Source organism: Cottoperca gobio, unplaced genomic scaffold (assembly GCF_900634415.1).
Source record: "Cottoperca gobio unplaced genomic scaffold, fCotGob3.1 fCotGob3_296arrow_ctg1, whole genome shotgun sequence".
NCBI lineage: Eukaryota > Metazoa > Chordata > Actinopteri > Perciformes > Bovichtidae > Cottoperca > Cottoperca gobio.
The window spans coordinates 104,211-172,795 of NW_021166905.1; the positions used below are offsets into that span (position 1 = coordinate 104,211).

The window sequence follows — 68,585 nt, forward strand, 5'->3', positions numbered from 1 at the left end:
AGAGGGGATCAGACCAGCGCAGGACGCGGAGCAGGGCAGCTTCCTCGCCTGCCACCAGCGTCCGTCAGACTGGTCGACCACCTCCAGCAGGTCCCCTCTGCAGAACGCCATGCCGGCATCAGGACACGGGATGGAGGCGTCCTGCAGGGGGCAGTAGTCCACCATCGCCCTCACGTACACCTGACAGACACACAGAACTCACTTCATTCTTCTACTGCATCTCATTCCAGAGGGAAACATTGTGCTTAGAACTTCACTGCATTTATTTAAGACCTACAATCAGTTTCCAGATGAAGATTTTATAACTAAAACTATAATCTAAGATATGATGCTGCGTTATAGATAAACTAAAGTATATGAAGCATTTAAACGAGCTTCACTCAAACGCTGTGTAACATTAAAATACTGTTTAATGCATCAATAATAATGCTCTATGACAAACAAATACTTTTACTTATTAAGTAAAAGTACTGATTGTGCAGTAAAAATTATTATATATTGTTTTTACCAGAGATGTAGAGGGAGGAGAAAGATAAAGTAGCAGAAAATGGAAATACTCAAGTACCTAGTACCTAGTATTTGTACATAAGTTCAATACTTACCGACTTGTGGCTGCCGCTGCTCTGAGCTGCATCAGGAATGACTTTAAACAGGATCGTTCCATGGGAATTGATCTGCAAAAACAACAAATAGTAAAAGAATGATAAATTGTACTAACAATCACATAGTGGTCACACTGATGAGCATACCACACAGGAGATATTTATTCTCCTTTTGTTGCTTAATATTGTGCACATATAGTTTTCTTGTCATTGCTAGAAATTGAAATAAAAAAGATCTTTACGTAAGCCATCTCTGGTCTTTATTTATTAATATTGATGACCCACCAGTATCTGGATGATCTGTTCTGGCTCCAGACCTCCCACAGGGTTCCCGTTCACCTCCACTAACAGGTCACCAGGGTTTAGGAGTCCTGACACACACACAACCATGATGTTGCAACTTTTGAGCACGTTTAATACTTTTACTTGAACACATTTTTGAATAATTGAATAAGTTTCATCTCACCGCTGCGGTCGGCCAGTCCTCCATGAATCACCCTGGCGATGTAGATGGCTCCCGTCTCCTCGTCCCTCCGTATCGTCGCCCCCTAAAGGACAGACAGACAAACACCTTCAGTGTCTACATGTGCAGTAACTACCAGCTCTGTATGAACAGAGAGGAATATAAAAGAACGATACAAATGGAGGATGAAAGCAACTGATGACTGAAGCTCTTAAAGTGCGAGCTGATGAATGGAAAGTTATGTACAGTCTTTGGTTCATTAAAACTAAAAGCAAACATAATTAATAAAATAGTGTATGCCTTGTGCTCCTCATACCATATATAATAACATGCAAGCAATAAGTAAACAAAGCTAAGAGTCTACAGCCATGCTCTATGAGGATTTACTTAGGAGCTAAATGCTAATAGTAGCATGCTAACATGTTGATGTTAAGCAGGTACAATAACCTTTACATGCCATTAAAAGAGTGCTCGTCTGATTTAGCATTGCCCTCCTATAACTCTGTTGTCAAAGTCTGGTGCCTACATTACCCACAATGCAACGTCTATTTTTTGTGTGAGGGCGATTCAGGTGTGTGTTATGCTAGTTAGCAGGCTATGTATCATGGAGCCTCTGCAGCAGAGATGACCAGCTCACTTTTTGCACACTCCATTCTTCCATATACATATTTTTTCAAATTTGTAGTCCTCAGCTGATGCTGACTCAAGTGACATCACTTGAGGACATTTATCAGACTTCACATAAACACAGTAAATGCTTTATATTATTTTTAAAAACATGTAGAATAAAACTCTGCAGCAGATGGAAAACACACTGGAAAATTAAACTTGGCAACATAATTATGCAGATGACACCCCACATTACCTTTCTCCGTCACAAAGCAACTTCTGTCCCCTTGATTAAACCACTCAATGATTTGATTTGACTAATCTAGACAAATTAATATAAGAAAGTCTTAGACCAACAGATGGGCATACTGTCAAGAGAAACTGCGAAGAAGGAAAAAGAGACGATGATGAAATGAAGATGTTGGTTGATAAAATATAATTTCTCTGTACCTTTAAATATGAAGCTTTTTCCCCTTGAGTGATAAATCCAGAGTCTGGGTCTCAAAAGTGTTTGTTGTCCAATAACTGAAAAGATAATCCTCCTTCTGATATAGAGTTAAACTGTGTTCCTGGTTGGGATGTAGATCTACATTCAAAGGTATTTTAATCTGTTTTTAACGCCACAGCAGACAAGGAGAGGAAGCAGTTTGTTTTGGTCCTACTTATTCTTTTTCTTCTTCTTGGTTGTCAAGCAGCCTGTGCTGTTATAGTCCTGTTGGTCCTCCAGAGGAGCGCTAGAAACTGCTTCGTTGTTGAGCCCCAAATGTCCATTAGGACCCCCACAACCTGCCCTGGGGGTGGCCCCAAACGTCACCACCGTCCTCCTTTCTCCGTTCTTTAGTTTTGAACTTCTCAATGTTGCGAAGCTGTCTGCACAGGAACTGACAGACGTGGAGGACGAAGAGGAGGAGCAGGAAGAGGAAGACGAGAGGTGGCGGGGGTAAGGTGTGGGAGGTTTGCGGACCACTTTTGGAGACATTGAGGAGACCCTCGGAGGAGGTTGGGGAGGAGGCTGTTTGGGCCTACATGGAGGGGACACCTCAGGGTGTTTGCTGGCTACAATGAGCCCCTGTAGCTTGTCCACCACCTCAGCCAGCAGGTTGAGCGCCTGGGCATTCTCCTCTCCGCTGTCTGTGATCATCTCCGTCGCCACCACCATCTTATGGCCAAGATGGCGGACGTCCTGAGTGCCGTGCTCGATGCTGCTGGCCACCGTCTGAACTGTGGACCTGAGCTTCTCCATGCTGCATTGATTAGTGAGCTCAGGATGTGGAAGGAGTTTTGGTTGCCGCTGCTCATTTTGTATCTGCTGTGGTTGCTCTCTGGCGTCCATTGTGACAAGGAGCAGTAGCATAGTGGGTCATGAAGGGACGACTTTGAGGCTCTTCTTGCAATATGTTATGAGATCCAGTTTGACGGCCATGTTGGCTGACAAGCGGTGGGGGAGCGTGCTAACGCCCTGCTGCCACGTGGAGCGACAAGGTGCAGGACTAGAAGGTGCTGTGTGGGCTCTAAGAGGGTTCATCCCAGAACAAGAGGGGCTCCGGCCGGGCGTAGGGATGTTCCTCGAGTGTCCGCCTGTAGTGGCCTTTTTGTATAACACAGGTGGAGCTGGGAAGGCTGTAAACTGGGTACTGGATGAGGAGGATGGCATAGTCATCACTGCTCCCTCCCGTAGAGGAACCTTCTCTTCTGTTGTGATTGGGGTTTCTCTGAAATGAACCTCCAGTTTGGAAGGCGGATGAGACAAGAAAGTGCCAACAGAAAAGTGAAAATCCCATCACTGAAAGAGAATAGCAGAGCAGGAAAAAGCAAAATGATGGTAAAATGAACAAGATGGATGACAACTGATGGACGATGAGGATAATACGTTTGTTTGTGAGATGAAAGATTCACAATGGATGAATTAAAAGATGGACTTCTCGACAAAGGAATGAGCAAATGCAGAGATGGATGGATGAATGGATTATTTAAAGTTATCAAGCATCATCAGAGGGAATCAGTGCTCTCTCTGGGAGCTGCAGGAGATGTTGTTCATGTCGAGATAAAGCGCACTATACTATGAACTTATTAAAGGATACCGTTTCAGCAAAAATGTATAATGTTTTGATGATCCATGCGTGGAATGCAAAAGAGAGCATGCAACCACACAGTGATCAAACCTTGACTAATAAAACCTAAAAGAAGAAAGTGAATTTGTCTTCCTGTGCAGGACTCAGCTGTGTCACAGGGACACCGAGACGCTTGGCTCCTGAATGTTTAGTCCTCTCAGTGTTAACGCTCTGCGATCCCTGATAAATACTTCACTGTGGCTGCTTTGGTGTCTGGACGTCAGATCATACTAGATGAATGAAGAAATGGACGGATGAATGGTGATTGTAAAGTCCAACAGTCCTCCTGCTCTTACCACTGCAGGCGGCCGGACTAAAGACGGAGGGAGCTGATTGGTTGAGCCCTTTCTTCCACAGCGCCGCACTTTGCGGACACAAGCGGCAGCTTCCTGTGGACTCATAGCGAGGAAGAAAGGGGCGTGACTGTCCCCCCCCCTGGGGAGGGGCAGAGGCCTGGCTTCATCTTTCAGTCGCTCTGAGCTGCCTCCCCCCGACCACGCCCTCCTCGCAGGGACCAGGCGGTCCAGCGTGAGGCGGCGGAGGCTGCTCCAACGACTGCGGATCACTCCGTCTACACTTCCCCTGCGCTGTTCTCCGTCTCTGGAGAACAAGGGATAAGGAAAGATCTCTGCTCATAGCTTAAAATGAACTCATATCTCAAAAGGTTCTTATAGACGTTTTAAACCCTGAGACAGAATACTGCAATAACTGAATGGATTTAGAAATCTTGAATCTTGGTGTTTCCCATAATGATGTTTGGACACAAAACTATAAACCTTTTAGCGACATGTTACTGCAGTCTGGATGTTTCCTCTAGTGTTTGACACTTATGTAAAAGCAGCGGTGGACAGTAACTAAGTACATTCACCTCGAGTACTGTACTCAAGAACATATTTCAGGTACTTGCACTTAGTATTTTTAAATTGATGCGACAGATATGATCCTCTTTTACTCCCACTGCAATTATTTTGACAACTTTAATTAGCAGGTTCACATTATTAAAATATAAACTAATAACTAATGATTTATTATTATGGATTAAGCTACCCAGCAGTATATAAAGTATTAAAACATCCTTTTACCACACACAACACACGTGATGAACACATTATTATAATTATAATCCAACAGTCTAATATATTTTATTCTGCATAATGCTTTACTTTTGGTACTTTAAGTATATTGTGATGCATATGCTTTTGTACTTTACTTAATAAGAGTTTGAATGCATAACTTTGACTTGTGACAGTATTTTTACACTGTAGTATACTACCTTTACTGCAGTAAAAGATACGGATACAACGAAAGCTTTAAAATAAATCTGGTGGAGTTAAAAGCAAAATATTTCTAGAAATAGAAATGAGCATAATATGGAAATACTTGTACTAGTTACTTTTTAGCACTTAGGAGACTTGAGTTATTAACTCAATAACTTGAGTTATTAATTACAGATTACTAAACTGTTATTTCAGAGAGAATATTGCTCCTCTAGTTTCAGTGTTTATCTGTTTACCACTTTATAACTTCTCTTGTAGATTTATTGGAAATTTCAAATGTGAGGCACGTCTGGTCTGGGAGAGGGATCCCTCCTCAGTCTCTCCCTGAGGTTTCTTCCATTTTTACCCCTTTAATTGTTAGTTTCTTTTAGGAAGTTTTTTCCTTGTGTGCTCCGCCGAGGGTCTAAGGACAGGAGGGTATAAGGACAGAGCGGTCTAAGGACACGAGGGTCTAAGACAGAGGTTTTAAGGACAGAGGGTCTAAGGGACAAGAGCGGTCTGCGGACAGAGGGTGTAAGACAGAGGTCTAAGGACAAGAGAGTGTGTAGGACACGCGGGTCTAAGGCAGAGGTTCTGAGGACAGAGGGCGTAAGTACAGAGGAGTTCTAAGGACAGAGGGTTCTGAGGACAGATGGTCTAAGGACCAGAGGGTCTAAGGACAGAGGGTCTAAGGACAGAGCGTGTAAGAACAGAGGGTGTAAGGACAGAGGGTCTAAGGACAGAGGGTCTAAGGACAGAGGGTTTGAGGACAGAGGGAGGGGCTGAGAACAGAGGGTCTAAGGACAGAGGGTCTAAGCAGAGAGGGTTTAAGGACAAGGGGTATAAGTACAGAGGGTCTAAGGACAGACGGTCTAAGGACAGAGGGTGTAAGGACAGAGGGTGTAAGAACAGAGGGTGTAAGAACAGAGGGTGTAAGGATATAGATGCCGTCTAAAGACAGAGGGTCTAAGGACAGAGGGTATAAGTACAGAGGGTCTAAGGACAGATGGTCTAAAGACGAGGGTATAAGTACAGAGGGTCTAAGGACAGATGGTCTAAAGGACAGAGGGTCTGAGAACAGATGGTCTAAAGACAGAGGGTCTAAGGACCGAGGGTTCTAAGGACAGAGAGTGTAAGGACAGAGGGTCTAAGGACAGAGGGTCTAAAGACAGAGGGGTAAGGACAGAGGGTCTAAGGACAGAGGGTTATAAGTACAGCGGGTCTGAGAACAGATGGTCTAAAGACAGAGGGTCTAAGGACAGAGGGTCTAAGGACAGAGTGTCTGAGAACAGAGGGTCTAAAGACAGAGGGTCTAAGGACCAGAGGGTCTAAGGACAGAGAGTGTAAGGACAGAGGGTCTAAGGACAGAGGGTCTAAAGACAGAGGGTCTAAAGACAGAGGGTCTAAGGACAGAGGGTCTAAGGACAGAGGGTATAAGTACAGAGGGTATAAGGACAGAGGGTCTAAGGACAGAGGGTCTAAGGACAGAGAGTGTAAGGACAGATGGTCTAAAGACAGAGGGTCTAAGGACAGAGGGTATAAGTACAGAGGGTCTAAGGACAGATGGTCTAAAGACCGAGGGTATAAGTACCAGAGGGTCTAAGGACAGATGGTCTAAAGACAGAGGGTCTAAGGACAGAGGGTCTAAGGACAGAGGGTGTAAGGACAGAGGGTCTAAGGACAGAGGGTATGAGAACAGATGGTCTAAGTACAGAGGGTCTAAGGACAGATGGTCTAAAGACAGAGGGTTATAAGGACAGAGGGTCTAAGGACAGAGGGTCTCTAAGGACAGAGAGTAGTAAGGACAGATGGTCTAAAGACCGGGGTTCTAAGGACAGAGAGTGTAAGGACAGATGGTCTAAGACAGAGTGGTCTAAGTACAGAGGGTCTAAGGACAGATGGTCTGAGAACAGATGGTCTAAAGACAGAGGGTCTAAGGACAGATGGTCTAAAGACAGAGGGTCTAAAGCCCAGAGGGGTCTGAGAACAGATGGTCCTAAAGACAGAGGGTCTAGGACCAGAGGGTTGTAAGGACAGAGGGTTGTAAGGACAGAGGGTCTAAGGACAGAGGGTGTAAGGACAGAGGGTCTAAGGACAGAGGGTTGTCGTAACCTGTACAGTCTGTAAAGCACACTGAGACAAATGTATAATTTGTGATATTGGGTTTATTGCGTTATATAAATAAATTTGATTTGATGTGATTTGAAATACAGACGCTCGTGTGGATCTTAAAATGGCCGACTCGACTGTGCAGCAGCACTGCTCACTCTCATACAAACAGAAGTTTTCACCTTAGAAACAAATAACACATACAATTCTATAATCTCACAAACTTCAAGCAGATTATTTTAATTAAAGAGTAAAAAAACAGGAATATAAAAATCTCCCGTCTCACCAGTGGCTGGTTGTTCTTCACCAAGACAAACGATCCTCATGGCCTCCTCGTCCTCCGGCATCTCCTCAGGCAGCGGGGGCAACAACAGGTCCGTAGTCTGACTTCGCTACACTGTCGTGGGAGGACAGGACGGCCTGAGAGACGGAGAAAAGGTGACAGAGTGTTATAACAGAGAGCCAAATACTGCAAGAGCTCCTACATGATACACCCAAGGATGTGAGGTAACATGACCACACACCTGGTTGTGAAGTTACATGATACACACCTGGATGTTAGGGTACATGATACACGCCTGGATGTCGAGGTACATGACACACACCCTGTTGTGAAGTACATGATTACACACCTGGATGTTGATGGTACATGATACACCTGGATTGTGAGGTACATGACACACACCCTGATGTGAGCTTGGGTGTACATGATTACACACCTGGATGTGAGGTTGCATTGATACACAGCCCTGGATGTGAGGTACATGACACACACCTGGTTGTGAAGTACCATGATCCACACCTGGATTGTGAGGGTACATGGTACACACCTGGATGTGAGGTACATGATACACGCCTGGATTGTGAGGACATGATACACGCCCTGGATGTGAGGTACATGACACACACCTGGTTGTGAAGTACATGATACACCACCTGGATGTGGAGGGTGTACATGGTACACAACCTGGATGTGAGGTACATGATACCCGCCTGCGATGTGAGGTACATGACCACACACCTGGTTGTGAAGTACATGATACACACCTGGATGTGAGGTACCATGATACACACCTGGATGTAGGTACATGACACACACCTGGATGTGAGGTACATGATACACACCTGGATGTGAGGTACATGATACACGCCTGGATGTGAGGTCCATGACACACATCTGGATGTGTAGGTACATGATACACGCCTGGATGTGAGGTACATGATACACGCCTGGATGTGAGGTACATGACACACACCTGGATGTGAGGGTACATGTACACGCCTGGATGTGACTGGTACATGATACCGCTGGAATGTGAGGGTACATGATACACGTCTAGATGTAAGGTACATGATACACACCTGGATGTGAGGTACATGACACCACACCTGTTGTGAAGTACATGATACACACCTGGATGTGAGGTACATGATACACACCTGGATGTGAGGTACATGACACACACCTGGTTGTGAAGTACATGATACATACCTGGATGTGAGGGTACATGAAACACACCTGGATGTGAGGTACATGATACACGCCTGGATGTGAGGTACATGATACACACCTGGATGTGAGGTACATGACACACACCTGGTTGTGAAGTACATGATACACACCTGGATGTGAGGTACATGATACACGTCTAGATGTAAGGTACATGATACACACCTGGATGTGAGGTACATGACACACACCTGGTTGTGAAGTACATGATCACACACCTGGATGTGACGGTACATGATACACAACTTGATGTGAGGTACATGATACACGCCTGGATGTGAGGTACATGATACACCACTGTACATGATACACACCTGGATGTGAGGTACATGATACACACTGTACATGATACACGCCTGGATGTGAGGTACATGATACACCACTGTACATGATACACACCTGGATGTGAAGTACATTATACACACCTGGATGTGAGGTACATGATACACACCTGAATGTGAGGTACATGATACACACCTGCATGGTGAAGGTACATGATACACACCTGCCATGTGAGGTACATGATACACACCTGCATGTGAGGTACATGATACACGCCTGGATGTGAGGTACATGATACCCACCTGGATGTGAGGTACATGATACACGCCTGGATGTGAGGTACATGATACACGCCTGGATGTGAGGTACATGATACACACTGTACATGATACACACCTGGATGTGAGGTACATGATACACACCTGGATGTGAGGGTACATGATACACGCCTGGATGTGACCTACATGATACACACTGGATGTGAGGTACATGATACACACCTGGATGTGAGGTACATGATACACACCCTGGATGTGAGGTACATGTAAGGTACATGATCACACCTGGATTGTGAGGTACATGATACACACATGGATGTGAGGTACATGATACACACCTGGATGTGAGGTGAGCTGAGGAGGCTGTGGAGCTCTACAGCTTCAGAGGAAGGACAGTGAATCATCTGCACTGCAGTCATGATCTGATGGACAGACAAACAGTTTTGTAGTCAATTTGTGTCTCTACTGTAATGTCTTGAATCCACCTTTCAAAAGTCTATTTAAAAATAAATAATTGTAATAATAATTTACTAAATGCTTCTTGCACAGTAGTAACATTAAATTGCATTTAAATTGGTCTGAAAGTGGTATTAAAAGTCTGAAATCTTACGTTAAGCTGTAGGAACCCTGTCAGCTGGCCTTATCTAATGTGTGTGTGTGTGTGTGTGTGTGTGTGTGTGTGTGTGTGTGTTGTGTGTGGTGTGTGTTTGTGTGTGTGTGTGTGTGTGTGTGTGTGTGTGTGTGTGTGTGTGTGTGTAAACCTCATGTGAGAGTTCTGAGGCATAAGGCAGAAGGGGTGTGGGTGGCGACCTCTCGAACTCCAACAGGCACTCATAAATCTGGACAGACAAAACAGGAAATGATGTCGTCGACGTCTTCATGGTGCGACTGTTAAATAAGTAATGAATCATCTCGTACCTGCAGCAGAGCGCGCAGCCACGGAGCATTCAGCAGCTCATGCAGAAGATGTGCACCACCAACGTTTCTGCTGACAGCGTGATTGACGTCCTCCAACACACTGGAGAGCACCTCAGTAACACCTGCACACACACACACACACACACACACACACACAGAAACAACACAATAAAAAATGCAGAAAATTAATGAGCTAAATAAATTAATAAAGTATTTTTACTTTGAGTCGGCCTACTTTTACTGTATTTTGCAGATTATTATTACATACTTTGGCTAAAGTAAGGTATTAAATGCAGGACTTTTACTCGTAGTGAAGTATTTTCAGTGTGTGGTATGAGATTTGAACACTTCTCTCACTATTGTCTGATAAAAGCTGCCACTAAACAGTGAAATAAACCTCAACATGCAGACTAAATATAGTTTTAACAGTCGGTAATGTCAACAGATGTTTCTGGAAGTTTCTCCTGATCAGAGGGTGAAAACAGACATGTTTGGGCCCGACGGGATTAACTCCCCTGAGGAGCCCTGACCCCCTAATACCATCTGAATGGGTTTTAGATGGATTTGGATTTAGACTTGAGTTTGTGTGTGTGTGTGTGTGTGTGTGTATGTGTGTGTGTGTGTGTGTTTCTCACCATCATCCATAGTTTGTCTCGTGGTGATTGGGGAGGACTCACCACAGAGGGAAAAAAAGCTTATTCCACTGAAATAAAACAAAACAACCATTTTCTTTTAGTGTGAATCTTTTCTGATCTGAGGCAACAGGGGTCATAACTAAACATGTATTCATTACATTTAATCTTTTCATTTTTAATTGATACCAGTGTTCAAAACATGTTTTTTTCCTGAATTTGGGCTGTTTCTGTCAGACGAGTGTAAAGAAAACATCAGAACATCAGAGTTGTTGGTTTCTACTTTATGTTTGTAGATTTCTCCTAAATTACATCACATTACATTACCGTTCATTTACGCTGACGCTTTTGTCCAAAGGACGTACAAGAAGTGCCAAACCAATCCTGGAGATACAACTCCGAACAGGCAAGAATCTTGTAAGTACAATAGCTTCAAATACAATCGTATAAGTGAACCACTGTCCTTCAAATATCCAGTTTGAAGTGTACATACAGAAACAATAGAATACAAATTCAACTATTAGCTATAAATAAGCCAAAACAATACAAGTGAACAAAGAAAGAACAGTTATTTAGTTTTCTTCATTCACCAAGGTGCAGTGGAAACAGGTGAGGTTTCAGTCTGCAGAAGGTCGTGGAAGACTGTCTGCTGTCCTCACATCAATGGGGAGGTCGTTCCACCCATGTTGGAGCAGGATAGTAAACAGTCGGGTTTGTTTGAAGGAAATCCGGATCCCACTCGTAGACTAAACTAGTCTAAACTCTCCAACAGTTACATTACATAATGCCTCATTTACATATTTAAACATGAACACTTGTAAACATAAACAGTACTTGTGTTAATGTGAGTAATAATAATAATACATTAGACTTGTATAGCGCTTTTCTATGTACTCCAAACTTTAATAATACCTATAATAGTATAATGTATTACATTGAGTTTGAAGGCCTGCATGTTTATCCTTGTGTTGTAAGTGTGAGCATGAGTAATAAAGTAGAATTCTATTTTACTGTATTTTAAATTAATTAATAGGAACAATTTAAAGCAGGGAACAGGAGGCTTGTGAAGCTGCATTTCCAGATGTGCTGCAACTCTTTGATTTGACGAGAACGTCTATTCAAACTCAAAAGGGACAAAAGAACCAAATCAAATCCAAATCAAATAATCAAGTCCTTCATAGAAACATGTATCTATCCGTCTGTCTCCCTCATGACGACCAATAATAAGAATTAAAGTTGAGCTTTCATCACAATGAGTTAGCTAGTGGTCTAGTGGTACGCCTTCCAAACCAAAACAGTAGAATCGGTTCTGAGTTTCAATACCCGGCTGCCACCAGTGTCCCCTAAGCAAGTACTTAACCCTGAGTTGATCCAGGGAGACTGTCCCTGTACTTAGTTCACTGTAAGTCGCTCTGGATAGAGCGTCTGCCTAAATGACCTGTAATGTAACTTTAAGGTCTGATAACTTTATACCTTTAGGTCGTAATATGGTAACAATCTTAGCAGAGATGGGCATCTTACCTAAAAGTAATGTAAGGGATTGAGTGTGTGTGTGTGTGTGTGAGTGTGTCTGTGTCTGTGTGTGTGTGTGTGTGTGTGGTGTGTGTGTGTGTGTGTGTCTGTGTGTCTGTGTGTGTGTCTTTGTAGATAAGACCAAAGTGGTGTCCACAGATGCTGATGTAAGGATGCTTTAATGAGTCATTAGTGAGTCACCTGCAGCGTGCCGGGCTCAGGGGAGCGGCCTGACTACAGCCAGTCTGCAAACAGCTAATTATGACCCAGTGGTCACAGTGTGCCGGGCCTCAGGGGACCTCTGATCCACACACTGATATTATTACAAACACGCCAAAACACCTTTACTTTAACTGCTAAAAATAGCAAAGTCATGTCAGAGGTGGTCAACAGCAAATAAACACATTAACACAACTCCAGCCTGATAACAAACACTTTTAACAACAACAATCAAATAAAATGTAATGTAATATAATAACCTTTATAATAAACACTTTATAATAATCGAAGGTGAAACACTACAGTCAGGAAAATGTTTTTACATTCTCATACCTGATGTGAAAACCGAGTTAAACACAACTTGTTTGATGGAAATATTGGACTTCCAATATCAATGACTGGTGACGTCACTAAAACTTACCCAAGCTTGCCCAAGACCAAAGATTAAGATAAATATTTTATTTAAAGTGTGCCATTAATCAATTCCATTTACCTTCATTTCCTGAATCTACTAACCGTTAACACTATATTTCCGGCATGACGACACTTAATTCACCAGAATCCACTTGTTTGAACCAATCCCACAGCGTCCAATCAAGTTGCAGCAGAGAATTATGAAGAACTAATGTAACATTGTTGAGTGCCAGTTGGAAATAATGGTGGTGAGTTGGATCAAGGGGTGGTTGAAGACTCTGGACAGACCTGGTTAGCCCAAACGGGTAGTGCGGGTGAACTGGGAACGTCTGAAGGAAGACCCTGTCCGGGAGATCTTCAACTCACACCTCCGTCAGAGCTTATCAGACATCCCTGTGGAGGTTGGGGACATTGAACCTGAGTGGGCGATGTTCAAAACCTCTATTGCTGAAGCTGCGGTGATGAGCTGTGATCTCAAGGTCTTGGGTACCTCAAGGGGCGGTAACTCTCGAACACCTTGGTGGACCCCGATGGTCAGGGATGCCGTTCGACTGAAGAAGGAGTCCTTCTGGGTTATGTTATCCGGGAGGACTCTGGAAATAGTTGCAGGGTACCGGCGGACTCGAAGGGCGGCAGCCTCTTCCGTGGCAGAGACAAGCAGCGGGTGTGGGAGAAGTTCGGAGAAGCTATGGAGAAGGACTTTCGGTTGGCACCAAGGTGCTTCTGGAAAACCGTCCGGAACCTCAGGAGGGAGAAGCGAGGAACCATCCAAGCTGTGTACAGCAAGGGTGGGACCCTGCTGACTTCGACTGAGAAGGTTATCAGCCGCTGGAAGGAGCACTTTGAGAAAACTCCTGAATCCGACTAACACACCCTCTATGGTAGAGGCAGAGCTGGAAGCTGATGGGGGACCATCGTCAATTTCCCTGTTAGAAGTCACTGAGGTATTCAAACAACTCCACAGTGGCAAAGCCGCAGGGGTTGATGAGATCCGTCCAGAAATGCTGAAGGCTTTGGGTGTTGAGGAGCTGTCTTGGTTGACACGCCTCGTCAACATTGCGTGGAAGTCTGGGATAGTGCCTAGGGGTTGGCAGACCGGGGGTGTGGTTCCCCTATTCAAAAAGGGGGACCAGAGAGTGTGTGCCAACTACAGGGGTATCACATTTCCCAGCTTCTCCGGTAAAGTCTACTCCAAGGTGCTGGAAAGGAGGGTTCGGCCGATAGTCGAACCTCTGATTGAAGAGGAACAATGCGGATTCCGTCCTGGTTGTGGAACAACGGACCAACTCTTCACCCTGGAGGTGGCCTGGGAGTACGCCCAACCGGTCTATATGTGTTTTGTGGCGTATGACCGGGTCCCCCGGGTGATACTGCGGGAGGTGCTGCGGGAGTATGGGGTGAGGGGATCACCTCTGAGGGCCATCCAATCCCTGTACGCCCAAAGCGAGAGTTGTGTCCGGATACTCGGCAGTAAGTCAGACTCGTTCCCAGTGAATGTTGGCCTCCGCCAGGGCTGCGCTTTATCACCAATCCTGTTCGTGATTTTCATGGACAGGATATCTAGGCGTAGTCGTGGAGGGGAGGGGTTGCAGTTCGGTGGCCTGAGGATCTCATCGCTGCTTTTTGCAGATGATGTGGTACTGATGGCTTCATCAGTCTGTGACCTTCAGCAGTCACTGGATCGGTTCACAGCCGAGTGTGAAGCGGTTGGGATGAGGATCAGCACCTCAAAATCTGAGGCCACGGCTCTCGGCAGGAAACCGGTGGATTGCCTACTCCGGGTATGGAATGAGCCTTTACCCCAAGTGAAGGAGTTCAAGTACCTCGGGGTCTTGTTCGCGAGTGAGGGCACGATGGAGCGAGAGATTGGCCGGAGAATCGGAGCAGCGGGGGCGGTATTACATTCACTTTACCGCACCGTTGTGACGAAAAGAGAGCTGAGCCAGAAGGCAAAGCTCTCGATCTCCGGGCGATCTTCGTTCCTACCCTCACCTATGGTCATGAAGGCTGGGTCATGACCAAAAGAACGAGATCACGGGTACAAGCGGCCGAAATGGGTTTACTCAGACAGGTGGCTGGCGTCTCCCTTAGAGATAGGGTGAGAAGCTCAGCCATCCGTGAGAGACTCGGAGTAGAGCCACTGCTCCCTTACGTTGAAAGGAGCCAGTTGAGGCGGTTCGGGCATCTAGTAAGGATGCCACATGTCCGTCTTGACACGGATTTGTCCGTCTTGACTCGGGACTTGTCCTTCTTGACTCTGGACTTGTTTGTCTTGACTCGGACTTGTCTGTCTCTACTCGGGACTTGACCGTCTTGACTCGGGACTTGTCCGTCGTGACTCGGGACTTGTCCGTCTTGACTCGGGACTTGTCCGTCTTGACTCCGTCTTGACTCGGGACTTGTTCGTCTTGACTCGGAACTTGTCCGTCTTGATTCGGGACTTGCCTGTTTTGAATTGCTACCTGACTTGAGTGCAAAGACTTGAGACTTACTTGTGACTTGAAAAACAATGACTTGGTTCCACTTATACTCCATACATTTTGGCATAGTTGTCATCCTGTATTATAGTTCTTTAAAAATTAAAACTGCCATCTAACATATTCACATTAGTTTAACACATCAGTCCATCAAAAATAGTTTTTTTGTGTTTCTTATGTATCATAAAGGGATTACAACTGCCTTTAATTGCACAACCCTGTGTTGTACAATGACAATAAATTAACCTTTAAGTGTCAGAAGCTCAATAGAGGCTTTTCTTGGCGTAGATGTTATGGCCCGTAACATATGATTTTCTCTTTTTGGTTGGTATGTATGAATTATTAGCCCAAAGTGATAAAAAGCTGATCTGTGATATTTCTTTGTATGTGTTAATGATTTGTAATTGGGAAAACTCTGTCACATCCACCCAAAGCAAAGAGACAAAAGCTAAATGAACTGAGTTTATTAAACACAGCTAGTGTTATTTTGGTACTTCCTCTGACAGCAGGTTAAATGTGGGCTAATGTGAGGTTACGTTAGCTTCTAATCTTGGCTCAACTTCCGTTACCACTTACACTTTACAGGAAGAGCTTCCATTAACTAGAAAGACAACTGAGCGCATCACGCATCTTCACAGAGCCTCTTCAGGAAGTCAAAGACACAGTAAAGGTTTATGGTTTATGTTTTGGTTAAATGATACAAATAAAGTTGTCTGAAACATCGGTGTCAGACTTTTTTCCTAAGTGAGAAGCCAAATTTTAATGGTTTAATTGGGTAGATTTAGCCAATGATTTTTGTAAAAGCCGTGGCTCCTTCAGGGAGCACTGAACACCATCACTTCACAGAGGATGTCATGAAACACGTTGTGCAAAAACTGTGCAGCTCTCTTTTTGTTTTAGTGTGCTTTAATGTGTGTAGTTCTATAAGGTTATTTAATGAATGTAGTTTAATAATGTTTGGTGCACCTGCCGTTGTGTCCACAGACAATTTATTTAATTGTCTGAGTTTTGTCTTCTATCCTGGTTACTTGTAGTGAGGCTACACTGATATGTATGCAAAGTACTTGACCACAGAAAGTGGATTTATAGATTTATAGATAGTGTGGACATGAACAACATCACTGAAACACAAAAGCTATATACATATAAAAAAATATGGATAATAAATTAATAATTGGATTGCAATTATTTATGTATACTGTATTTGTCCGTGTCAAATAAACATTAAATAATACAAGTTATACCTTTTAAATATTTTCATGTTAGCATGCTGATGTTAGCATTTAGCCTCACAGAGCTGCTAGCACGTCCGACTCGAGCATCAAGAAGATCTCTTGTCAGAGCTCAATACTCTCACACACACATCCTGAATGTACTCACCACCTCTTCGTCCTCCTCTTCCTCTGCTCCGTTTGTTTCAACGTGTGAACTGAAGTGAACCAGCAGTGTGAGCGTGTCCGCAGCAGCCAGTGGTGACTGACATGAATGTCATTTTACTACCAACCAAAACAGACTCTAATCCTCTCTAACCCGACTTAATCCACCAACCTCCCCCTCTTCTCTCTTTGTCTTTGCTTTCTTCTGTTATTATTAAAATCTTCTTCTTTCCTGCAGCCCACCTGTCACTCCCTCAGCGTCTCTGGCGCGCTCTACATCCACGTCTCTTTACCTTCCCACTCTTTCACATACAACTCCTTCTTCCTATCTATCATTTACTCGCTCTCCCGCTCACTTTAAGTACTTCTACAACAGATCACAAAGCTTCTTAAATCTTTGCTGCTTTTAGCCACACACACACACGCACACACACACACACACACGCACACACGCACACACACACACACACACACACACACATGGGTCAGACATGCTTAGCAGCAGCAGGCAACACAGTGTTACGAGGGCCACACACAATGACAGTAGTTAGTCGAGATGCATTAAATCCGCTGCAACATCTGGGTCTTCAAGAGGCCAGCCGTTATCAGCTGTGTGCGTGTGTGTGTGTGTGTGTGTCTGTGTGCGCGTGTGTGTGTGTGTGTGTGTGTGTGTGTGTGTGTGTGTGTGTGTGTGTGTGTGTGTGAGTGTGTGTGTGTGAGTGTGTGTGTGTGTGTGTGTGTGTGTGTGTGTGTGTGTGTGTGTGTGTGTGTGTGAGTGTGTGTGTGTGTGTGTGTGTGTGTTGGTGGTTATCACAGGATAATAGTCACTGGGTCACCTCCTCAGAGATTACACACTTTTTCATTTGCTATAAATACTAGGGGTGGAAAAAATAGATTCATGTGAGAATCAAGTTTATATCTCCAAAGATTCTGAATCGATTCACAACTTCCAAAAAATTTATTTTGAAAACTTGTTTAGTCACACATTATTTTGCATGCAAATTAAAGATCATTTTATTTATGTAACAGGAAGCATTTTTTTGTAGAACTTAGACCCTCTGTCCTTACACCCTCTGTCCTCAGACCCTCTGTCCTGAGACCCTCTGTCTTTAGACACTGTCTTTAGACCCTCTGTCCTTAGACCTTCTGTCTTTAGATCCTCTGTCCTTAGACCCTCTGTCCTTAGACCCTCTGTCTTTAGACACTGTCTTTAGACCCTCTGTCCTCAGACCCTCTGTCCTTAGACACTGTCTTTAGACCCTCTGTCCTTAGACCTTCTGTCTTTAGATCCTCTGTCCTTAGACCCTCTGTCCTTAGACCTTCTGTCCTCAGACCCTCTGTCCTTAGACCTTCTGTCCTCAGACCCTCTGTCCTCAGACCCTCTGTCCTTAGATCCTCTGTCTTTAGACCCTCTGTCCTCAGACCCTCTGTCCTGAGACCCTCTGTCTTTAGACTCTCTGTCCTTAGACCCTCTGTCCTTAGACCTTCTGTCCTCAGACCCTCTGTCCTCATACCCTCTGTCCTTAGATCCTCTGTCTTTAGACCCTCTGTCCTCAGACCCTCTGTCCTCAGACCCTCTGTCCTTAGACACTGTCTTTAGACCCTCTGTCCTTAGACCCTCTGTCTTTAGATCCTCTGTCCTTAGACCCTCTGTCTTTAGACCCTCTGTCCTTAGACCCTCTGTCCTCAGACCCTCTGTCCTCAGACCCTCTGTCCTTAGACACTGTCTTTAGACCCTCTGTCCTTAGACCCTCTGTCTTTAGATCCTCTGTCCTTAGACCCTCTGTCCTCAGACCCTCTGTCCTTAGACCCTCTGTTCTCAGACCCTCTGTCTTTAGACCCTCTGTCCTTAGACCCTCTGTCCTTAGACCCTCTGTCCTCAGACCCTCTGTTCTTAGACCCTCTGTCTTTAGACCCTCTGTCCTTAGACCCCCTGTCCTTAGACCCTTTGTCCTTAGACCCTCTGTCTTTAGACTCTCTGTCCTTAGACCCTCTGTCCTTAGACCTTCTGTCCTCAGACCCTCTGTCCTCAGACCCTCTGTCTTTAAACCCTCTGTCCTCAGACCCTCTGTCCTGAGACCCTCTGTCTTTAGACTCTCTGTCCTTAGACCCTCTGTGCTTAGACCTTCTGTCCTCAGACCCTCTGTCCTCAGACCCTCTGTCTTTAGAATCTCTGTCCTTAGACCCTCTGTCCTTAGACCTTCTGTCCTCAGACCCTCTGTCCTCAGACCCTCTGTCTTTAAACCCTCTGTCCTCAGACCCTCTGTCCTCAGACCCTCTGTCTTTAGACCCTCTGTCCTCAGACCCTCTGTCCTTAGATCCTCTGTCTTTAGACCCTCTGTCCTCAGACCCTCTGTCCTCAGACCCTCTGTCCTTAGACACTGTCTTTAGACCCTCTGTCCTTAGACCCTCTGTCTTTAGATCCTCTGTCCTCAGACCCTCTGTCCTCAGACCCTCTGTCCTTAGACACTGTCTTTAGACCCTCTGTCCTTAGACCCTCTGTCTTTAGATCCTCTGTCCTTAGACCCTCTGTCCTCAGACCCTCTGTCCTTAGACCCTCTGTTCTCAGACCCTCTGTCTTTAGACCCTCTGTCCTTAGACCCTCTGTCCTTAGACCCTCTGTCCTTAGACCCTCTGTTCTTAGACCCTCTGTCTTTAGACCCTCTGTCCTTAGACCTTCTGTCTTTAGATCCTCTGTCCTTAGACCCTCTGTCCTTAGACCCTCTGTCTTTAGACTCTCTGTCCTTAGACCCTCTGTCCTTAGACCTTCTGTCCTCAGACCCTCTGTCCTCAGACCCTCTGTCTTTAAACCCTCTGTCCTCAGACCCTCTGTCCTGAGACCCTCTGTCTTTAGACTCTCTGTCCTTAGACCCTCTGTGCTTAGACCTTCTGTCCTCAGACCCCCTGTCCTTAGACCCTTTGTCCTTAGACCCTCTGTCCTTAGACCCCCTGTCCTTAGACCCTTTGTCCTTAGACCCTCTGTCCTTAGACACTGTCTTTAGACCCTCTGTCCTCAGACCCTCTGTCCTTAGACCCTCTGTCCTCAGACCCTCTGTCCTCAGACCCTCTGTCCTTAGACACTGTCTTTAGACCCTCTGTCCTTATACCCTCTGTCCTCAGACCCTCTGTCCTTAGACCCTCTGTCCTTAGACACTGTCTTTAGACCCTCTGTCCTTAGACCCTCTGTCTTTAGACCCTCTGTCCATAGACCCTCTGTCCTCAGACCCTCTGTCCTTAGACCCTCTGTCCTTAGACCCTCTGTCCTTAGAAATTATGTTGTGTTGAAAAAGAGAAAGTTTGGATGAATCCAGGAAAATGTCAAAAAGGCTTCCCGGTGTCCAGCAGGACCAGGGCAGCAGGCGCAGCCACGATTCCTGATCCTGAATAATTGTTACCTTTTGTCTTAGCTTTGCCTTTGTGTGTTTAGATTATTGCAATCAGTTTTTTTTTATATAAAACTATATATTTATCTTACACACACTTTACTTTCATGCATCATTTGCCACACTGCCTGTACTGGTGCACTGGAGGAGACCCTGAAACCAGCTCCTCAATGTCCAGAATCCACAATCATTTCTTAATCGGGAATTGTTTTGAGTTGAAATTGTATCATGTTGTGAGATTCCGAAAGATTCACAACCATATTGAACACATTTGTCCTTTAATAAGTTACATCTTAAAAACAGCTCACACTCGGGCCTGAGCTGGAAGTCTGGCAGAATGATAGTTTGTTTGTGAAATGCTCTAACACTCACAAAACATTAAAAACATGCAATCAATGCAAATATTTTCTTTAAAAAACATGACTTTCAAATTAATACATTACTTCATATCATTAGAAAAAACTATATAAACCGGTTCAACCTACATTTGTTCTTTATGCCATTTGTGATACTTTACATAGTAAATTATATATATATTATATTATGTGCCAAAAAAGGTCAGCAAGAATTTCTGCATTTATTTCATCCAAAGATGATTTAACTCAAGATAACAACCTGCACCTTTTAAACTTTAGTTATATGTTGTATATTGTATAAAACTGTTGAAATTGTCATCTTTCTTCACCAAAGAACAAATAAAGAATTTCACCGAAACTAAACAATATTCAATGCGTACAACTCAATCAATGGATAAGAACTGATTGTTGACTGAAGAGTTGTGCAAAGGAGTTTCACACGCGTGCATTAGAGATTCATAATTATGCAAGTCATTTCTATCAGCAGTGAAAAGATGTTTTCATTTTGTTTACAGTTTTTCTCCGTTGATTGATTTCAATCGTCTTTTATTGGTCACACACATGTACACAGTACAGCACACACAGAGAAATGTAGATTACATTTCCAGTATTAGGAGCAGTGGGCAGCTATTATCAGTGAGGGGGTCCGGTGCCTTGCTCAAGAGCACCTCGGCAGTGTGCAGGAGGTGGACTGGTATCAGACCACACTCCAAACTTGGTACGTTCAGGGTTATTTATTAACAATTCCATTGTTTTCCCTCAAAAATGAATTCTAAATCACATTTTTGTACAAGTCTGAACACAAATCTGATAATTTATCAGACTTTTAAGATGCAAAATGTGGAGTACCTCAGGGCTCTGTTCTTGGCCCTCTGCTTTTCTCTCTTTATATTTCACCTCTTGGCCAAATTATACACAGTCATGGAATTCATTTCCACTACTACGCTGAAAATACTCAGCTGTATGTGCCTGTAAATACGAATGATCATTACACGATTATGAAATTATAGGCCTGCTTGTCTCCTGGGAAAAATTGGATGACACGTAATTCCGTGGTCCTAAATTCTGATAAAACTGAGATGCTGGTCATTGGCCCTGCTCAACATAGACAAGTTTGATCAACGTTAGGCCGATGGTGGCGTAAAAAGTTACAGGGTAGGACATTGAGACGATCTTCGCCCACATCATCTTCCGACCATCAGGCCAGACCAGCCGGACCACATGCCAACGAAGGCGGAGTGACGACCCCGGGAGGAAGGGAGGAGAGCTAAGATGGAAGCTAAGCTAACCTAGCTAGGACCAAAGGCTATTCCACTACCCAGGAAAATAAGATGGAAGGAATCGGCATCAGGCTAACCAAGCAACGGGATATCGGAGAACCTTGTGCCCACCTCGTTACAGAGACCTGGCTCCATCGTGGCATCCCGGATCAAGCGGTTGCACTTGACATATAGACCGCAGCACTGAACGCAGGACGCCGTTGGGACGAGAAGAGGTGGACTCAGTTATCAGGACATCAGTTATGCTTGGTGCTCAAACGTCAAACTTGATTGACAATGTTCTACCCAAAGTTTTCACCAGTGTGTTTGAGGCTGTTGTTTACGTTCTTTCTGATGCAAATGTAAAAGATGCAGTACAGGAATGCACCACTGTGTTTGTTCTGTTTTGCTTTATCATGTTTTTCTTGTGGAGCATAAATACACTGAGCTACAAGTACATTTAGTTGTACGACCCTGTGTTACAAAATGATAATAAAGGGTCCTTACATCCAGTAACAGTGACTCTTGGTGTTATCCTACCTTCTCTTATTATTGCCGCATTAAATAATTCATTAAGATCACCTTTTTGCTCCTACGCAACATATATTTAAAATGAGTTTTTTCTTTTCTTGGGTAATGCAGAGATCCTAATTCGCACTTTTATTTAATCCAGACTTGATTATTGTTTAGTTTAAGTTTTCATTCCAATGCTCTTTGTGAGGGAAAACACTTGAATTTACACCCGAGAAACAATTTAGGGTAACAGTTTTATGTACACTTCAAGACATTCAAACCAACTTCAATTTTCTGGCTCTTCATTTTACTTGTAGCTTTAGTTGCAATGAGCTATGAACACTTCCAGTGTTCCCCATCGCAGACTGGTGTCCCTTTACACCACAGTATTTCAGTTTCTTCTTGCAACCACAATTATCAGTTTAATCATTATACATTTATACTCAGGAGTTATTACTCACCCCATACACTATTAATCATAAAGACCAGACCCTGAACTTTCTGTCAATTTGATACGTGGGGCTCACTGTATTCTCCTGCAGAAACTAAAACTAAAACTAAACGGGTATAATTCATGGCTACAACATCAGATTGCCAGTTGAAGCTGGTAATACTTGACCTTTCTGGTACTGATGAGATATGCTACTTTATTTATATTATTATATATTCTCTATTCATGGGATTGTTCTTATTCCTGGACCTGTAACTCTTTATTACTTGCTGATTTGTTGGTTTGCCCCAATTGGAGCCAATGCACATATGTATATCTCTAACAGTTATATTAAACTTACCTAACAAAGCTGCAGAGAACATTAACAAAATCATATTTTTGGAATAATTGAAGCATATTGAGTCGTCATTACATTGTTCAAACTGAAGATACTCTTTACTGTTTACATGTTTCCATCTGTATTATTATTTTGAAAGAAATGACATCACTCACATCACTGTTAATGGAACATCACTTTTAATGCATTAGCTCACTTTGGCTTGACAGAACAATCTTTTCAGGTGTTTAGAGATTTCTTTCATCTTTAGTCCATATATAACTGGATTAAAAAGCGGATAATACAAAAACGCTTGTAATGTCATTATGAAATGTAAATCAGATCCCAGTTGTATTATAATGACATCATATGCACACAAAGAGGAGAAGCAAAATAAAACTATCAGGTGGGGTAAACAAGTCTGTGCAGCTTTTCTTCTGACATTTCTCCCACTTCGATAAGATATTATAAGTATTCTGGTGTATGTAAAAAGTATGAAGAGCAAAGGGAAAAGTGCCATACTGAACAGAGCATACACATCATATAAAGATAGCGCTTTTGAACTCACACAGAAGAGATTGTAAATTGAATTGTTACAAAAAATTGAATTCAAAGTTGAATTACAGAATTTTGTATTAAGAATTAGTATTGCTGAAACTGCAACCTGACAAGCAGGCAGCAGCCAAGAGAGAGCCAGAATAACACTCACTGTGGTTCTTCTCATGATAGTTGGATATTGCAGAGGTTTACATATAGACACATATCTGTCATAGGACATGGCTGACAACAGGAAGAAATCTGAAGCACTTAAGGAATAATATAAAAAAAATTGAAAGAGACAAGCTGAATATGATATGATCTGTTTGTCGGATAAAAAGTCATTTAACATCTTTGGGTACATAGCAGTGGTGTAAACAATAGAGTTCAGAAGCAATGCTGCAATGAAAATGTACATCGGCTCATGGAGGTTCTTGTGTTTCCAAATAAGGTACATAATGGTGAAATTAAAGCAGATTGTCATAATATATACAATAAACATAATAGAAAAATACAAATACCTGTATTTGCCTATTTCCACATACCCACCAAGAGTTATATATGTTACATTTAATTCATCATCCATTTAGAACATAACACATTAACATTAATTAATTAGACAGGTGGGTTGTATAACAATCATAAATGATAAAACAGAGAGAAGAAGTCTTACTATGAAGATATGCATGAACATATTCAACAACACGTCTTATTCATTTACAGATACCGGACCTTAAACTGCACTCGATGCTAGTTTATCTTCACACATCAGAAAGTGAACTGTTTCTGTCAGATGAAACATTTTATGAAATCTTTCACCCTCCATGGATCTCATTAACTCTTCCACCAAGTTGAACAACTTCAGAAAACTCTGGAGGCCTGAACCCATAGGTGTCAAACTTTATTTACATGAGTGTGTGTTCACTTAACTTAACTAGTTTGAGGAGGCTTTGCAGGGTTGGTGCGAGGCCCTAATCATTGACCTGCATGTGCACTAACCACAGTACAACCTCAGGTTACTGCACAATTTCATACATATGGAGTTTGAACTCCTACAGACAATTATAAGCAACACACAGTTACGATGTCCATCACAAAAGCAATGACCAAAATGCACATTTACGCTTTAAAACATTATGCAGGCCATGTATGAAACCCAGATGGAGGCAGGAATCTCTGATTGTCTGACTAACATCTCTCAGTGGATGTCCACACACCACTTGAAGCTCAACCTCGAAAAAACCAAACGGATTTTCCTTGCAGCGAAGGACTCTCCCATCCAAGACCTCACTATAAACATCTGCACCTCAGTTGTGACTACAAGGTATCTGTGTGTGACACTGGAAGACCAACTGTCCTTCAGCGCCAACATCACTGCAACAACCCGCTCCTGTAGACACTCTGTACAACATCAGGAGGACACGTCCCCTCCTGTAGACACACTCTGTCCAACATCAGGAGGACACGTCTCCTACTGCAGAGACACTCTGTACAACATCAGGAGGACACGTCACCTCCTGTAGACACACTCTGTACAACATCAAGAGGACACGTCCCCTCCTGAAGACACACTCTGTACAACATCAGGAGGACACATCCCCTCCTGTAGACACTCTGTACAAAATCAGGAGGACACGTCCCCTCCTGTAGACACACTCTGTACAACATCAGGGGGACACGTCCCCTCCTGAAGACACACTCTGTACTACATCAAGAGGACACGTCCCCTCCTGAAGACACACTCTGTACTACATCAGGAGGACACGTCCCCTCCTGTAGACACACTCTGTACAACATCAGGAGGACACGTCCCCTCCTGTAGACACACTCTGTACAACATCAGGGGGACACGTCCCCTCCTGTAGACACACTCTGTACAACACCAGGAGGACACGTCCCCTCCTGTAGACACACTCTGTACAACACCAGGAGGACACGTCCACTCCTGTAGACACACTCTGTACAACATCAGGAGGACAAGTCCCCTCCTGTAGACACACTCTGTACAACATCAGGAGGAAACATCCCCTCCTGAAGACACTCGGTACAACATCAGGAGGACACGTCCCCTCCTGTAGACACACTCTGTACAACATCAAGAGGACACGTCCCCTCCTGTAGACACACTCTGTCCAACATCAGGAGGACACGTCTCCTACTGCAGAGACACTCTGTACAACATCAGGAGGACACGTCACCTCCTGTAGACACACTCTGTACAACATCAAGAGGACACGTCCCCTCCTGAAGACACACTCTGTACAACATCAGGAGGACACATCCCCTCCTGTAGACACTCTGTACAAAATCAGGAGGACACGTCCCCTCCTGTAGACACACTCTGTACAACATCAGGGGGACACGTCCCCTCCTGTAGACACACTCTGTACAACATCAGGGGGACACGTCCCCTCCTGAAGACACACTCTGTACTACATCAAGAGGACACGTCCCCTCCTGAAGACACACTCTGTACTACATCAGGAGGACACGTCCCCTCCTGTAGACACACTCTGTACAACATCAGGAGGACACGTCCCCTCCTGTAGACACACTCTGTACAACATCAGGGGGACACGTCCCCTCCTGTAGACACACTCTGTACAACACCAGGAGGACACGTCCCCTCCTGTAGACACACTCTGTACAACACCAGGAGGACACGTCCACTCCTGTAGACACACTCTGTACAACATCAGGAGGACAAGTCCCCTCCTGTAGACAGACTCTGTACAACATCAGGAGGAAACATCCCCTCCTGAAGACACTCGGTACAACATCAGGAGGACACGTCCCCTCCTACAGAGACACTCTGTACAACATCAGGAGGACACGTCCCGTCCTGTAGACACACTATACAACATCAGGAGGACACGTCCCCTCTTGTAGAAACACTCTGTACAACATCAGGAGGACACACCCCTCCTGAAGACACACTATACAACATCAGGAGGATACGTCCCCTCCTGTAGATACTCTGTACAACATCAGGAGGACACGTCCCCTCCTGAAGACACACTATACAACATCAGGAGGATACGTCCCCTCCTGTAGACACACTATACAACATCAGGAGGACATGTCCCCTCCTGTAGATACTCTGTACAACATCAGGAGGACACGTCTCCTCCTGCAGAGACACTCTGTACAACATCAGGAGGACACGTCCCCTCCTGCAGAGACACTCTTAACAACATCAGGAGGACACGTACCCTCCTGAAGACACTCTGTACAACATCAGGAGGACACGTCCCCTCCTGTAGACACACTCTGTACAACATCAGGAGGACACGTTCCCTCCTGAAGACACACTCTGAACAACATCAGGAGGACACGTTCCCTCCTGAAGACACACTCTGTACAACATCAGGAGGACACGTTCCCTCCTGAAGACACACTCTGTACAACATCAGGAGGACACGTCCCCTCCTGTAGACACTCTGTACAACATCAGGAGGACACGTCCCCTCCTGTAGACACTCTGTACAACATCAGGAGGACATGTCCCCTCCTGTAGACACACTCTGTACAACATCAGGAGGACACGTCTCCTACTGCAGAGACACTCTGTTCAACATCAGGAGGACACGTCCCCTCCTGTAGACACTCTGTACAACATCAGGAGGACACGTCTCCTACTTCAGAGACACTCTGTACAACATCAGGAGGACACGTCCCCTCCTGTAGACACTCTGTACAACACCAGGAGGACACGTCCCCTCCTGTAGACACACTCTGTACAACATCAGGAGGACACGTCCCCTCCTGAAGACAGACTCTGTACAACATCAGGAGGAAACATCCCCTCCTGAAGACACTCGGTACAACATCAGGAATACACATCCCCTCCTACAGAGACACTCTGTACAACATCAGGAGGACACACCCCTCCTGAAGACACACTATACAACATCAGGAGGATACGTCCCCTCCTGTAGACACACTGTACAACATCAGGAGGACACGTCCCCTCCTGTAGATACTCTGTACAACATCAGGAGGACACGTCTCCTCCTGTAGACACACTCTGTACAACATCAGGAGGACACGTTCCCTCCTGAAGACACACTCTGTACAACATCAGGAGGACACGTCCCCTCCTGTAAATACTCTGTACAACATCAGGAGGACACGTCTCCTCCTGTAGACACACTCTGTACAACATCAGGAGGACACGTTCCCTCCTGAAGACACACTCTGTACAACATCAGGAGGACACGTCCCCTCCTGTAGACACTCTGTACAACATCAGGAGGACACGTCCCCTCCTACAGAGACACTCTGTACAACATCAGGAGGACACACCCCTCCTGAAGACACACTATACAACATCAGGAAGATACGTCCCCTCCTGTAGATACTCTGTACAACATCAGGAGGACACGTCTCCTCCTGCAGAGACACTCTGTACAACATCAGGAGGACACGTCCCCTCCTGTAGACACACTCTGTACAACATCAAGAGGACACGTCCCCTCCTGTAGACACTCTGTACAACATCAGGAGGACACGTCCCCTCCTGTAGACACACTCTGTACAACAACAGGAGGACACGTCCCCTCCTGTAGACACACTCTGTACAACATCAAGAGGACACGTCCCCTCCTGTAGACACTCTGTACAACATCAGGAGGACACGTCCCCTCCTGTAGACGCTCTTTACAACATCAGGAGGACACGTCCCCTCCTGTAGAGACACTCTGTATATCATCAGGAGGACACGTCTTCTCCTGTAGACGCTCTTTACAACATCAGGAGGACACGTCCCCTCCTGTAGACACACTCTGTTCAACATCAAGAGGACACGTCCCCTCCTGTAGACGCTCTTTACAACATCAGGAGGACACGTCCCCTCCTGTAGAGACACTCTGTATATCATCAGGAGGACACGTCTTCTCCTGTAGACGCTCTTTACAACATCAGGAGGACACGTCCCCTCCTGTAGAGACACTCTGTATATCATCAGGAGGACACGTCTTCTCCTGTACACACACTCTGTACAACTTCAGGAGGACACGTCCCCTCCTGAAGACACACTCTGTACAACAACAGGAGGACACATCCCCTCCTGTAGACACTCGGTACAACATCAGGAGGAAACGTCTCCTCCTGCAGAGACACTCTGTACAACATCAGGAGGACACGTACCCTCCTGCAGAGACACTCTGTACAACATCAGGAGGACACGTACCCTCCTAGAGAAATTCTGTACAACATCAGGAGGACACGTCCCCTCCTGTAGACACTCGGTACAACATCAGCAATCCACGTACCCTCCTACAGAGACACTCTGTACAACACCAGGAGGACACGTCCCCTCCTGTAGACACACTCTGTACAACATCAGGAGGACACGTTCCCTCTTGTAGACACACTCTGTACAACATCAGGAGGACACGTTCCCTCTTGTAGACACACTCTGTACAACATCAGGAGGACACATCCCCTCCTGAAGACACACTATACAACATCAGGAGGATACGTCCCCTCCTGTAGACACACTATACAACATCAGGAGGACACGTCCCCTCCTGTAGACACACTCTGTACAACATCAGGAGGACACGTTCCCTCTTGTAGACACACTCTGTACAACATCAGGAGGACACATCCCCTCCTGAAGACACACTATACAACATCAGGAGGATACGTCCTCTCCTGTAGACACACTATACAACATCAGGAGGACACGTCCCCTCCTGAAGACACACTCTGTACAACAACAGGAGGACACGTCCCCTCCTGCAGACACACTCTGTACAACTTCAGGAGGACACGTCCCCTCCTGCAGACACACTCATTACAACATCAGGAGGACACGTCCCCTCCTGAAGACAGACTCTGTACAACAACAGGAGGACACATCCCCTCCTGTAGACACTCGGTACAACATCAGGAGGAAATGTCCCCTTCTACAGAGACACTCTGCACAACATCAGAAGGACACATCCCCTCCTGAAGACACACTCGGTACAACATCAGGAGGAAATGTCCCCTTCTACAGAGACACTCTGCACAACATCAGAAGGACACATCCCCTCCTGAAGACACACTCTGTTCAACATCAGGAGGACATGTCCCCTCCTGTAGACACACTCTGTACAACATCAGGAGGACACGTCTCCTCCTACAGAGACACTCGGTACAACATCAGCAATACACGTACCCTCCTACAGAGACACTCTGTACAACACCAGGAGGACACGTACCCTCCTGTAGACACACTCTGTACAACATCAGGAGGACACGTCTCCTCCTGCAGAGACACTCTACAACATCAGGAGGACACGTACCCTCCTGCAGAGACACTCTGTACAACATCAGGAGGACACGTACCCTCCTGGAGAAATTCTGTACAACATCAGGAGGACATGTCCCCTCCTGTAGACACACTCTGTACAACATCAGGAGGACACGTCTCCTCCTACAGAGACACTCGGTACAACATCAGCAATACACGTACCCTCCTACAGAGACACTCTGTACAACACCAGGAGGACACGTCCCCTCCTGTAGACACACTCTGTACAACATCAGGAGGACACGTCTCCTCCTGCAGAGACACTCTGTACAACATCAGGAGGACACGTACCCTCCTGCAGAGACACTCTGTACAACATCAGGAGGACACGTACCCTCCTGGAGAAATTCTGTACAACATCAGGAGGACACGTCCCCTCCTGCAGACACACTCTGTACAACATCAGGAGGACATGTCCCCTCCTGTAGACACACTCATTACAACATCAGGAGGACACGTCCCCTCCTGCAGACACACTCTGTACAACATCAGGAGGACACGTCCCCTCCTGTAGACACACTCTGTACAACATCAGGAGGACACATCCCCTCCTGAAGACACACTCTGTACTACATCAGGAGGACACGTCCCCTCCTGTAGACACACTCATTACAACATCAGGAGGACACATCCCCTCCTGTAGACACTCGGTACAACATCAGGAGGAAATGTCCCCTTCTACAGAGACACTCTGCACAACATCAGAAGGACACATCCCCTCCTGAAGACACACTCGGTACAACATCAGGAGGAAATGTCCCCTTCTACAGAGACACTCTGCACAACATCAGAAGGACACATCCCCTCCTGAAGACACACTCTGTTCAACATCAGGAGGACATGTCCCCTCCTGTAGACACACTCTGCACAACATCAGAAGGACACATCCCCTCCTGTAGACACACTCTGTACAACATCAGGAGGACACGTCTCCTCCTACAGAGACACTCGGTACAACATCAGCAATACACGTACCCTCCTACAGAGACACTCTGTACAACACCAGGAGGACACGTACCCTCCTGTAGACACACTCTGTACAACATCAGGAGGACACGTCTCCTCCTGCAGAGACACTCTGTACAACATCAGGAGGACACGTACCCTCCTGCAGAGACACTCTGTACAACATCAGGAGGACACGTACCCTCCTGGAGAAATTCTGTACAACATCAGGAGGACATGTCCCCTCCTGTAGACACACTCTGTACAACATCAGGAGGACACGTCTCCTCCTACAGAGACACTCGGTACAACATCAGCAATACACGTACCCTCCTACAGAGACACTCTGTACAACACCAGGAGGACACGTCCCCTCCTGTAGACACACTCTGTACAACATCAGGAGGACACGTCTCCTCCTGCAGAGACACTCTGTACAACATCAGGAGGACACGTACCCTCCTGCAGAGACACTCTGTACAACATCAGGAGGACACGTACCCTCCTGGAGAAATTCTGTACAACATCAGGAGGACACGTCCCCTCCTGCAGACACACTCTGTACAACATCAGGAGGACATGTCCCCTCCTGTAGACACACTCATTACAACATCAGGAGGACACGTCCCCTCCTGCAGACACACTCTGTACAACATCAGGAGGACACGTCCCCTCCTGTAGACACACTCTGTACAACATCAGGAGGACACGTCCCCTCCTGTAGACACACTCATTACAACATCAGGAGGACACGTCCCCTCCTGAAGACAGACTCTGTACAACAACAGGAGGACACATCCCCTCCTGTAGACACTCGGTACAACATCAGGAGGAAATGTCCCCTTCTACAGAGACACTCTGCACAACATCAGAAGGACACATCCCCTCCTGAAGACACACTCTGTTCAACATCAGGAGGACATGTCCCCTCCTGTAGACACACTCTGTACAACATCAGGAGGACACGTCTCCTCCTGCAGAGACACTCTGTACAACATCAGGAGGACACGTCCCCTCCTGTAGACACACTCTGTACAACATCAGGAGGACACGTCTCCTCCTACAGAGACACTCGGTACAACATCAGCAATACACGTACCCTCCTACAGAGACACTCTGTACAACACCAGGAGGACACGTCCCCTCCTGTAGACACACTCTGTACAACATCAGGAGGACACGTCTCCTCCTGCAGAGACACTCTGTACAACATCAGGAGGACACGTCTCCTCCTGATGTTGTACAGAGTGTCTCTGCAGGAGGAGACGTGTCCTCCTGCAGAGACACTCTGTACAACATCAGGAGGACACGTACCCTCCTGGAGAAATTCTGTACAACATCAGGAGGACATGTCCCCTCCTGTAGACACACTCTGTACAACATCAGGAGGACACGTCTCCTCCTACAGAGACACTCGGTACAACATCAGCAATACACGTACCCTCCTACAGAGACACTCTGTACAACACCAGGAGGACACGTCCCCTCCTGTAGACACACTCTGTACAACATCAGGAGGACACGTTCCCTCTTGTAGACACACTCTGTACAACATCAGGAGGACACATCCCCTCCTGAAGACACACTATACAACATCAGGAGGATACGTCCCCTCCTGTAGACACACTATACAACATCAGGAGGACACGTCCCCTCCTGTAGACACACTCTGTACAACATCAGGAGGACACATCCCCTCCTGAAGACACACTCTGTACAACATCAGGAGGACTCGTCCCCTCCTGAAGACACACTCTGTACAACATCAGGAGGACACGTCCCCTCCTGCAGACACTCTGTACAACATCAGGAGGACACGTCCCCTCTTGTAGACACTCTGTACAACATCAGGAGGACACGTCCCCTCCTGTAGACACACTCTGTACAACATCAGGAGGACACGTTCCCTCTTGTAGACACACTCTGTACAACATCAGGAGGACACATCCCCTCCTGAAGACACACTATACAACATCAGGAGGATACGTCCTCTCCTGTAGACACACTATACAACATCAGGAGGACACGTCCCCTCCTGAAGACACACTCTGTACAACAACAGGAGGACACGTCCCCTCCTGCAGACACACTCTGTACAACTTCAGGAGGACACGTCCCCTCCTGTAGACACACTCATTACAACATCAGGAGGACACGTCCCCTCCTGAAGACAGACTCTGTACAACAACAGGAGGACACATCCCCTCCTGTAGACACTCGGTACAACATCAGGAGGAAATGTCCCCTTCTACAGAGACACTCTGCACAACATCAGAAGGACACATCCCCTCCTGAAGACACACTCGGTACAACATCAGGAGGAAATGTCCCCTTCTACAGAGACACTCTGCACAACATCAGAAGGACACATCCCCTCCTGAAGACACACTCTGTTCAACATCAGGAGGACATGTCCCCTCCTGTAGACACACTCTGTACAACATCAGGAGGACACGTCTCCTCCTACAGAGACACTCGGTACAACATCAGCAATACACGTACCCTCCTACAGAGACACTCTGTACAACACCAGGAGGACACGTACCCTCCTGTAGACACACTCTGTACAACATCAGGAGGACACGTCTCCTCCTGCAGAGACACTCTGTACAACATCAGGAGGACACGTACCCTCCTGCAGAGACACTCTGTACAACATCAGGAGGACACGTACCCTCCTGGAGAAATTCTGTACAACATCAGGAGGACATGTCCCCTCCTGTAGACACACTCTGTACAACATCAGGAGGACACGTCTCCTCCTACAGAGACACTCGGTACAACATCAGCAATACACGTACCCTCCTACAGAGACACTCTGTACAACACCAGGAGGACACGTCCCCTCCTGTAGACACACTCTGTACAACATCAGGAGGACACGTCTCCTCCTGCAGAGACACTCTGTACAACATCAGGAGGACACGTACCCTCCTGCAGAGACACTCTGTACAACATCAGGAGGACACGTACCCTCCTGGAGAAATTCTGTACAACATCAGGAGGACACGTCCCCTCCTGCAGACACACTCTGTACAACATCAGGAGGACATGTCCCCTTCCTGTAGACACACTCATTACAACATCAGGAGGACACGTCCCCTCCTGCAGACACACTCTGTACAACATCAGGAGGACACGTCCCCTCCTGTAGACACACTCTGTACAACATCAGGAGGACACATCCCCTCCTGAAGACACACTCTGTACTACATCAGGAGGACACGTCCCCTCCTGTAGACACACTCATTACAACATCAGGAGGACACATCCCCTCCTGTAGACACTCGGTACAACATCAGGAGGAAATGTCCCCTTCTACAGAGACACTCTGCACAACATCAGAAGGACACATCCCCTCCTGAAGACACACTCGGTACAACATCAGGAGGAAATGTCCCCTTCTACAGAGACACTCTGCACAACATCAGAAGGACACATCCCCTCCTGAAGACACACTCTGTTCAACATCAGGAGGACATGTCCCCTCCTGTAGACACACTCTGCACAACATCAGGAGGACATGTCCCCTCCTGTAGACACACTCTGTACAACATCAGGAGGACACGTCTCCTCCTACAGAGACACTCGGTACAACATCAGCAATACACGTACCCTCCTACAGAGACACTCTGTACAACACCAGGAGGACACGTACCCTCCTGTAGACACACTCTGTACAACATCAGGAGGACACGTCTCCTCCTGCAGAGACACTCTGTACAACATCAGGAGGACACGTACCCTCCTGCAGAGACACTCTGTACAACATCAGGAGGACACGTACCCTCCTGGAGAAATTCTGTACAACATCAGGAGGACATGTCCCCTCCTGTAGACACACTCTGTACAACATCAGGAGGACACGTCTCCTCCTACAGAGACACTCGGTACAACATCAGCAATACACGTACCCTCCTACAGAGACACTCTGTACAACACCAGGAGGACACGTCCCCTCCTGTAGACACACTCTGTACAACATCAGGAGGACACGTCTCCTCCTGCAGAGACACTCTGTACAACATCAGGAGGACACGTACCCTCCTGCAGAGACACTCTGTACAACATCAGGAGGACACGTACCCTCCTGGAGAAATTCTGTACAACATCAGGAGGACACGTCCCCTCCTGCAGACACACTCTGTACAACATCAGGAGGACATGTCCCCTCCTGTAGACACACTCATTACAACATCAGGAGGACACGTCCCCTCCTGCAGACACACTCTGTACAACATCAGGAGGACACGTCCCCTCCTGTAGACACACTCTGTACAACATCAGGAGGACACATCCCCTCCTGAAGACACACTCTGTACTACATCAGGAGGACACGTCCCCTCCTGTAGACACACTCATTACAACATCAGGAGGACACGTCCCCTCCTGAAGACAGACTCTGTACAACAACAGGAGGACACATCCCCTCCTGTAGACACTCGGTACAACATCAGGAGGAAATGTCCCCTTCTACAGAGACACTCTGCACAACATCAGAAGGACACATCCCCTCCTGAAGACACACTCTGTTCAACATCAGGAGGACATGTCCCCTCCTGTAGACACACTCTGTACAACATCAGGAGGACACGTCTCCTCCTGCAGAGACACTCTGTACAACATCAGGAGGACACGTCCCCTCCTGTAGACACACTCTGTACAACATCAGGAGGACACGTCTCCTCCTACAGAGACACTCGGTACAACATCAGCAATACACGTACCCTCCTACAGAGACACTCTGTACAACACCAGGAGGACACGTCCCCTCCTGTAGACACACTCTGTACAACATCAGGAGGACACGTCTCCTCCTGCAGAGACACTCTGTACAACATCAGGAGGACACGTCTCCTCCTGATGTTGTACAGAGTGTCTCTGCAGGAGGAGACGTGTCCTCCTGCAGAGACACTCTGTACAACATCAGGAGGACACGTACCCTCCTGGAGAAATTCTGTACAACATCAGGAGGACATGTCCCCTCCTGTAGACACACTCTGTACAACATCAGGAGGACACGTCTCCTCCTGCAGAGACACTCTGTACAACATCAGGAGGACACGTACCCTCCTGCAGAGACACTCTGTACAACATCAGGAGGACACGTACCCTCCTGGAGAAATTCTGTACAACATCAGGAGGACACGTCCCCTCCTGCAGACACACTCTGTACAACATCAGGAGGACATGTCCCCTTCCTGTAGACACACTCATTACAACATCAGGAGGACACGTCCCCTCCTGCAGACACACTCTGTACAACATCAGGAGGACACGTCCCCTCCTGTAGACACACTCTGTACAACATCAGGAGGACACATCCCCTCCTGAAGACACACTCTGTACTACATCAGGAGGACACGTCCCCTCCTGTAGACACACTCATTACAACATCAGGAGGACACATCCCCTCCTGTAGACACTCGGTACAACATCAGGAGGAAATGTCCCCTTCTACAGAGACACTCTGCACAACATCAGAAGGACACATCCCCTCCTGAAGACACACTCGGTACAACATCAGGAGGAAATGTCCCCTTCTACAGAGACACTCTGCACAACATCAGAAGGACACATCCCCTCCTGAAGACACACTCTGTTCAACATCAGGAGGACATGTCCCCTCCTGTAGACACACTCTGCACAACATCAGGAGGACATGTCCCCTCCTGTAGACACACTCTGTACAACATCAGGAGGACACGTCTCCTCCTACAGAGACACTCGGTACAACATCAGCAATACACGTACCCTCCTACAGAGACACTCTGTACAACACCAGGAGGACACGTACCCTCCTGTAGACACACTCTGTACAACATCAGGAGGACACGTCTCCTCCTGCAGAGACACTCTGTACAACATCAGGAGGACACGTACCCTCCTGCAGAGACACTCTGTACAACATCAGGAGGACACGTACCCTCCTGGAGAAATTCTGTACAACATCAGGAGGACATGTCCCCTCCTGTAGACACACTCTGTACAACATCAGGAGGACACGTCTCCTCCTACAGAGACACTCGGTACAACATCAGCAATACACGTACCCTCCTACAGAGACACTCTGTACAACACCAGGAGGACACGTCCCCTCCTGTAGACACACTCTGTACAACATCAGGAGGACACGTCTCCTCCTGCAGAGACACTCTGTACAACATCAGGAGGACACGTACCCTCCTGCAGAGACACTCTGTACAACATCAGGAGGACACGTACCCTCCTGGAGAAATTCTGTACAACATCAGGAGGACACGTCCCCTCCTGCAGACACACTCTGTACAACATCAGGAGGACATGTCCCCTCCTGTAGACACACTCATTACAACATCAGGAGGACACGTCCCCTCCTGCAGACACACTCTGTACAACATCAGGAGGACACGTCCCCTCCTGTAGACACACTCTGTACAACATCAGGAGGACACATCCCCTCCTGAAGACACACTCTGTACTACATCAGGAGGACACGTCCCCTCCTGTAGACACACTCATTACAACATCAGGAGGACACGTCCCCTCCTGAAGACAGACTCTGTACAACAACAGGAGGACACATCCCCTCCTGTAGACACTCGGTACAACATCAGGAGGAAATGTCCCCTTCTACAGAGACACTCTGCACAACATCAGAAGGACACATCCCCTCCTGAAGACACACTCTGTTCAACATCAGGAGGACATGTCCCCTCCTGTAGACACACTCTGTACAACATCAGGAGGACACGCCTCCTCCTGCAGAGACACTCTGTACAACATCAGGAGGACACGTCCCCTCCTGTAGACACACTCTGTACAACATCAGGAGGACACGTCTCCTCCTACAGAGACACTCGGTACAACATCAGCAATACACGTACCCTCCTACAGAGACACTCTGTACAACACCAGGAGGACACGTCCCCTCCTGTAGACACACTCTGTACAACATCAGGAGGACACGTCTCCTCCTGCAGAGACACTCTGTACAACATCAGGAGGACACGTCTCCTCCTGATGTTGTACAGAGTGTCTCTGCAGGAGGAGACGTGTCCTCCTGCAGAGACACTCTGTACAACATCAGGAGGACACGTCCCCTCCTACAGAGACACTCGGTACAACATCAGCAATACACGTCCCCTCCTACAGAGACACTCGGTACAACATCAGCAATACACGTCCCCTCCTACAGAGACACTCGGTACAACATCAGCAATACACGTACCCTCCTACAGAGACACTCTGTACAACACCAGGAGGACACGTCCCCTCCTGTAGACACACTCTGTACAACATCAGGAGGACACGTTCCCTCTTGTAGACACACTCTGTACAACATCAGGAGGACACATCCCCTCCTGAAGACACACTATACAACATCAGGAGGATACGTCCCCTCCTGTAGACACACTATACAACATCAGGAGGACACGTCCCCTCCTGTAGACACACTCTGTACAACATCAGGAGGACACATCCCCTCCTGAAGACACACTCTGTACAACATCAGGAGGACTCGTCCCCTCTTGAAGACACACTCTGTACAACATCAGGAGGACACGTCCCCTCCTGCAGACACTCTGTACAACATCAGGAGGACACGTCCCCTCTTGTAGACACTCTGTACAACATCAGGAGGACACGTCCCCTCCTGTAGACACACTCGGTACAACATCAGGAGGACACGTCCCCTCCTGTAGACACACTCTGTATAACATCAGGAGGACACGTTCCCTCTTGTAGACACACTCTGGACAACATCAGGAGGACACGTCCCCTCCTGAAGACACACTCTGTACAACAACAGGAGGACACGTCCCCTCCTGAAGACACACTCTGTACAACATCAGGAGGACACGTCCCCTCCTGCAGACACACTCATTACAACATCAGGAGGACACGTCCCCTCCTGAAGACAGACTCTGCACAACATCAGAAGGACACATCCCCTCCTGAAGACACACTCTGTTCAACATCAGGAGGACATGTCCCCTCCTGTAGACACACTCTGTACAACATCAGGAGGACACGTCTCCTCCTGCAGAGACACTCTGTACAACATCAGGAGGACACGTTCCCTCTTGTAGACACACTCTGTACAACATCAGGAGGACACATCCCCTCCTGAAGACACACTATACAACATCAGGAGGATACGTCCCCTCCTGTAGACACACTATACAATATCAGGAGGACACGTCCCCTCCTGTAGACACACTCTGTACAACATCAGGAGGACACATCCCCTCCTGAAGACACACTCTGTACAACATCAGGAGGACTCGTCCCCTCCTGAAGACACACTCTGTACAACATCAGGAGGACACGTCCCCTCCTGCAGACACTCTGTACAACATCAGGAGGACACGTCCCCTCTTGTAGACACTCTGTACAACATCAGGAGGACACGTCCCCTCCTGTAGACACACTCTGTATAACATCAGGAGGACACGTCCCCTCTTGTAGACACTCTGTACAACATCAGGAGGACACGTCCCCTCCTGTAGACACACTCTGTATAACATCAGGAGGACACGTTCCCTCTTGTAGACACACTCTGTACAACATCAGGAGGACACGTCCCCTCCTGAAGACACACTCTGTACAACAACAGGAGGACACGTCCCCTCCTGCAGACACACTCTGTACAACTTCAGGAGGACACGTCCCCTCCTGCAGACACACTCATTACAACATCAGGAGGACACGTCCCCTCCTGAAGACAGACTCTGTACAACAACAGGAGGACACATCCCCTCCTGTAGACACTCGGTACAACATCAGGAGGAAATGTCCCCTTCTACAGAGACACTCTGCACAACATCAGAAGGACACATCCCCTCCTGAAGACACACTCTGTTCAACATCAGGAGGACATGTCCCCTCCTGTAGACACACTCTGTACAACATCAGGAGGACACGTCTCCTCCTGCAGAGACACTCTGTACAACATCAGGAGGACACGTCCCCTCCTACAGAGACACTCGGTACAACATCAGCAATACACGTACCCTCCTACAGAGACACTCTGTACAACACCAGGAGGACACGTCCCCTCCTGTAGACACACTCTGTACAACATCAGGAGGACACGTCTCCTCCTGCAAAGACACTCTGTACAACATCAGGAGGACACGTACCCTCCTGCAGAGACACTCTGTACAACATCAGGAGGACACGTCCCCTCCTGTAGACACTCGGTACAACATCAGCAATACACGTCCCCTCCTACAGAGACACTCGGTACAACATCAGCAATCCACGTACCCTCCTACAGAGACACTCTGTACAACACCAGGAGGACACGTCCCCTCCTGTAGACACACTCTGTACAACATCAGGAGGACACGTTCCCTCTTGTAGACACACTCTGTACAACATCAGGAGGACACATCCCCTCCTGAAGACACACTATACAACATCAGGAGGATACGTCCCCTCCTGTAGACACACTATACAACATCAGGAGGACACGTCCCCTCCTGTAGACACACTCTGTACAACATCAGGAGGACACATCCCCTCCTGAAGACACACTCTGTACAACATCAGGAGGACTCGTCCCCTCCTGAAGACACACTCTGTACAACATCAGGAGGACACGTCCCCTCCTGCAGACACTCTGTACAACATCAGGAGGACACGTCCCCTCTTGTAGACACTCTGTACAACATCAGGAGGACACGTCCCCTCCTGTAGACACACTCTGTACAACATCAGGAGGACACGTTCCCTCTTGTAGACACACTCTGTACAACATCAGGAGGACACATCCCCTCCTGAAGACACACTATACAACATCAGGAGGATACGTCCTCTCCTGTAGACACACTATACAACATCAGGAGGACACGTCCCCTCCTGCAGACACACTCATTACAACATCAGGAGGACACGTCCCCTCCTGAAGACAGACTCTGTACAACAACAGGAGGAAATGTCCCCTCCTACAGAGACACTCTGCACAACATCAGGAGGACACGTTCCCTCTTGTAGACACACTCTGTACAACATCAGGAGGACACGTCCCCTCCTGAAGACACACTCTGTACAACATCAGGAGGACACGTACCCTCCTGGAGAAATTCTGTACAACATCAGGAGGACACGTCCCCTCCTGTAGACACTCGGTACAACATCAGCAATACACGTACCCTCCTACAGAGACACTCTGTACAACACCAGGAGGACACGTACCCTCCTACAGAGACACTCTGTACAACATCAGGAGGACACGTCCCCTCCTGTAGACACACTCTGTACAACATCAGGAGGACACGTCCCCTCCTGTAGACACACTCTGTACAACATCAGGAGGACACGTCCCCTCCTGTAGACACACTCTGTACAACAACAGGAGGACACGTCCCCTTCTGTAGACACTCTGTACAACACCAGGAGGACACGTCCCCTCCTGTAGACACACTCTGTACAACATCAGGAGGACACATCCCCTCCTGTAGACACTCTGTACAACATCAGGAGGACACGTCTCCTACTGCAGAGACACTCTGTACAACATCAGGAGGACACGTCCCCTCCTGTAGACACACTCTGTACAACATCAGGAGGACACGTCCCCTCCTGCCGAATCTGCTTCCAGACTCTGGTGCTGGTCCACCGTGCTGTGAATGGATCAGCCCCTTCCTACATCCAGGCCATGGTCGAACCATACACCCCAGCGCGTTCACTTTGTTCTGCATCGGCCAATCGGTTCACTGTGAGCGAGACCCCTCAAACAAAACCCGCCTGTTTGCTATCCTGGCTCCAAAATGGTGGAACGACCTCCCCATTAATGTCAGCAGACAGTCTGCACACCGTCTGTCGCAGAATGAAAACTCACCTGTTTAATAATATAATCATTATAATAATGAATAAAGTAAATGAGATTGAATGTATACAGTTAGGTCCATAAATATTTGGACATTGACACAATGTTCATCATGTTGGCTCTGTACACGTCCACCATGGACTTGAAATTAAACAATCAACATGTGCTTTAAGTGCAGACTTCCAGCTTTAATTTAATAATCATAAATCAAATTGTCACTTTTAATATTTGGTTGAGAATCCTTTGCAGTCAACGACAGCCTGAAGTCTGGAACCCAGAGACATCAGCAGACGCTGGGTTCGGTCCCTGGTGATGCTCTGCCAGGCCTCCACTGCAGCTGTCTTCACTTCCTGCTTGTTCTTGGGCAGTTTCCCTTCAGTTCTGTCCTCAGCAAGTGAAATGCTCACTTGGATTCAGGTCAGGTGATTGACTTGGCCATTGCAGAACATTCCACTTCTTTGCCTTAAACAACTCTTTGGTTGCTTTCGCAGTACGCTTTGGGTCATTGTCCATCTGCACTGTGAAGCGCCGTCCAATGAGTTCTGAAGCATTTGGCTGAATATGAGCAGATAATATCGCCCGAACACTTCAGAGTTCATCAGCAGTCACATCATCAATAAATACAAGAACCAGTTCCATTGGCAGCCATACATGCCCACGCCATAACACGACCACCACCATGCTTCACTGATGAGGTGGTGTGCTTTGGATCATGAGCAGTTCCTTCCCTTCTCCATACTCTTCTCTTCCCATCATTCTGGTACAAGTTGATCTTTGTCTCATCTGTCCACAGGATGATGTTCCAGAACTTTACAGGCTTTTTTAGATGCGTTTTAGCAAACTCTAATCTGGACTTCCTGTTGTTGAGGCTCACCAATGGTTGACATGGTGTGGTGAACCCTCTGTATTTACTCTGGTGAAGTCTTCTCTTCATTGTTCACTTTGACACAGATACACCCACTGGACCTCCTGGAGAGAGTTCTTGATCTGAACTGTTGTGAAGGGCTGTTTCTTCACCAGGAGAAGAATTCTTCTGTCATCCACCACAGTTGTCTTCCGTGGTCTTCAAGATGTTTTGGTGTTGCTGAGCTCACCAGTGCGTTCTTTCTTTTTACGAATGTACCAAACAGCTGATTTGGCCACACCTAATGTTTGTTATTTCTCTGTTGGGTTTGTTTTGATGGTTCAGCCTAATGATGTCCTGCTTCACTGATAGTGACAGCTCTTTAGACTTCATATTGAGAGTTGACCTCAACACATTCCAAAAGCAAATACCACACTTGAAAAGAACTCTAGACCTTTTATCTGCTCCTTGTAAATGAACTACAACACACACCTGGCCATGGAACAGCTGAGCAGACAATTGTCCAATTACTTTTGGTCCCTTAAAAAGGGGACACCACGTATACAATGTGTTGTAGTTCCTCCACCGTTCATCTGATCTGGATGTAAATACCCTCAAATTAAAGCTGGAAGTCTGCACTTAAAGCACATGTTGATTGTTTAATTTCAAGTCCATTGTGGTCGTGTACAGAGCCAAGATTATGAAAATTGTGTCAATGTCCAAATATTTATGGACCTAACTGTACATTACAATGCTTAGGCCATAAAATGACAGTGTATTTTTAGCATTGTGTAGGAAGCTGTTCATATATAAATGTGCAGATAACAATCCCTCCAACTTAAACGACAAAAACAATACACACGTTGGTGCTCCATGCCGTCCAGAACACCACATAAAAGCCTTTACCAACCTGAAGCTATCGGCAGAATTTTGGATTTATTATGTTCCTGAATGGAGCCCTGCAGGTGGCTCCAGTAGGGGACTCCGTAGTCTTGTTGGGAGACTTCAACGCACACGTGGGAAACGATGGAGACACCTGGAGTGGAAGGGCCTCCCTGATCTAAACCCAAACGGTTGTTTGTTGTTGGACTTCTGTGCTAGTCATGGAATGGCCATAACAATCACCATGTTCGAACATAAGGATGCTCCTTATGGCATCATCGGTCTGTGACCTTCAACAGTCACTGGATCGGTTCGCAGCCGAGTGTGAAGCGGTTGGGATGAGGATCAGCACCTCAAAATCTGAGGCCATGGCTCTCAGCAGGAAACCGGTGGACTGCCTACTCCGAGTAGGGAATGAGCCTTTACCCCAAGTGAAGGAGTTCAAGTACCTCGGGGTCTTGTTCGCGAGTGAGGGGACGATGGAGCGAGAGATTGGCCGGAGAATCGGAGCAGCGGGGGGCGGTACTACTACTACAGGCACCGTTGTGACGAAAAGAGAGCTGAGCCAGAAGGCAAAGCTCTCAATATACCGGTCGATCTTTGTTCCTACCCTCACCTATGGTCATGACCGAAAGAACGAGATCACGGGTACAAGCGGCCGAAATGCGTTTTCTCAGACGGGTGGCTGGCGTCTCCCCTAGAGATAGGGTGAGAAGCTCAGCCATCCGTGAGAGACTCGGAGTAGAGCCGCTGCTCCTTTACGCTGAAAGGAGCCAGTTGAGGTGGTTCGGGCATCTAGTAAGGATGCCACCTGGGCGCCTCCCTAGGGAGGTGTTCCAGGCACGTCCAGCTGGGAGGAGAACCCGGGGAAGACCCAGGACTCGGTGGAGAGATTATATCTCCTCACTGGCCTTGGAACGCCTCAGGATCCCCCAGTCGGAGCTGGAGGATGTGGCCCGGCGAGGGGAAGATTGGGGTTCCTTACTTCCGGATAAGCGGTAGACGATGGATGGATGGATGGATATATGTGTATGTATATATATATATATGTATGTATATATATGTGTATGTATATATTTATGTATGTATATGTTAGGTAAGATGCCTGTCTGGAAATTCTGGGGAAAAAATCTAAATGTCATCAAGGTACACAAATACGAATACATTCAGGAATTCCCTCAGAACCTCATTTATAAAGGCCTGGAACACTGCTGGAGCATTGCATAGTCCAAAAGGCATTACTCGATACTCATAGTGGTCACTGGGTGTATTGAATCCTGTTTTCCACTCATCCCCCTCTCTTATCCTAACCAAATGATAGGCGTTTCTTAATATAATAAATATATATATATATATATATATATATATATATATATTACCCAGGGCTTTAGGGATAGATGTGCCAGGTCCTAAAATATAAAGAATAAGGTCATCTGGGACCAATGATACTTTATTTGGGTGGCCACCTCTGTATATATCCATCAAGTCTCCCTCTTTTCTTAAGGTGATTGCTTAGGGCTCTCTGGCAAACAAAGAGTGGAACAACGGACAGCCCCTAGCAAATGAACTCAAACTTCAACATATTTAACAAACTACAAGGTAGTCCAATCAAATTCAAAAGTGACAAAACAACTTAATCAAATAATCAAGTCCTTCAATGAAACATGTATCTATCCATCTGTCTGCCTCATGACGACCAATAATAAGAATTAAAGTTGAGCGTTCATCACAATGGGTTATGAAGAGCCACCATGTGAATTTAAGTGTCTGATAAATTTCATACCTTTAAGTCAAAGAGGTCGAAATATGGTAACAATGTTAGCAGAGATGGCATCTTACCTAAAACTGATGTAAGGGAGTGAGTGTGTGTGTCTTTGTAGATAAGACCAAAGTGGTGTCCACAGAAGCTGATGTAAGGATGCTTTAATGAGTCATTAGTGAGTCACCTGCAGCGTGCCGGGCTCAGGGGAGCGGCCTGACTACAGCCAGTCTGCAAACAGCTAATTATGACCCAGTGATCACAGTGTGCCGGGCCTCAGGGGACCTCTGATCCAACACACTGTATTATTACAAACACGCCAAAACACCTTTACTTTAACTGCTAAAAATAGCAAAGTCATGTCAGAGGTGGTCAACAGCAAATAAACACATTAACACAACTCCAGCCTGATAACAAACACTTTAACAACAACAATCAAATATAACGTAATGTAATATAATACACTTGGAAAGCATGAAACATTTATAATAAACACTTTATAATAATCATCGGTAATAAAGGGCGATGGTGAAACACTACAGTCAGGAAACGGTATTTTTATGCACTGGTCAATTTTGAGAGTCTGCTTTGAGACTAGTGAAAGAAAACATCAGAGTTAATGTTTCTAACTTTGTGTGTGCAGATTTCTCCTAAACTCACCAACAGTTACATTACATAATTGTCAGGACAGACAGACGAGGACCCAGGAGCGCAATTTCGAGATCAAGGTTTTATTGAAACACACACACAACAGGGCCGAATGAGGCACGGCAGTAGTACAGTTCAGGGATATTCAAAACTCGTAGTCGTAAGGCGGAAGGTGAGTCGGGTTTACCGGGGCTGGAGATCAGAGTAGTAGTAACAGGTCAGAGTTGCAGGCAGGCAGGCAGGCAGAGACAGGTGGAGGTAATCAGACAGAGTAGAGAGAGCAGGGAGCAGAGTGGCACATAATTGAAAACAATTAGTGGTGTACCAGGCAGGGAGAGGGCTCATGACAATAATGCCTAATTTACATATTTAAACATCATATATCAGAAAACTTGTAATATAAAAACGTATTGTGTTAATGCCAGTATTAATAATAACAATAATAGAAATACATTGTATTTGGAAGCAGAGATAAAAACAAAGCAAAACATTGGAAGGGAGTGCAGACAAACAAAACCAGAGATAAAGTGTAAACACATAAAGAAATGAAGACACTTCAGAGAGTAGGGCGTTTGAACAAGTGACTTTTATTTATATTTTTTAAGATTATCTTTTGGGCTATTTATACCTTTAATGATAGTACAGATTAAGATTTGGAAAGGCGGAGAGAAACCCAGATTCCCCTCAAACAAAACCACCTGTTTGCTATCCTGCTCCAAAATGGTGGAACGACCTCCCCATTGATGTCAGGTCAGCAGACAGTCCTCACACCTTCCGTCGCAGACTGAAAACTCACCTGTGTCCACTGCACCTCGACGAATGAGAGAAAAAACTAAAAATAGTAATAATAATAATTGTATTCTAGTGTTTCTGTATGTTGCACTTTTGTTTGTCTTATTTGAAGTTATTGTTCTACACTTAAAGGATTGTACCTGTTTGAAGCTGATGTACCTGCAGGATTCTTGCTGTTCGGAGTTGTATCCTCAGGATTGTTTGCACTTATTGTAAGTCGCTTTGTGAACCGTAATATAATGTATGATCCGGGATTGAACAGGGAGCCAATGTAGTTTCAGTAGAATGGGGTTCAGAGGATTTGATGTGGGTTTATAATCCAGGCAACAAAGTTTTGGATGATTTGAAGTCGGTTGAGCAGTTTGGTGGGAAGGCCAGAGAGAGCAGCATTGCAGTAGTCGATCCGGGATGTGACAAATGCGTTTACCAAGACTTCTGTACTGGATTGGGACGGGCGGAGTCTGGAGATGTCGCGCAGGTTGAAAAAAGCAGTGCAGGTGATGTTCTTTATGTGGGGTGTAAAGGAGAGGGTGCTGTCCAGACACCAAGACTCTTGACTTGACTGGAGGACGATGCGGAGAAGCCATCGATGATGAGGTTTGGAGCGATGGAGTTTTTTGCTTTGGATAAGGTGCTTTTGGAGCCGATGAGAAGGGCCTCAGTTTTTCCGCCATTGAGCTTCAAGGAGTTCCTGGTCATCCAGCTCCGAACATCTTGTAGGCAGGTGGTGAGGGATGTGGGCGGCAGGGCGGTGCTGGGTTTTGGGGAAATGTAGACAGTGTCATTGGCGTAACAGTGAAAGTGGACATTGTAGTGGCGGAGGATTGTGCCAAGGGGAAGGAGGTAGATGATGAACAATAGTGGACCCAGTACTGACCCCTGGGGGCACACCCTGTGAAACTGCAGAACACCTTGACCTGTGGTTGCTCAGTTGCACAATTTGTTGTCTGTCAGGGATATATGATGAAAGCCATGAAAGTGCTACACCAGAGATCCCAATGTTTGTAGACCTTGATGAAGAGTTTTAATGAGATCCATGGAGGATGAAGAAATCTGATAAAAAACAATCTACTCAGCAGAACAGTTCACTTTCTGATTCTGAAGGTCAACACGCACTAAATGCAGGTTGCTGCAAGTTTAACAATCCAAACCAGGTTGTATGTTATAAATGTTTAATTCATGTATACTTGTTACATAATCTGCCTTGTTTTTACGATTAAATTGATTTTATTGATAATATTAATGGATGATGAATTAAATGTAACATATATAACTCTTGGTGGACATGTGGAAGTGGACAAATACAGATTTCTTTATTTTGTGATCATGTTTACATCATATATTCTAATAATATGCAGTAATTTCACTATTGTGTGCATCATAGTGATTCACAAAAACCTTCATGAGCCGATGTACATTTTCATAGCAGCTTTGTTACTGAACTCTGTTCTTTTCAGCACTGCTATCTACCCAAAACTATTGATTGACTTTCTATCTGAGAAACAGATCATATCATATCCAGCCTGTCTCTTTCAGTGGTTTATGTATTACACATTAGCCTCTTCAGAGTTCTTCCTGTTGGCAGTCATGTCCTATGACAGATATGTGTCTATATGTAAACCTCTGCAATATCCAACTATCATGAGAAAAACAACTGTGAATATCTTCCTGATTTCTGCTTGGCTTCTGCCTGCTTGTCAGGTTTCAGTGCCAATGTTAGTAAGTTCTAATAAAAAACTCTGTAACTTTATTTTGAAAGGAATAATTTGCAACAGCGCAATTCACAAACTTCACTGTGTGAGTTCAGAAGTGCTGAATATATATGGCTTGGTGTTTCTTGTGGTTTCTGTACTCCTTCCTGTGCTCTTCATACTGTTTACATACACCAGGATACTTATGATATGCTATGGAAGTAGTAGAGAAGTCAGGAGAAAAGCTGCACAGACCTGTCTACCCCATCTGCTGGTTCTAATTAACTTTTCTTGTTTGAGTACATATGATGTACTTCTAGCTCGACTGGAAACTGATCTTCCTAAAACTGCACATTTGATAATGTCTTTACAAATAGTTTTGTATCATCCTCTCTTTAATCCCATCATATATGGACTGAAAATGAAAGACATTTCTAAACACATCAGGATGTTGTTCTGTGAAGGCAAACTGTATTAATATATGAACAGAGAATACTAATGTACAGTTTCTTCTGTAATAATAATGTAGAGATGAGATTTATGTGATTCTTTAAGTGTTTAATCTAAAGTGACTATTAAGACTATTACACGTTTGATAATGTCTTTACAAATAATTTTGTATCATCCTCTCTTTAATCCCATCATATATGGACTGAAAATTAAAGACATTTATAAACACATCAAAATGTTGTTCTGAAAAATGGTCTAATGCATTAAAAATGAAACAGTCACTGTTTAGTGTCGTAATAATGCAGAGATTTATGTGATCCTTGGAAGGTATTTAACGTGAGGATATGTTTCTGTAACATAAATGCATTATCTTAAACAATGTAATAACTAAGAAATTAGCTGCAACACTAAATAAAGAATGCTGTTCTGCTTGTGTTCTTCATCCCAAAAGAAGATTTTTATTATCCAGTCACTCTGAATGTTCCTGTTTGTTTTGTGTCTTTCATTATAGCATCATTGTTTCTGGGTGTATTGTTAAAGTTTCAATGTCAACTGTAATTTGGTGCCTTGAGATGCAAATAAAAGTAAAGGTGACCTTTCTAAATATAAATATATAATGCCATATAATGCAGTAAGGCTCGGTTGGCCCAGGGGACTCCTGAAGCAGATGCAGGTGATCGAAGCCAAAGCAAAAACCTTACAAACCACAAAGTTATAGAAATATAAAAAATTATAACTTGGTAACCAGAAAAAAAAACTATTTAAATACTTTAACCAATAGAAAAAATAGAAAATCACAGAATGAATAAATAATGCACATTTCATGTGTAGACGCTCTAATAACCCTTTGTACCTCTGAGCAAGGTACGTAACCCTGAGCTGCTCCAGGAGTCCCTGAAGATAGTTCTCTGTAAATCGCTCTGGATGAGAGCGTCTGCTGAATGACCTGGGATGACCTGTGATGTAATAATGACATTAACAGACAACACTGTAGTGTTACCATAGCAACCAGCTAGACTCAACTTATACAGCTAACCATACAGGAACCATAAAGATCAAAAGAAACATTTAAACGCAGGAAAACATCTTCATACCTGCGGGGAAATATACACATCATCCACTGTGTGTGTGTGTGTGTGTGTGTGTGTGTGTGTGTGTGTGTGTGTGTGTGTGTGTGTGTGTGTGTGTGTGTGTTTAGCCCATATTGTCCCAGATAAAAATCCTATAAAAAAAACGAACAGAACAGGATTTACACATAATTAATTTGATATGATATAGATCTAGATACAACAATTAGATCTGTAACTTCATAAATTACAACTTATATAAATTTGTCGGATGGAGTTTTACTAACTGCAACCCACCTTTCTGTCAGGCTTAGAGCCGCACGCACAAATAATACACACACACACACACACACACACACACACACACACACACACAGGTAGGAGATTCAAGAATATTAAACCAAAAACATAATGAGAGTGAATGTTTTGGTGAAATGCATACAGTATGTGTGTATTAACTTGTTACATAAGCACTTTCCCCGAGGCCAAGTAGTAAGGTATCTGAAGTGTACACACTTCCACTTCCCCTCCCTGCAGGGAATGGGACAGAGGTCATAACTGGAAAGTGCATAAATACTGTAATGCTGATAGCCCAGTTTGTCCTGAAACGCTGCTTATAACTTGATTTTGCATTACATGGTTGAGGTTTTTGGAAGCATTATTACACAAGCAGATGAGGCAAACCAGAAATAGTCGGCTGTGGCTCAAGAGGTACAAGTGGTCCGATCCCCGGCCCCTGTGGTCAACATGTCAAAAAGTCCTTGGGCAGGATACTGAACCCCAAACTGCTCCCGATGGCGCACCACGCATGGCCTGGTGTGTGAGTGCGTGGGAATGTTTACCACTGATGAGTATGAAGCACCTTGTATGGTGTCTTCTGACTCTATGAATGTGTGTGAATGCTGACGTGTTGTAAAGCGCTTTGGAGTGGTCGCAAAAGATTGGAAAAGCGCCACATAAATGCAGTCCATTTACCATTCAACTACTATGACCCGCGATGTGGTCCAGAGGATCGTCTCTGCAGAGCAACAGGAAAGAGTCCTTAAGATTCACAGTGTTCAGCCGTCGGTACCATGGCCAAGGCCAGAGATTGCACCTGGTGCAAGCACTAGATGATGGGGGCAGCTGCTACGTGGGTCTGCCTCAGTGGAATCTCAGTGGTTTGCAGCTGTGTTTAAAGCAGGTGCGGAAAGGTCATGTTCGTGGTTCCTCCTTTGGGCCCCGGACCCCAAGAAAGTGGTGGTGTGCTTGTCCAAGGTGGTCGCCTAGTTTCCGCTGTCAGGCCCGTTACTAAAATCATATTAGGGGGCCCTCTTCCGCCCCTCTCTCCTTCCCGTAACCGGTACTGTAAGATCTTTCCGGTGTTCATGCGTGCCTTCAGGTCAGGGACGAGGCCAGTGAAGCGAGGTTGATTAAGTATTTATTAAATATGCAGGTCACGTAGGGACCCACGGCGGCAACTGGAAACACTGAATAGAGAACCTAGCCGAACATGACCCCCTTCGGGGTCCAGGCCGCTATCATAGTCCACTTTGCTCTGTGAGTGCCGCAGGTAGCAGATTAATGAACGAGCCGTCGCCGGCGGGAAAGTCTCAGTTTTTACACTTCTGAGAGCAGCCCGTTTTTGTTGCATTTAAAAAAGAGAAAAGCAAAGAGGTCGTTGTTTTTCCACCTGTCGTCCATCTCTTCAACATTTTCCACCTTTGGCCTCTCGGTCTCCAGAGTTTTTCATGGCCTGGTCCCTGGAGTTTGATGAAGTTGTTTACAAGTTAGAAGTTCTTGGAGAAGAGTTGTAATGAAACCCACGTCCAATCTGATAAAGCAAAACCTTCCACAGACAAACAGTTCACTTTGTGATTTCTGGAGATGAACACACTCTCAGTGTGTTTTAAAGTCAGGTAATTATCCTGTACGGGTTACCTGTTTATTCTGTGTTCTTATTACTCGTACCTTAATGGATGATGAATTAAATGTAACGTATATAACTCTTGATGGATATGTGGAAGTGGACAAATACAGATATATTTATTTTGTGATTATATTCGCTGTTTATATTCTAATAATCTTCAGTAACACCCTTATCGTGTACGTTATCTGGGATCACAAAAACCTTCATGAGCCGATGTACATTTTCATAGCAGCTTTGTTAATCAACTCTGTTCTTTTCAGCACTGCTATCTACCCAAAGATATTGATTGACTTTCTATCTGAGAAACAGATCATATCATATCCAGCCTGTCTCTTTCAGTTTCATGTATTTTACTCTTTAGGCGGTTCAGAGTTCTTGCTGTTGGCAGTCATGTCCTATGACAGATATGTGTCTATATGTAAACCTCTGCAATATCCAACTATCATGAGAAAATCAACTGTGAGCATTTTCTTGGTCTTAGCTTGGCTTCTTCCTGCTATTCAGCTCTCAGTGCCAACTGCATTGATTGCCAAAGAAAAACTCTGTAGCTTCATTTTAAATGGATTTATTTGCAATAATTCAGTTTACAAACTTCAGTGTAGGATCTCAAAAGCACGTCTTGTACGAGATATGGTCATACTGATTAATGTTGCACTTCTGCCTGTGCTTTTCATATTCTTTACCTACACGAGGATACTCATGGTCACCTTTCGAAGTAGTAGAGAGTTTAGGAGAAAAGCTGCACAGACCTGTCTACCACACTTGATAGTTTTGATAAACTTCTCCTGTTTGTGTCTGTATGACGTCGTTATAGTTGGTCTGAATTCAGATTTTCCAAAGATTGTGCATTTAATTATGACTTTACAAATAATTTTGTATCATCCGCTCTTTAATCCCATCATGTATGGACTGAAGATGTCAGAGATTTATAAACACCTGAAGACGTTGTTCTGCCAAAGTGATCTGATGTATTAACACTAAAACACGTGGACAGACAATTCTTCTGTTTTTTAATATTGGAGGGTATTTATAATATTATATATAATATTTTAAATCATTGATTGATGAATGCACAGGAATGAATTTTGTCAACTTTAACAATGTACTTATTGTACTTAATGTATGTTATTTAATAATCACCTTTTTATGCAATGAAGTTACCTATTCAGTTACTTAAAGGCCAATTCTATAATTCATATGTAACTACTAAACTTAAACTATGATCTTTTCTGACATTGTTTGTAAATAAAGAATTTATGGTTATTCACACTCAAATACATGTATGTATGCAAATATGAGGCTTTAATTCATTACAAACAACATAACCCTTTCACAAGTAAAGCCATTCATATTAATATCATATATTAATTCATATATTAATAATATATTAATGTCTTTGGGTTTATCGATTAAATGGTCATTAATTGAAAATGTCAACATTATTCTCTATTGCTCTTGGTCATTATTTTATAACCATATTCATAACCAGATATTATCCTTTTAATAAATCTCCAGAAGCATACGTTATGACATGTTTGCCTTTTTCTTCAGCCAAGAAAGGGCAAGAAGGCCTCTTGGATTTTAGTCTGCACTCTAATCCTGATGATACAGGATTAACTAAGTGTATATATATAATATATAATATAATATGAGCAGGTGATCCCACACGAACCAGCAAAATGTAAAATGTGCTCAATGAGTGATGTCAAGTGTAATATGTTTCTTCTTACGTAACAACATGTCGATCATTACTGACACAACAATGAAACATCTCATTAATGTTAATGAGTAATGTGAGTGTCGGCTGCACACTGAAGGTATTAAAGTCTGGCGTACAAGAGATCTTCGTTCTGTCTCGTGTTGTATTTTCCTGTGTGAGAGCAAAGCCGTCCAATCATATATCCCCAATCGTGTTAGTGGTCCTGACTATATTGTGGTCATTTTATTTACAATTAACTTACGAAACCTCTCGTACATTTCACATGAAGCCTTTCAGAAGATACAGATATGAGTACATATTTGCAAAAGAAAACAGAGGGGCCTCACTGGGGAATGAGAATCACATCCAGTGCCAGACATTCAGTTTATTGACATGTTTTTATTAAATCGTAAAAAATAAAATCAGTCCATAAAAAGCCATAAAAAACTAACTTCACTGTCAGATTTGAACATTCAGCCAACTCCTGTTTCGTGGGCCTGAATATGATATTTAATCAAAAGTCTGCACATAAAACCCTGAAGATTACTGATAAACTTTGCAGTCAAGCAAAAGTCCCATGCAGCCTGTTTCACTAAACATGAGCATCGATGTTGGCGTGATGTTTAACCACATAGATTGGGATATTTCCAGCACCAGACATCTTTTCTCTGATGCAAGTTCATCAATTCTTCTTTAGCTACAACTAGCCGGGCCAGAGTTTATTGAGAACCTAAACTAATATGTTGAAAACTTGCGAGGGGCTGAATTAAAGGTTGCTTTACCTCTCGAAGCCCCAGGAGACAACGTCAGGAAGGATGCAGGATCTCTGAGGGTTCACTGGGGATGTTGTTGGGGTCAAACTGGTGGATCTGTTTCCATCCTTTCAGTGCTGACTTGACCTTCCAGCAGGTCCTGGTTGCCACGTCGTCGGTCCCTTCTGTGAGGGTAGAAGTATCCAGTTATCATTATGGATCGTCACGTTTTTGCTGTTCGCACTGATACAGCCTAATAAAAAACACTTGCCTTTGTAAGAAAGTAAAAAAATATTAACCAATTATTCGCTAAATTGGCTTAAATGTCAGCTGAGAAACATTCTGGCCCTCAGACAAATGTAGTTGATGACCAGGAAAACACTTTCAGACCAGGAGAGGGAACAACCGGGTCCATGTCCAAGAGTCTCCAGCGAGTTGAGATGGGACAACATCACGTGGACTCCAATATAACAATCACAAGATGTGCTTCTGCACAGATTATGAAATCTGATCATGTGTAGGAAGGGAGAAGATGAAGGATGATGGTAAATGGACTCCTTTCATAAATCTGCAGACCTCAAAGCTTTACAACACAAACCAACGAAGAAGAGTTTAGACTAGATGTCATTCCTCATTTCTTTACCTTCAAACTCCTGAAGTTAAGCTACAAACCAGTCAGCACGCTCTGCATCGACTCCTGAACAATGTGAAGAGTTTAACTATAAATCCTCATTCGGAGTGATTGAGTGACGGCAGATTGAAATAAATTATATTGTGATATCTGTCATCTGTGATATTTACTGGACGACTGGAGTCTGGTGTGAGTGGCTGATGGGAAAATACAGAAACTGTGTGTTTAGCACAGCAGGAGACAGGAGGTAAACTGCTGATGAACTGCTGATGAACTATCAGTTGATGGATCAGCACATCTGTTATTTACTGTAAACAAGTAATAAACCTCTCTGGGAACCATCGCCTTACCGCGGTGGAGAGGTTTGTGTGTCCCTATGAACCTGAGAGCTGTGTTGTCTGGAGCCTAGTGCTCCTGGTAGGGTCTCCAATGGCAAATTGGTCTCAGGCGAAGGGCCAGACTAAGAATGGATTCAAAAACGACTTCATGAAAAAAAGGGAAAGGAAAGGAGAGACCCTGCCCGGAGGAAGCCCGGGGCCCCCGTCTGGAGCGAGGCCCAGCTGGCTCTGGGGACGTGGAACGTCACCTCTCTGTGGGGGAAGGAGCCGGAACTCGTGCGGAAGGTGGAGCGCTACCAGTTGGATCTGGTGGGGCTTACCTCTACGCACAGTCTTGGCTCTGGAACCGTACTCCTGGATAGGGGTTGGACTTTATTCTTTTCCGGAGTTGCCCAAGATGTGAGGCGTCGGGCCGGGGTGGGGATACTCACTAGCCCCCGGCTGAGTGCCGCTACATTGGAGTTTACCCCGGTGGACGAGAGGGTCGGTTATGGGGGGAAAACTCTGACTGTTGTTTTTGCCTATGCCCCAAACCGCAGTTCCAACTCTTCACTCTCGCAAGGATCCTGGAGGGGGCCTGGGAGTACGCCCATCCGGTCTACATGTGTTTTGTGGCTCTGGAGAAGGCGTATGACCGGGTCCCCCGGGTGATACTGTGGGAGGTGCTGCGGGAGTATGGGGTGAGGGGGTCACTTCTGAGGGCCATCCAATCCCTGTACGCCCAAAGCGAGAGTTGTGTCCGGATACTCGGCAGTAAGTCGGACTCGTTCCCAGTGAATGCTGGCCTCCGCTTTATCACCAATCACCTGTCTGTAATTTTCATTGACAGGATATCGAGGCGTAGTCGTGGAGGAGAGGGGTTGCAGTTCGGTGACCTGAGGATCTCATCGCTGCTCTTTGCAGATGATGTGGTCCTTATGGCATCATCGGTCTGTGACCTTCAACAGTCACTGGATCGGTTTGCAGCCGAGTGTGAAGAGGTTGGGATGAGGATCAGCACCTCAAAATCTGAGGCCATGGCTCTCAGCAGGAAACCGGTGGATTGCCTACAGTTAGTTCCTTTAATCTCTGTAAATCTGTATCAGTTCGTTCCTTTGATCTCTGTAAATCTGATGCAGTTAGTCCCTTTGATCTCTGTAAATCTGAATCTGTTAGTTCCTTTGATCTCTGTAAATTTGATGCAGTTAGTCCCTTTGATCTCTGTAAATCTGAATCTGTTAGTTCCTTTGATCTCTGTAAATCTGTATCAGTTCGTTCCTTTGATCTCTGTAAATCTGATGCAGTTAGTCCCTTTGATCTCTGTAAATCTGAATCTGTTAGTTCCTTTGATCTCTGTAAATCTGAATAAGTTAGTTCCTTTGATCTCTGTAAATCTGAATAAGTTAGTTCCTTTGATCTCTGTAAATCTGATTCAGTTTGTTCCTTTGATCTCTGTAAATCTGAATCTGTTAGTTCCTTTGATCTCTGTAAATCTGATTCAGTTTGTTCCTTTGATCTCTGTAAATCTGAATCAGTTTGTTCCTTTGATCTTCTTGACTTCCTGCCCTTAGAATTAGGTATAAATACTGAAGCAGGGACAGTCACTCCTCTGAGCAACACAACAGCATTACAACCTGTGTGTGTGAGTTTGATCATCCTTTGTATCTATAAACTCAGCTCCTTCTTGCAAGAATATAGATTAAAACTCTTATTTGATTTGGATCCTGACTTCGTGGTGTTATTAAGAATATCTTTCCAACAGCGGCTTAACGTCCCTTTGGAACCTGCATCCCAGCAACAGACAGGAATAAAGTCTCCTTCAGTCTGGATCATCACAAGCGCTTCATCTGCAGCTCACATCGTTATTACCATCGGTTGAACCTTAAAACTTAATATGTTGTTGGTTGATGTTTGCAGTTTTGTAACTATTATAAATAGATGTGTAGATCTTATCATGCAGCAAAACTTCTAACGAATCTGAACATGAGCATAAAATATGTAACATTTGTCAACAACCTGTCATGCATCTGCGAGCTTTAAGTCATCCATTGGCTGGGTTTGATCTGTCGTTCATATTTAAGCTTCAACCAAGAATTGAATTCATTACAGAAAAAGGAGAAAGAAAGGTTTTGAAAACAATAATGAACCTCCTGTATATGTACATTAGCTGGTTCTGCAGGTCGTGTTCAGCTGTGCAGGGATGTGTGTGAACACAGGAGGTAAGCGAAATATATTCTCTCTTCTATTTGTCTTAGCTAAAATGTGATTTCACTGTATTATGTTTTCTGTATTGTCTCCTTTCTTTCTTTCTTTATTTTTTGTACATCTGAATTTATATTAATATTAATTAACTGTAAGAGCTTGTGCACTTTACATGCATCCTTATTCTCCTCATACTGTATCTTTATATTTCCCCTCTTTGGTGCAGACATGAAGAGCAACGACAGCCGGACTCCTTCTCACTTCCAGCTCACTCTGTTTGCGGACTACGGGCCGCTCAGATACCTGCTGTTCAGCCTGTGTCTGCTGATCTATGTCACGACAATCTTTGCAAACGTTGTCATTATTCTGACCGTGTGCCTGCAGAAGACTCTGCATCAGCCCATGTATGTTTTCATCAGCTGTCTGTGCGTGAACTCTCTGTACGGCTCGGCCGGCTTCTTTCCCAGGTTTCTGATGGACATCCTGTCTGAGACTCATCTGATCTCACGTCCTTGTTGCTTCCTCCAGATGTATGTTATTTACACCTATGCATCGTGCGAGCTGACTATCCTCGGAATCATGGCCTATGATAGATTTGTTGCTATTTGCCAGCCCTTACACTATTACAGTAAGATGACCTTTAAGATGGTGTGGTGTCTTTTGCTCCTTGGCGTTCTCTACCCCGTGTTTGTTATCGGCTTCTTTCTTTATCTTTCTGTTCGATTACCGTTGTGTGGAAATAAAGTGCACAGGCTGTTCTGCTCCAACTTGCCTGTGGTTCAGCTCTCCTGTGTGGACACAACGCTGATCTACATCGCAGGTCAGTTTGCTACGATGACGACCATCTTGATCCCCCTGTTCTTCGTCCTGTACACGTATCTACGGATTCTGCTCGTCTGCAGGAGGAGTTCGTCTGAATTCAGAGGAAAGGCGTTAAGAACCTGCCTGCCGCACATCGTGACCTTCATGACCTACTCCCTCTCTCTCTGCCTTGAGCTGTCATTGACTCGATTTGCTGACAAAATTAATCCAATCATCACAGTTGTTTTATCGTTAGAGTATTTGATCGTCCCCCCCCTCAATAACCCTCTCGTTTACGGCCTGAATCTGCCTCAAATCAAAAAAGTGATATTTAGATTGTAAAGAAGGGTTGTTGCTTCTGGAATAATAGATTGTGTTTGCTGTCACACTCATGTTAGAGAGATATATGGATAGAATAGATGTTATCCTAACAATAATGATGTACTCACATTGTGGGTTTGTATTCCTCTCACAGTTTGATATGTTTCTCTTTTCTATACATTAAATGTAAATGTTTGAAAACATACTATGTGCTGCTTTTTACGGCATGTTGAAGGTCACTAAAACAATTTAATACTACACTATAAGCTCTATATAAGCACTATAAGATGTGATTCAGGTGTGTGAGGTGGGAAATATAATGTCGTTACTGAGTTTTAATGTTGTCTATGTGTTGTGAACCCTGTAGCCCTGAGAGATTATATCATAATAAAGAAGACTACATGTGAGTCTTATTGAGATATATTTCTGTCAGTGTGACGCTGATGTTTGCCTGTTAATACTGGTCGCTATGTGAAGGCTTATTCAACATGAGAGGCCTTTATTTACAAAAGCAACTCCACACAAGAACTATGTTCTGGAACATTTCCACTCGTCAGACAAACACTTTCAACAGAACGTCGTTTTGTTTGTGGTTTCGGCCTCTTTCAGCGCAAAGTCTTGTGGTTCACAGCACATCCACTGTGTCAGCTCTCTCACCATTCCCACACAGGCCTCCGGGTTCATAAACACTGTGTGCAATTTATTCTGGAGCCTGTGGGGGGGGGGGGGGACTTTGCCCAGTTTGTAATCTTTTCTAACTTTACGCATCAAATGTATCATAAGATAACCTGAAACCTCCAACAAACCTCAGTGAATCCATGTCGCTTCGAATGCTTCCTCCCTGCACCTGCATCCACCAACAACTGGCTGGTTCTGCCATCTGGTGGTTCCTGCATGTCTCTGCAGTTTGTGACCCACAGATGCCTGTGCAGCAGTGTTTAGTGTGAACTCTTTAGAGTAAATCCTGCATCAGAAACTGTCGTGCATGAACTACTGTAATATATGATGAAGCAGCATCAACACTGAAGGAAACCTGGCGCTTTCTTTTCAATTTACTTCCTCATATTTTCTTTTAAATGTGTCAAATATGTTAAACAAATGGTTTGAGTTATAGAATAAGGTCTTAATCGCTTAAACACAGATAACGGAGCTTTTTGCGGTACATTTGCTTGACGCGCAGATTCATCAACTTCTACAAGGACTATAAGCCATAAAATCTTTACATTCTCAAACTAGTCATTTATTAAGTTTTATATATATATATATATATATATATATATATATATATATATATATATATATATATATATATATATATATATGTCAAACTCTCTGATTATATACATCAGGAAGAACTATAGTTATTCTTTCACCATTTTCGTCATTTATTGTGTGTTCCTGGAGTCATTTTCCACCCTGTTAGTTTGTAGTTTCTCACTTTGAGAATAAAAGACTACAATTCCATTGAAACCATTTTCAGGAAGTGACAAAAGTTGTTATGAGGGAACTCAAAGGAGTGAAGTAGAGAAAGCATATATTTGTATGTTTCATGATGTTAATCTCTTTTAAAACGTTTGTTTGTGTGTAAAAAGTAAGCTAGCTAAATCTCCACAGAGAGAGAGCTAACTTATCTCAAAATGTTCCAGCCTGTCAGGTTTATATAAACCAATCCTGACATTAGTCATTATATTTTACTGTCACTATTCCTGTATAATGGGAAAGATATGAAACTCTGCTGTAAAATGATTTGTTGCTCAGGTCTGAGGAGGAAATGTTCAACATACACGAGTGAAAGGAAAGTGAATTAGCCTCGATAGTTTGGTAAAGACTCGTTCTTTAGATGGCAGTTGAAATGTTTCAGACTGCCGTCTCCTGGCACACCACTAGGTGGCAGCAGAACTATTGAAGTTATGTCTGATAAATCACTGCTGGTGTGTGTCTGCTGAAGTTAAATTGAAGAGATGTGTAACTGGGTCGTATTTGCAGAAACCATATAATTACACACAATCCATCAGAACGTAGTTATTTAGGCTCTGGACTAAGATGTCTTCCATATTTATAACACCGTGTATCTCTTCTTCTGTGGTTCTTCCAGTGGGGGAAAAAGTATTCAGATATTTTACTCCAGTAAAAGCAGTAATACCGCAGTGTAGAAATACTCTGTTACCATAAAAGTCCTGCATTCAAACTTTTATTTAAAAAGTATTTGCATCAAAATAGTTAAAGTACCAAAAGTAAAACTACTCATGATGCACAACAGCCCTCAGAATAATATATATTATATTATTGTATTATAACTATTGATATTATTTTAATATCGCAGCTGGTAAAAGTAGAGCTAATTTGTTTTTTATGATTTATATGCTACCAGGTATCCAAGAGATTAATAACGATCATCTTAACCTATGATTATACATGATGAATTGTTTGTTGATTATATTTTGTATTGTTAATCTGAATCTTCAGAGTAACTAAAGCTGTCAGATGCTGTGCAGTAAAAGTAAAACATTTCCCTCTGAATTGTAGTAGAGTAGAAGTATAAAGTAGTAGGAAATATAAATACTCAAGTAATGTACAAATACCTCAAAATTACAGTACTTACAGACCACTGGTCCTAAAGGATGTTTATTTTTATCTTATGCACACAAGATATATAATTTGTACATAAAAGCAACAACATGAGGACTTCAGAGGCTTTTCTGTTAGTTTACAACTTTATCATTCTTATTGGTACATAATGACTCCACGTAAATCCCAGCAGAGATTCGCACAACTCCAATCAGCAGTAGAACGGAAAACACCGGTGGGCCACAATGTTCCCACAGTCTAAAACGCAAGCGGTCCTCACGAAGATACACGTACAAGTTTTCACACACACACAAAGTATTAGGTCTCGGCCTGTTCGTTAGATTTTTGTGTTTTTACTTCCTGTTTTATTTTGTTAATTACCTGTTCTCTGTTGTTTCTACTTACCTACCCCCAGGTGTTCCCAATCTGTTCGTTAGTGTCCTCACCTGTGTCTCGTTCCCTCTCACTTCTTGGTGTGTATATAGAGTCTGTTTTGTTTGTCTCTCGTTGCCAGTTCGTCTTCGTACTTCGATGTCAAGAGTTCCAGCATTAGTCCCGTCTTCCTGTTTCCCAAGCGTGTGATTCCCCGGCTTCCTCGACCTTGTTTCCGTGACTCGATTCTGCCCTTGCCTGATCCTTGTCTGCTGTGCTGTTATGCTGAGTATCTGCCCGTGTACCAAACCTGTTTGGTGACCCGACTCTGCGCCTGGATTACCCCTTGATACTTTGTATGATCAACTGTCTATGCGTGTAACCATAGCAACTGCAAAGTTTTCAGTAAAGACCAGTTCCATCCAACATTTATCTGCCTCTGTGTCGTGCAATTGAGTCCCACCTCCCTTCTGTCTTGATCGTACCGCTACACAAAGTGCACTAAGCTTTACACACTATGGAAACAAGGCTTACATGTAGCTGTGCTCGACATGGTACGTTATCTGCATAGCTATGCCTCACACAATGTGTCTCTCTCGCTCTCTCACATTGGCGTACATGTTTATCTTGATGCCTAACAGCATCTACATACTGTATGTATTACACCACACAAACATTAACCTCCCCCTCCTGTGGATCTCATGGGAGTCCTGCCACACATTCTTGAGTGCACACTTCATTGTAGCAGTGATTCAGAGCAGCTCATGGCCAAATAAGACGAAAACCTTCTCCGCTCCGTCTGCGTCTGAGCTGTTGCTGCACACAGACAGGACCGCTGGTGGATTTATAGACTTTTGTCTATAAAAGTTGTGTCTCCATGTGAGCTGGATGCTTTGACACATATTGTGTGTAACACAACCTGTAGGACTGGAACACTTCTGCAGAAAATATCATCTTTGTAGGACAGTATTGTGTTTGTCAAACTTTTATTTGACACGTTTTACATTTACAATCACATGAAACGACCTCAGACTTGAAATGTTCGGGATGGACTGTGGAGTTGCTAAACTTGACTTAAATGTAGTAAATAATAAATGTATTAGAGTCCACTAAAAACAACTATATTTCCCCCTGAGATGTAGTGTAAAAAGGAAATACTCAAGTAAAGTACAAGTACCTTAATGTACTTAACGACAGTCTCTGAGTGATTATACTGTGTTACTTCCCACTCCTGCATTCAGGTGACCATCATGGGTTGATGACCCAGAATGAACCCATGACAGCAGAAATAAAACTGTGTAGGAAAAGTAAAATCCCCTACAAAATAAAATGTCCGTGTTATTGGCGACGCCTGGCTGTCCCACAGAAGTGTGTGTCTCTGATGCGGCGGAACTAACTTCCTGTTGTGCGTCAGGAATCCGCTGCGTCGAGCTGCACACAGACAGACCGGAAAACACAGGAAACCGATATGACCTTCAGAATAAAAGAGCTTTGCATCTATTTTACTTTGTTTTCAACAGAAGGGAAAACATCAAAAAGACACATTGACATTTACAAAAGGAGGACATTTGCAGCAGAGGATGGTCTTCCTCTGTATTCATACATACCGACAGTATTCATTAATGATACAACAGAATCATATAATATTAGAATACAATAGAATTCATGAATTGTCATTGCACATATTGTACAGCTCTTGAAGCGGTGCATTTACATTCCACACACACACACACACACACACTGCCATAGCAATTAAAAATAAAGATTAAAAACTAGCGGTAAAGGTGACATCAATACATAGCAGTAGTGATAATACACTGAAAGGAGTCATTCTGCATTTATTCTAGTGCATCAATTATATTTATTCTAGTGCAGAATTATATTTATTCTAGTAAAATAATTATATTTATTCTAGTGCAATAATTATATTTATTCTAGTGCAATAATTATATTTATTCTAGTGCAATAACTATATTTATTATAGTGCAATAACTATATTTATTATAAGTGCAATAATTATATTTATTCTAGTGCAATAACTATATTTATTATAGTGCAATAACTATATTTATTATAGTGCAATAATTATATTTATTATAAGTGCAATAATTATATTTATTCTAGTGCAATAACTATATGTATTCTAGTGCAATAACTATATTTATTATAGTGCAATAACTATATTTATTATAGTGCAATAATTATATTTATTATAAGTGCAATAATTATATTTATTCTAGTGCAATAACTATATGTATTCTAGTGCAATAATTATATTATTATAGTGCAATAATTACATTTATTATAGTGCAATAATTATATTTATTATAGTGCAATAAATTATATTTATTATAGTGCAATAATTATATTTATTATAAGTGCAATAATTATATTTATTCTAGTGCAATAATTATATTTATTCTAGTGCAATAACTATATTTATTATAGTGCAATAACTATATTTATTATAGTGCAATAATTATATTTATTATAAGTGCAATAATTATATTTATTCTAGTGCAATAATTATATGTATTCTAGTGCAATAATTATATTTATTATAGTGCAATAATTACATTTATTATAGTGCAATAACTATATGTATTCTAGTGCAATAATTATATTTATTATAGTGCAATAATTATATTTATTATAAGTGCAATAATTATATTTATTCTAGTGCAATAATTATATTTATTCTAGTGCAATAATTATATTTATTCTAGTGCAATAATTATATTTATTCTAGTGCAATAATTATATTTATTCTAGTGCAATAACTATATTTATTCTAGTGCAATACTTATGTTATATAGTGCCATAAATACATTTATTATAGTGCAATAAATATATTTATTATAGTGCAATAAATATATTTATTATAGTGCAATAACTATATGTTTCTAGTGCAATATTATATTAGTATAGTGGCATAATACATTTATTAAGTGCAATAACTATATTTATTATCTAGTGCAATAAGTATATTTTATTATATGCAATAATTATATTTATTATAAAGTCAATGAATTTATTTATTCTAGTGCATAATTATATTTATTCTAGTGCAATAATATATGTATTCTAGTGCAATAATTAAATTTATTCTAGTGCAATAATTATATTTATTCTGGTCATACTCTATTTCTGATAGTGCAATACTATTATTTATTATAATAGTGCCATAATTATATTTTTATAAGTGCAATAATTATTTTATTCTAGTGCATAATTATAATTTATTCTAGTGCAATAATTACATATATTCTAGGTGGCAAAACTATATATATTTATCGGGCAATAATTATATTTATTATAGTGCAATACAGTATATTATTATAAGTGCATAATTATATTTATTCTATGCAATAAATTATATTTATTCTAGTGCATAATTATATTTATTTCTAGTGCAATAATTATATTTTTTCTAGGCAAAATTACATACTTCTCCAGAGGTAAACGTTGTACTTGTACTGCACTACAGTTCAGCTTTAGTTACTTTGATTTAGAAAAGTCTATCAAGTCTTTAAAAGCCTCGGAGATGAATTACAATCATTAATTATTCATTTAATGACACAATGAGAAGGAGAAAACACGCTTCTGGGATCGAATCCCTTTTAAGAACATGTCCTGGAAATGTTTTATGTTTTTCTCAAGTTAGACTTCTTAACACAATAAAAGGGAAACCAAAGAGGAAGTGGTGGAGTAACTGAGTACTCCAGCAGAATGATCAGGTAGTTACTCCAGTATGTCTTTAAACTTTTTTCCCCACATTAACTTTGAATTACTTTGAATTACTTTGAATATTCAGATTCATAACACAAAATATACATCAACTGCTGGATGATCTATAAAAGGTTGAAGTCTTTAGAAATGTCTTTAAACGCTGTTTTCAGCCTCAGTTTGATATTTTATTACTATTTTCTGACATTTAATCAACTGAACTATTAATGTAGAAAATCATCTGCAGATTAACGGAGGAGGAAAATAATCGTAGATTGCAGCTAAAATCAACTAATACATTATAATAATTATATAATAATTATTATAATGTATTAAATATAATATAATAATATAATGTTGTATTAGTGCAAACACTAATACAACATTATATTATTATATTATATTTAATACATTATAATAATTATATAATAATTATTATAATGTATTAAATATAATATAATAATATAATGTTGTATTAGTGCAAACACTAATACAACACACACTTCCGTTACTTTGAGTATACCGGTCGTTACTACTGAACTGAACTCAGCTGATGTGGTTGTGATGAAGACGTCGACCATCTGATCAGAACTCTTCCTCACTTACTTGGGGTTGTTGGGGGGCTTGAAGAAGTCCACGGAGAAGCCGAAGTAGCTCCTCTCGGGGCCGGAGTACACGGAGGGTTTGTCCGCATCCAGGTTGAAGCAGCGTCCGCGGAGGAAACACACACACAGCAGGACGAGCAGTCCGAGAGCGGAGCGTCCTCCTGCGGCCATGGCTGCTGGGTTACCCGAGGAAAACAACCGAGGAGGGAGGCGAGAGAGCCGCAGAGGAGAGGCCGAGGAGCCGCAGAGGAGAGGCCGAGGAGCCGCAGAGGAGAGGCCGAGGAGCCGCAGAGGAGAGGCCGAGGGACGGGCGCGTTCTCGCCTGATTTAGCCGAAAATAAGCAAAAGAAACACGGGAAGAAGACCGGAGAGAGGCCGCGACTGTGTGTGTCGATGTGTGTGAAAGTGTGTCACTTCAGCAGCTGAAGTCAAGTTACATTAAGACACTATACTGTATCCGGTTCATCCCCCTTCAGAACAAAAGCATCAATGACTGTCGGTCCCGTCACAATAGAATAGACTATAAAGTCTTTATTCTGCAGAATACAGCGACGTTATGCATCAATACAAAGACAACGAACAACTTCAGCAAACTAACATCCACAGCTTTAACACAATCAATACAATAAATACATATAATGTCATTTAGCACTGGAATAGGAATATTTATTGAACATGTAATTATTGCATTATTGCACATGAATGCATGAAATAATTGCACTAGAAGAAATGTAATTATGGACAAGACCAAGTGTATTTATTCCACTAGAATAAATATAATTATTCCACTAGAATAAATATAATTATTCCACTAGAATAAATATAATTATTGCGCTAGAATAAATATAATTCTGCACTAGAATAAATATAATTATTCCACTAGAATAAATATAATTATTCCACTAGAATAAATATAATTATTCCACTAGAATAAATATAATTATTGCGCTAGAATAAATATAATTCTGCACTAGAATAAATATAATTCTTGCACTAGAATAAATATAATTATTGCACTAGAATAAATATAGTTATTGCACTAGAATGAATATAATTCTTGCACTAGAATAAATATAATTCTTGAACTAGAATAAATATAATTATTGCGCTAGAATAAATATAATTATGCACTAGAATAAATATAATTATTGCACTAGAATAAATATAATTATTGCACTAGAATAAATATAATTCTGCACTAGAATAAATATAATTATTGCACTAGAATAAATATAATTCTGCACTAGAATAAATATAATTATTGCACTAGAATAAATATAATTATTGCACTAGAATAAATATAGTTATTGCACTAGAATAAATATAATTATTGCACTAGAATAAATATAATTCTGCACTAGAATAAATATAATTATTGCACTAGAATAAATATAATTCTGCACTAGAATAAATATAATTATTGCACTAGAATAAATATAATTATTGCACTAGAATAAATATAGTTATTGCACTAGAATAAATATAATTATTGCACTAGAATAAATATATATTGCACTAGAATAAATATAATTATTGCACTAGAATAAATATAATTATTGCACTAGAATAAATATAATTATTGCACTAGAATAAGTATAATTAATGCACTAGAATAAATATAATTATTTGCACTAGAATAAATATAATTATTTTACTAGAATAAATGTAATTATTGCACTAGAATAAATCTAATTATTGCACTAGAATAAATATAGTTATTGCACTAGAATAAATATAATTATTGCACTAGAATAAATATAATTATTGCACTAGAATAAATATAATTATTGCACTAGAATAATATAATTATTGCCCTAGAATAAATATAATTATTGCACTAGAATGAAATATAATTATTGCACTAGAATAAGTATAATTAATGCACTAGAATTAATATAATTTTGCACTAGAATAAATATAATTATTTTACTAGAATAAATGTAATTATTGCACCTAGAATAAATATAATTATTGCACTAGAATAAATATAATTATTGCACTTATAATAAATATAATTATTGCACTATAATAAATATAGTTATTGCACTATAATAAATATAGTTATTGCACTAGAATAAATATAGTTATTGCACTAGAATAAATATAATTATTGCACTAGAAGAAATATAATTATTGCACTAGAATAAATATAATTATTGCACTTATAATAAATATAATTATTGCACTATAATAAATATAATTATTGCACTAGAATACATATAGTTATGGCACTATAATAAATGTAATTATTGCACTATAATAAATATAATTATTGCACTTAGACATACATATAGTTATTGCACTAGCATAAATATAATTATTTGCACTTATAATTAAATTATCAATTATTGCACATACAATAACTATAGGTTTATATGCACTATAATAAATATAGTTATTGCCACTATAATAAATATAATTATTGCATCTAGAATTAATATCAATTATTGCACTAGACATAATATAATTAGTGCACTAGAATTAACATAATTACTTTACTAGAATAAATTAATTTCTGCACTAGACTAAATATCATTATTGCACTAGAATATAATATATTATTGCACTAGATAAATTAGTATTGTCACTAGAATAAATATAATTATTGCACTAGAATAAATATAATTATTGCACTAGAATAAATATAATTATTGCACTAGAATAAATATAATTATTGCACTAGAATAAATATAATTATTGCACTAGAATAAGTATAATTAATGCACTAGAATAAATATAATTTTTGCACTAGAATAAATATAATTATTTTACTAGAATAAATGTAATTATTGCACTAGAATAAATAGTATTGACATAGAATAAATATAGTTATTGCACTAGATAAATTAATTATTGCCACTAGAATAAATATAATATTTTGCACTAGAATCAAGGAATTTTTGC

General features: G+C 43.2%; 4 protein-coding genes and 1 pseudogene across 4 annotated transcripts; 3 read left to right on the top strand and 2 right to left on the bottom strand.

Moving 5' to 3' along the window:
• Nucleotides 1-10,783, bottom strand: part of LOC115005381 (MAGUK p55 subfamily member 4-like) — a 20,313-nt pseudogene extending 9,530 nt beyond the window's left edge.
• A 12,471-nt stretch (nucleotides 10,784-23,254) lies between these two features.
• LOC115005382 (olfactory receptor 6N2-like) lies at nucleotides 23,255-24,169 on the bottom strand. The gene has a single exon (XM_029427181.1). It carries the CDS (start codon nucleotides 24,167-24,169, stop codon nucleotides 23,255-23,257), a length of 915 nt encoding a protein of 304 aa, XP_029283041.1.
• A 23,643-nt stretch (nucleotides 24,170-47,812) lies between these two features.
• On the top strand, nucleotides 47,813-48,739 carry LOC115005385 (olfactory receptor 13C2-like). Its single transcript, XM_029427184.1, has one exon. The coding sequence runs from the start codon at nucleotides 47,813-47,815 to the stop codon at nucleotides 48,737-48,739; it is 927 nt and encodes a 308-aa protein (XP_029283044.1).
• Nucleotides 48,740-51,732: 2,993 nt separating this feature from the next.
• Nucleotides 51,733-54,649, top strand: LOC115005383 (olfactory receptor 11A1-like). The gene is made up of 3 exons (XM_029427182.1): nucleotides 51,733-52,645; nucleotides 53,203-53,220; nucleotides 54,636-54,649. Exons 1-3 carry the CDS (start codon nucleotides 51,733-51,735, stop codon nucleotides 54,647-54,649), a joined length of 945 nt encoding a protein of 314 aa, XP_029283042.1.
• Nucleotides 54,650-57,516: 2,867 nt separating this feature from the next.
• On the top strand, nucleotides 57,517-58,431 carry LOC115005384 (olfactory receptor 10A3-like). Its single transcript, XM_029427183.1, has one exon. The coding sequence runs from the start codon at nucleotides 57,517-57,519 to the stop codon at nucleotides 58,429-58,431; it is 915 nt and encodes a 304-aa protein (XP_029283043.1).
• Nucleotides 58,432-68,585: the final 10,154 nt, after the last annotated feature.

Bases quoted from the DNA above. Each gene is read 5' to 3' on its own strand.
- LOC115005382 (XM_029427181.1), bottom strand. From the start codon at position 24,169: ATGGATGATGAATTAAATGTAACATATATAACTCTTGGTGGGTATGTG.
- LOC115005385 (XM_029427184.1), top strand. From the start codon at position 47,813: ATGGATGATGAATTAAATGTAACATATATAACTCTTGGTGGACATGTG.
- LOC115005383 (XM_029427182.1), top strand. From the start codon at position 51,733: ATGGATGATGAATTAAATGTAACGTATATAACTCTTGATGGATATGTG.
- LOC115005384 (XM_029427183.1), top strand. From the start codon at position 57,517: ATGAAGAGCAACGACAGCCGGACTCCTTCTCACTTCCAGCTCACTCTG.